The sequence below is a fragment of the Anguilla anguilla genome, chromosome 4 (genome assembly GCF_013347855.1).
Source record: "Anguilla anguilla isolate fAngAng1 chromosome 4, fAngAng1.pri, whole genome shotgun sequence".
Classification (NCBI taxonomy): domain Eukaryota; kingdom Metazoa; phylum Chordata; class Actinopteri; order Anguilliformes; family Anguillidae; genus Anguilla; species Anguilla anguilla.
In genome coordinates this window covers 18,847,123-18,919,211 of record NC_049204.1, presented here as the reverse complement: position 1 = coordinate 18,919,211, position 72,089 = coordinate 18,847,123, and the positions used below count along the sequence as shown (strand labels likewise).

General features: G+C 38.5%; 1 protein-coding gene across 1 annotated transcript; it reads right to left on the bottom strand.

The window, feature by feature from the left end:
• Positions 1–39,628: 39,628 nt before the first annotated feature.
• LOC118225236 (mucin-17-like) lies at positions 39,629–62,676 on the bottom strand. The gene is made up of 11 exons (XM_035413351.1): positions 62,600–62,676; positions 58,792–58,874; positions 57,492–57,551; positions 54,414–54,539; positions 53,286–54,260; positions 46,629–46,820; positions 44,200–44,209; positions 43,692–43,850; positions 40,848–40,979; positions 39,969–40,117; positions 39,629–39,720 (listed from the first exon to the last, which is right to left on the bottom strand). The coding sequence occupies exons 2-11, from the start codon at positions 58,850–58,852 to the stop codon at positions 39,629–39,631; spliced, it is 1,956 nt and encodes a 651-aa protein (XP_035269242.1). The 5' UTR covers positions 58,853–58,874; positions 62,600–62,676.
• Between the last annotated feature and the right edge of the window lie 9,413 nt (positions 62,677–72,089).

The window sequence follows — 72,089 nt, the reverse complement described above, 5'->3', positions numbered from 1 at the left end:
TTTGGCAGATTTCCCAGCTCGATTGACATGATGTGCCTTGTTTGTATATCCTATAATAAGGACAAAAAATAATGCTTTAGGGAGTAAGCAGGCATTAGCAAACCAAATCCTATTTTGCATACTTAGAATTCTACAAAATTTGTATTATACATTGTAAATATCAAGTTTAGTTAGTGCGCTGCTTGTCTGAAAGACATGCCTCAGAAAAAGGCTTTTTATTGTTCACAGGTATTTTCAGACTTCTCTGAGGGTAACCACCCACACATGGGGTTTGGAATGAGTTCAAAGGAACAAATGATTTTCTATGGTATTATTAGTTTTTGTTTACATTTCCTCTAGGAATGTGATTATCTGTTTGATTTTACCCTGAACCCCCATTTAACCACCCATAGTCTTGACAACTGGGTGGATGAATAATTTTACTCTTATGTGTAACATGTATGTGTAACAGAAACTAGAGGGCTGGGTGGGAACGTGGCGCAGTGAAGCGCACTCTTGCCTCACAGCAAGAAGGCAACCGAATTCGACTCGCAGCTGAGGGCGTTTCTGTGTGGGGCTTGCATGTTGCTCATGTGGGCATTTGCAGGGTACTGCGCTTTCCTCCCACAGTCCAAAGACATGCATATGGCTAATCAGAGACTCTAAATTGCCTGTAGGTGCGAATGCGTGAGTGACCAACCTGCGACCCTGGCCAGGAATAGGCATTTTAGAAAATGGGAGCTATTGGGCTGTGACTAATGAAAGTCGTTTCAAGTACAGTGTCATGATGAATGCAGTTTTAGTGACTATTTTAGTCTATTGCACGAGTTCAGTCCATATTTTTTTCCACACTCTAATTGTATGGCCTATTTTTCTTTACAAGGGATTAGGCATTTTTATTGAATTCTAATAATAAAAAAAACACATTTGCATTTTTCAGTCCATAGTAATTTTACTTTGTCATCCTCAAAAAATCCCCTACCCACATTAGAAGTAGTGAAGTGCATTTGTACACACCACCACTGGCCTCCTTCCAGCCTCATGGCCCCTTTGTTCTCATAATAGTACAGAATCTAACTAGTGCATTTGAAAGCTAAACCATAAATGCCTTATAATAATTGTGACCCCGAAATTACAAAATGCAAAGCACATTATTTTATTGAGTAACAGTGTTAATCCTGGTTCAGAGACAGACTCTTGGTTTAATTAAGATGAAGTATAAAATAAATAATTGTGAAATTAGCCTATTTATTCTACAACATTTGGACCACATTTGTTAAGCTATCCTTCGTGAATATTAATTAGATGAAGTTTTTATTGTACCTAAGAGCAACGTTTCAGATGCACATTCTCTGATATAATTCTAACATAATCTCTGCTAAGCATGTAACGCTGATGTCACAAAATCAGGGATTCTCCCAGTTCTAGCAATTTATAGTCATGCACATTTCCATAACTCATGTATCCGAGAGGAAACATGACATAGGTATACATATATTATGCATTCTTGCCAGCTGTCCTTAATCTTAGAGTTACAGTAAGTTAATCACAGAAAGCTTATTTCCACATTGAGCTGTAAAACTCAGTATACCTTAAAGACAGTCTGTGCTTTTCAGCTGTTGTATATTTGTGTGGCAGTCTCTACTCTCAGCATACTGAACTATATGATCAGATCAATATATTAAAATATTTGAAGACCAAATATTATGGTGCAATAACTGGACCAGATATTTTCTTTGGGATATCTGCCAAGCACCAAACCTTAAGCAGAATGCTATAAATTCTTATGGCTCGCAAGCAATTAAAAGGTGTATATGTCTGGTTGACATCTTTAATAAATTCATATCACCCTTTTTTGCATGGTCCTTCTGAAAATGTAAAAAAGAAATACACTTCAGAATTATGAATGATTATGTAAAGGTAATTCCAAGACTAATGTTACCAGTTAAACCACTCCTTTCGAGTGTGTCATTTATCAAATGAGGGAAAAGAAAAACACAGAAGGAGAAGAGAGTACTAAGCTCACTGTGCTTGTTTTCATTTCCATCATATGGATATAGCACTTTTCTATCCTGACCTGAGAAAACAACCATCATATCTTTGTGTACAGCTGATGTCTGGGAAATGCCCAGTGTGAATCTATCAGCTAATTAGATAAAACCTGCTTAGATTGTGTCACTAACCAGCTGCATTTCTTCTTGAGCTCCTCTCTTATCTTAATATGTCCCTTGAAAAAGCATGGTATGTACGAATCCTTGATGCTATAAACTAGGGTTGGGGGGGGGGTCCTTTCACATTCTTGCACACCTTAACTGGTGTACACAATTGCCTGTAATGAGACAGGCCCCAAATGTCTGTCACCAGTCTCCAGCCATTAGACATGTGTTAGTTGATGCCCATGGCTTCCCAAACGGAGAGCTAATGGAACATCCCACACACAGACAACATTGACACAAAGATGGCTGACCTTAAGGTTGAACCGTTTATATTCTTTTTGGAAAAGTTAGTGAGAAGTCGTTTGACTGAACTGTTCTTCAAGGGCTATTGCCTATACTTCACACTGAAAAGACAGCATGCTATTTCTTGTCATGTAAAAAAGACAAGGAACTACAGTGCATGAAATCATTGGTGACCATTTGGTTGCCATTATGAAACACTACTCTGAGGCACACATACAAGAGCTTAACTCTTCTTTGGCTTTGGCTTTGGTTTCCTAAACTGTAATAATCTGTGTACCAATCTCACGTGTTTTACCGCAGTCCCAAACCCCAAATAGTATGTGCCGGGGCTAGTTTACATTAAGAACTCTGTTTGACTTGGAATTACATTTGAGATTTAGACAGGGTTAAAGTAACATATGTTGACTGAGAGAGAAAGGCTCATTTCAGAGGTTGGCTGAACTTTATCAAACCTTTGTCTTGTCCCAACAGGGAAAACTAAGCATTCATTTGTGTATTTTCTGGACAGCTGAATTTGACCTTGGTAGACCAGTTTTGCAATGTATATTTGTATATTATTATTTTCACCCAGGGTATAGGAGAAAGTGTATGTGTCATTTTTGTTTATGCACTTGCCTATTTAGCTTTGGTAATGTAATTTATGAAATAATCTGATGCAGCTTCATTTATCTTGAAGTGGAAGGAAAGAGAGAGAGTGAGAGAGAAAAAAAAGAGAGAGAGAGTGAGAGAGAAAGAAAGAGAGAGAGAGAGAGAGAGAGAGACAGGGGGCATGGAGAGACCTTTTTTCCCTTGCTCCACTAGAGCTTGTGTGTGCTGACCTCTTGGTCTCCTGAACTGCAGGCCTTGAAATGCCTCTCTGATCCCATTAACCCTTCGTGTTCACACGGCACTGCAGGGGCACAAGGAACATCTTAGAGCAGTTTCTGCACACATGGGGAAATGACCCATTGGAGTCTCCTTACAAGTGCTTTTGTCACTACCTCTGAAATCGGTAACAGCTGCATTCTTGGCGGGAGGGAAGGAAAATATGCATCTATGACCCATGACAGGAACATATGACCCAGTGCAATTAAATGAGTCACAGCAACCAAAACTGGAAACATTGCAATTTATGTCACCAAAAAGAGGGGACTGCGTGCTGTGTAGTCTCACCAGAACCATGGCCACATTGCTTTTGAACAAGCTCTAAAACCAAATGATCATCTTCACCTGTAGTTATCATCCTCTGAAGGTGGTGTGAGGTGTGTTTTTATTCTTTTTCGTCAATATTCTCTTACAAAAGCATTGCCACATATTGCTTCTGTTGTTTGGGATATTAAGAGCACTGGCCTCATTTCCAACTGTGTTAGAGTCTACATCAAACCAGAATTTAGCTTATTTGTCTGGGTGTTGCTGACACATAGACTGATAGGTGCTTGACTCATATTTTTTTTATTGAACAATACTTCTTCTTTAGCAGTAATGGCTATAGCATTTACATCTTTGTAGCTCTCTTGCTGCTTTGACAAATGCCCAGTAGGTAAAAGGAGAATAGATTGGGAATATAGAGGTTTCAGGTTTTGTAACAATACCCACATGTTTTGGGTCCATGGTGCAGGTAGGTTAAAAATGGAATGTGGAAATTCACGCTGTTTTAATGACAAGCAACAGAGACGAGAGTTATGATGTTAATAAACTTTAGAACACTTCTTCACAAAGCAGACAATGCAGATGGGAAAAGCACAGTGCAGTCCCTATTTTGACAGCCAGATTTTTTTTGTTTGTTTTGGCTCTGTACTCTGTACTCTACCACATTGAAATGAAACAGTAAAGAACTTTAATATTACGGTATTTACATCCATACTGGGTGAATCTTGTAGGGAATTATGGCCTTTTTTTATACATAGCTCCCCCATTTTAGAGAACCAAACGTTATTGGAAAATTGGCTGCTCAGTTGTTTCGTAGCCAGCTGTGTGTCGTTGATTTGTTACTTCATGCACAAGAAAGCTAATAAAAGATCTAGAGTTGATTCTGGGAGTGGCGTTTCTATTTTGTTGTCTGTTGTTATTGTCTCCAAACATAAGGACCAAAGAAATGTCAATGCCAGGAAAGCAGGCCATCATGTGACTGAAAAATATTAATAAATCAATCAGAGACATAGCAAGCATTTGACTAATTGGGTGTGCTAAAATCAAAACTTTGATACATTATTAGGAAGGAGAACATTCTGGTGTGCTCAGAAATAGCAACACCACAGAAGACCACTATAGTGGATGACCGAAGAATACTTTCAATTGTGAAGATAAACCCCTTTTCAACTGTCAAATAGTTCTAGAACACCCTCCAGGATCTAGCCATAGATGTACCAAAGACTACCTTGCAAACCACTGGTAAGCCTCAAGAATAGAATGGCCTGGTTAGAGTTTGCTAAAAAGCACATTAAAAAAAAGTTGTGAATAAACACAATCATGTGTTAAAGACATCGTATCAATGTGGTAATTGCTTTCATAAAACATTTCTAGGTATGGATGTTTCATGCAGCTTTTACTTAGGTGGGGAAAATCTAATTCAGCTCCTGGCTGGGAGATTTGTTGCCAGTTTCCTTGGTAGTTTCCCTGGTATTCGCACATGTCATTCTAATCTTGGCGCAATGTTCCATGCACATGGTTCTGGCAGTTTTTCTCTTTCTTCTTTTTTTTCTTGGATTGCGGTGTTTCCCCAAGTATAATCTGCTGGACAAACACTCTCCACAAGGGGTGAGATTTGTGTGACCAAGAAATGAAAAGGCTATAGCGACTGAACACTTTAAGTGGGGCCAGAGGGAGATTTGTCACGGTGTGTCACTTCTGTCCCTGCCCAGAACTGCAAAAGGTCTCCTGGTTCTCTTTTGTGCTGTTTTAAACCACACACACACACACACACACTGTTAGTGAATAGCTTATCTATGTTTTAAAAATGTGTCTGGTTGGAGGGAATTGACTCAGGTGCAGAATTGACATGGCCAAAGAATTTCATCACTCAGATCTATTTAAGTAATTTTGTGACTTGAATACACTGAGGAATTTGTATTTGCACCATAAGGGAAGGTGTACTGCAATAATGCAGCTTTTAAATCACAAGAAAATAAAAAAAAGTATTTATATCTCTCCGGCATAAAGGATAACTCAGAGTTTGTTGAAAAAGTGTACTTTAGGTGTTGTGTAACTTTATTAATAAAATAGCTAAACATTGCATTTATAGCAGCAATTTTATTTATTTGTGGTACAAATAGGAATGATCATAATCTCAACCAGTTTTCACATGCTACTGTTCTTTTGCATACAGATGATGGGAAATTCAAAACAGCACACAAACAGTTGTTCTGATAATATTAACGAAAACATTATCACAAACCCTTATACCCTTATTTGTGTATTTAACTATCTTTGTAATGACACTCCCTACCGATAATAAATCACAATATCAAATCACATTTAGATTAAAGAACAAATTAAATCACCTGGACGGAGTCAGAAAGTGGGTCCAGAAAATTCAATATAAACTCACATAAACATTGCACGTGCCTTCTTGATTATGTTCTCTTACTCTTTGTGATGCCCAGCAATAACAATAAAGTATCAATAAAATAAATGCACAGTACATGTAAAATTTAAATGTAAAATGTAACATAAAGGTATCTCCCCCCCAATGCACAATACAGTATTATCTCTTTCAAATGTTTAGTATATTTCTAATTCTATATTTTTGATGTTTCCCCACTGTCCAAGATATTACTGTTTAAAATCATTTAAACTATTTTCCAATTAGATCTGTAAACCTAATGGACACCAGCCATTTTAAAGTGAACCAATGGCCAATGCTTTAAAGTGATTGAAGGTATCAGAATTGCAGGTCTGAATTCAATCTTAGTATTTGTATCCTTTAGCAGTGGAATTTGCAGCCAATCAACATGTTCCATACATTTAGGGATTCAGATGGAGATGAAATGAGCATTCATGGTTCTCATGCTGTATAAGGTCCCCTCTCTGATCCAAGGGGATCAGAGAGCCGATTAAGGGTGGAATCCTCTAACCCTTTGTCACTAGCAAAGACTGCACCTGGGGGTCAGAGGTCACCTGCCAGGAACAGAGGGGAGTCAGCTGACCCTCAGACCACTCAGGGTTTGTGTGAGACAAGGGCATTACTTTCTAAATTACAAGCTGTGTTTAAAAGCATGTCTGTGTGTAAGTACTCATTCAAAATCTCTGACAAAAAGGTTGAGTATTAATCAACAGACTGACCAGTAACATTATGATCCTCAGGTACATTGTTTTATTACAACTTTGATAATTTAGTTATGCAAACTAGTGCCTCAAAATAAATATCAATGAGCTGAAGACATGAAAAAACCTATCTGGAAGGCCAAAAGGAACTTATGAATAAGCTACTCATGTTAGTGCATTAAATGATACCGTGCCAAATTAAATGGTAAGCATAGTCTGGGCTTGGCTCAAAGCAACAGTTAAACAGCCACAGGCTTATTGAGTGAACTGGTGTAAAATAACACATGGCACCCTTGTTTTCCACCCTGGAAAACAGTTCTGCAAAATCAAACTGCTTCATACTTCATTTCAAGTAAAACACTATGAATAAAACCATGGGACTAATTGTTACCCCAGAGCTGAGCTTCAATATGGCAAGCATCTGGTTCATAGACAACATTAAAGAGGACATAAATACATCCACATTTGAAAGGGGAATGTCTTTCTGGCTGTTGCTGCCATAAATATTTGCTCCACATGTGCAAGAAAAGTCACTTCATGTGAAATCACCCTGAAGTGATTTCTGTGTGCGAAGCAATAGTGAGTAATTAATAAGATCTTCCAAGCCCAGCCTGGGAAGGAAACGAATGGATTTATTTGCCACAGGAATAAAAAGAATGGTAGAGAAAACACAGGCCCTCTTTTTCCCTCAGAAAAGCAGCTTGGTGACAGTTCAACTGACTTTCCTCCTCCGTACATGGCAAAGTCAGCCACAGGATGTAGGGGGAGTGGCTTGTTTCGTCGAGACTGTCCTTTCTTTCTGGTGCCAGGAACTATTATGGACTGCGGCCTCTCTCCCACGGTACCTTCCAGCATCTCCTTATGTCAAACAAGAGTGTAAAACGGTGACTACATTTTCAAGAGATGGGGTTTACCAGGTTTCCTCAGTGGAGTCATTAAGTCTGAAACAATAGGCACTCAGTGGTGGCAGACAGCAGGGCTCCGTTTCAACCACCAGACAGACTTTCTGCTCGTGTAAGGCAAAAGCAAACTCGCATTTCCCCCTGCTGCATCATTGGAGGTTTCTATCCTCTGCATACAGCAGAGAGGATCTGGGCCCACTTAAACTCATTTTAGTGGGACTGAAAATTGGATTGCCACACCTAATCATCTTGGCACACTCTGAACTAGAACTGAATTGTGATGCATTACACTCAATAAGTTTGGAAGAACATTTCTATATCACTTCTCATGTTAGGGAAAGTGTTTCCCTTTAAAGTAGGTGTGTGATGACATGCAGAGAAGGAAACAGAATGCCCCTGGTAATACTAAAATATATAACTTTATGAATGTTACTGAAGATAGGGCACCTTGGTGTGACAACCTCATTAAATTAAAGTTACCGTGAGAAAGTTGTTAACGTTTACAGCTGAATGTGGGCATGGCAAAGTTAAAGATGAGAATTCAGCAGATATGGCCAGAGAAGAAGGTACTATTTTAAACTAAATTACACGTAAACACATTTGAAGCTGAATGTAGTCTTTGAGAATATATTTTTGATTTTTGAACACACAAACTGACCAGAGCACTTGGCCTATATGGCAAGCAGAGGGCAAAATGAGAGTCGAGAACGAGTGAATGGTCAAACACAAAATTCTATCAGCAAACAAAGCAGAAGGGCTAGGCGAGAACTGTAATCGAATATGAGAGCAAATAGTCAGAAACATAAAATCACGGGGCAAACAAACTAGGAGGGCATGGGAAGAATCGGAGGTGAAGGATACGAGCCAGTGTCTATACATGAGATCTAATCAGCAAGTAAACCAGAAGCGGTAGACGAGAATCAAAATCAAACAAAAATAGGGTCAAATACACAAAAGTCAAACGAAGCAATCACTAAACACAACACAACAAGCACAAGTTTAAACAGTTAGTCTCCCCTGGTATGTAGGTTACGGTGGCTTTTTTAAGCTGAGTAACCGGAGACAGAAATGGCCAATTAGATGACGAACCAGGAAGAAAGACGAAACACACACACAGAGACAAATGTAAACACAAACTTATGACAGGGGTCGTAACAATATTCAATTTGATTACTTGAATTGAACCTTGAATATTCTATTAAAAAAAATTCTCAGATCAAAAACGAACTACAAAAAGCGTATCAGTGTGCAAAGCAGATAAATATTAGTGAGGTTATGGGAACAAGAGTACAGAGGCACATGACATGGTATCTGTGACATGGTGATGTTGAAAACACCCCCTCATATCTCTCAGTTTGAAAGGCTGATCTCAGGCATTGGGGAGAGTGCCCTTGCCATGCATGGCAGTCTTGTTTTAGTGTTCTGGAAAGGCAGAATTCAGGCTCGCCCATGCAGTGGAGGCCAGAGGCAGCCTGGGTATCTCTGAGAGAGGTGGGCGTTCAGTTGGTCCCTGCTCCAGATGCAGCAAGCTGCCACCGGGATCAAAGGCGCCAGTGCGTCAGTGGGGAGAGAACAGTGAGCTGTGAAAGGGTCCTCCTCCAGGAAACATTCTACAGCTTGGTGTCAGGGCACTTTGAAGAGACCTGGAGGTGGCCCCGAGGGGCCCAGCCCCCTCCTCTGCATGGCAACTCTGTGCCAAGATGACTCGCAGAACCCAGATCCTCAAAAGACCCGCTATCAACGACGTTAAAATGTCGTCAAAACGCGTTTCAGTCTTAAGCATTTCACTCCAGTTCAATGAAAGCATTGCGTTCTTCTATGTTTTTGTTACGTTTGGAAAGAAAAAAGAAAAAGCGTGAGCATTGTGCTTGCAGGTGGAAATCCTGTCAGACCTGCGTGTGGTGGATTAGTCTTGGGAAAACAGAGAGGCGTTGTGCCCGGGGGGATTGTCTGGCCCAGTCCCATCCCTGCTGACTCGACCCCGCTGATAATATCGCTTCAGAGAGCAACTTGAGGCCAGCTCGTATTTCACTACTATCTGGGCTCTCTGACCGCAGTCCTACTTTTCACAGGCAGTGGAGAAGCCATGTTTCAATACCCAAAACCGGGGGACACAAGTAATAAATACCTCTGGACGAACATGTCGTTTCTCCCTTTCTTTCCTCATTACAAGTTGGCCCTGGGAGAGTTTAATGTTTGACAAATGACATTGGCAAAGCTCAGAACGATATATAAAAGTGTTTCGGAAATACTTTGACGCGCTAATCTTAACTGCAACCTCTGATGTATGGTGAACTTGAGAATAATGATAGCCTGTGCAACCAAACCAAAAAGTAATTAGTCTTTTTGACATTTTAACAAGACAAGCTGTATATAGACCTTTTTGAAAAATTATTTTTGTAATATTTCTAGACTCTCTGAATTTACAGAGCAGGAGAGCATGGTATGGGCAGTCCAAACTTAGACTGTATTACCATGTAACACAAACTCTGAATTCTAAATACACACCTTCACACAGCTCAATATTGACTTATTTACGTCAAACAAATTCATGATAGTATATTTGTGCTACGAAATCCTCAAGTTCTCATTAATCATTGGACACCCTGCTTTGAGCTTTCCAAAGTGAAATTAAATATTGTACACTGAAGTAAGAAATGAAATTAGAAAGTAATATGTACAATATATACATATTACATGTGTATAGTTGTACCTATATGTATAATGACAATGTCCCTGTTGTAGATGGCAGTGTTATGTCTAAGTCTTATCTTTTCTGCTTTAGATCTGTGCATGTAATCTGCAGCACAACCTATAGGGTCATATTAAGTGTGTTGGCTTTACTTAATCGTTTCTTTTTTATTTGTTTATAGTGTTTTTAATATCAATTCTTTAAGACAACACCTTAAAATAAGTTATTTTGTCATCCTGTATATTTTCATAAGGGATTAACTCCCTCTGAATTACCAAGCATTAGGTTTCACAACAAATCCACACATTCATCTTCAGGTCCCTTAATCATGAGATGTATGAGTTCTTGTGTTTGTATTTCTGATGCAGCTGCAGTTTGCAGGCAAGTAAAGACAGGATGCATTTGATCTCATCCGTATGTGGTAATTTAGGGGATTTTCATCATAACAAAGGATTTTCACATATAGGCAAAACTCAGATTTCTCACCTTTATAAATATCTGCTGTAATGTTTAAAACACCATGGCTTTCATCTGTAAATATGGCTTCTGAATAAAAGGGGAAAATTCCCTCTTTAGGCAATTTCTCACATTCTACTAAAATTGAAAAACAAAGTACTTTTATATCCACGCATAATGACATTTTATATATTTGACGGAGAAACATTGCCATTTTCTCTTTCGAGATCTTACTTTTAACATGATTTAACATTTTACTGTTTTCCTGTTTTCAAATGAAGTGATACACTTTTAGAATGCCCTACTGTTGCAACTGTTTGCAAAGCCTACTAAACTGTTTGGCAAAAATCAGCAGCAAAATGTTGTTTTGATTGCTATTATATCAGTACAACCAAGAGGAGTTTTTTTCGAGTGACTTTTTGTCTAAATGAAGACCACATTATTGTTTTGTCTGCGTTTGGGAGGGCATAATAGTAAGTTTGATCACTGCAGCGTAGGCACAGTTGCAAATCCCTCGGCCAAACAAGAAAATCCGGGTGAAAAAGATAAAAGACCCCTCCTTGGATTAGATGGATTGAATGAGATTTACCAAAGAGAAAGAACCACTGAGGCACAAAGCAGAGATGGGGAGGCTGGGCTGCAACAGGGGAGGGAACATGGCTCTGGACATCAGAGGGACTGAAGACAAAGCACAGGATGCAGAGATGTTGGAAAGAGTCCCCTGCTCGGAAAGACAGGGGACCAATGTGGGTCAGCTGGTCAGTGCATCTGTTTGGAAGCAGGCGTCACAGGAAAAGTAACACAATCTGATATGGACGGCTCATTTTTCATGTTTACTAGCATTCAAGGGCCACATGAAAATGACTATAAAACATTTATTTGAGGCAAAACTACAGTATATAATTGAGTCCTTGCCTCACAGTGCTGTGCAACCAATTAGTTTGTTTTGAGATTTTATGGCCTAAATGAGCTATAATGGGGATCTAGCCATTTCTTTTTGCTTTTCTCACTAACTTGTGATTAAAACAAAGTGTTTTCCTTATTCTTTTGATGCGTCATAGCTTTTTTGTAACTCAAAGGAGTTTGGTTTCTCTGTCCATGATTTCAGAGCTGTCAGTTTTTGATCAAGACCATAAGACATATGTGTTTTTGGGGAGGGCAGGATGAGGGGTAAGATCAGTTCTTTCCATGGAGTATTCTCCCATTATTTATTTACTGTTGTAATTCATAATTAATTTCTACATTCAAGGTTTGAAATTGCCATACAGGCCTGTATTCACAAAGTGCCTCAGGGCAGGTACACTACAGTCTTCCCATGACCACTTCCTACCCTTATCCATTTTGAGCCAAAAGACTAAACTGATCCTATATTGGTGCTCCTACTTTGAGATGCTTTGCGAATACGAGCCACAATGTCATAGAGAGAGTGGTGGGAATAGGAACTTAAGAATAACAGTATATCAAACCTTGTACAGTTTCAGTATTTCTCTAACATAAAAGAAAAATTGCATGACATCATAAGTTCCACAGAACCAAGAAAGAAAAGACAAATCTAAATCACATGGACATCACTCTGAACCTGGTCTGATAATTAGGCAGGACTTTTCAACAGGTACAGCTCTACATGGTAACTGTCTGGACATGAAAGTGGCATTGTCCATTTTAAATTCAGCTGATGACATTTCTCTTTACAATGTGCAATTGTCGGAGAAGGCTGGTGGGCACGATTGGGGGTTGGTTTCAAAGCATTTCCACACAATATAATGGCTGCGCCTTGGGTTTATTGATGTTCTGTGCATCCCAAATGATGTGCAGTGCAGGGTTTCCATAAGTGAAGTCAGATTGCGGTGTGTGAACAAGAATGTCTCCCAGATTTTTTTCTCTTCTTCTTCTCCAGGGCTGGCTGTGAGCAGCTTTGATGTGGAATGTTGCAGTGCAGTGACCGCAGCGCCAAGAAGAACCAGATGGTCCTTGGCCTCGCTTGTGGCAGAGGAGTACATATAAATAAAGCTGGGGAAGTTCCTGCTTGCCAGCAGAGCTTACTTTCAAGTTTATCCACAAATCAGCCAAAAATTGCTATCTATGCTCCATGAGAATGAAACAAAACCATAGAAATGCAGACCGTGTCCTTTGCAAAGCTAACATTATCGACCCAAAAGATGCACCAGTGTTTGACAGGGATTGTTCCCTCAGTTAGATGATTGTGTGCCCTCTGGGGTCACACAGCCTGTGTGTGTTGATCTGTATACCTCAGTGTTTGGTCAGGCAGCATGTTGAGCAAAGAATTACAGCATACAAGGAGACTTAGTCCAGACAAGTACAGCATGTTCCTTCCTCCGCCAGAACACAAACTGGCAATCTGCTGCCATGCTCAACTCCCTTTGCCAAAACACAGAGGCTCCAGCACAGGATATCTCTTACGTACCGCGTGACATCACCCGGTGAGAGGTTTGCTTTACACATGTACTGTACCTTCTGAAGCCACTGCCACTGCATATATGTGCATAATTATTATCTTTCAGTTTATCTTTCAGTGATTATCTTCAAAGTGACTTCACTTTAAGCCATAGTGAATCTATATAAAAGTCAGAAATTACGAACATTCTAGTATTATACAGTAACAACAGATAATAAGACTTCACTTTAAGCCATAGTGAGTCTATAAAAAAGTCAGAAATTAAGAAAATTTAGGTATTATAACAGCAGATATAAGTCTATAAGATGTGACTCTTGCTTTATGTAAATAATAATAATATATGGCAATCATGTGTGTGCAGGTTTAAATTATTTTAACCAATTTCTGTGTTTTGTGTTACAATCCCATCCAATACATTACATCATACCTGAATGGTAAACCTGAATAAATATATGCTTTGGCCAAAACATGATGAATAGCAGAAAAACTAAAAAATATGCACAATAACTTAATAAAATAATATTATCTATATTAATTAAAGCAATTTTTTAGAGTTTAATAAAAATGTTCTGTGGTGCTAAATTCATGTGAACAAATTGAACTTCAGAAAGTCACTTGATAATATTCATTAAAATTCACTATAAACAGTATCTCATATCACAACTTCAGTGTGTGGTTCTGGGAAATAAGTAGAGGAGCTACACCTAAGTCTATTCATATAATAACCATTAGTTTCCAGAGGAACATTGAGTGAATTCTCTAAGAATCCTGTGTTGTCACTTGATGAAAAGTGTATAATGGCTTGTCTATTTTTGATTAGGTTGTAATGAATGTACTGTGGATCCAAAATCATGGCCCACCATGAAAAAAGTCCTGTTAGTGTTTGATTTATGCACGTTACGTCACATTGTACTGTAGGTTTTGAATTTCAACAGAAAGTCATTCCTCTCTGTCAGTGACTTGACCACACAAACAGGGAGGTTGTCATTTAGAGCTGTCCACTGGTCATCTGGCTGTACAGCGCAGCAACCCACCCACCCCCCCCCCCCACCCCCCCCCCCCCCCCCCCCCCCCCCCCGCACCCCCACAAAAACCCCACCCAAGGAACGCTAGTCAACAGCCTCTTCTAATCAGTCAGTGTTTTACTTCAAAGGGTCTCTGGACTGTGTGTGTCCTTTTCCAGCTTTGAAAATCTGTCTTTGTGGAAGAAAGAACATGAGCCCTTTTTGTCCCTTCATGTCTACACTGCCTCACCCATGTTTATGAGTAGAGATGCAGAGATGAAAAAAATAAGCTTGCCCTTACCATTATATTTATCAGCTCTGGAATTACTGTCCTGATCAGGAACTTAAATAGAAGTGATACCTGGCTGTGTAGGTCTGATGGCAATGTTATCAACCTACAGAACCCATTTATGTCTTATTTTTATATTAAATTATGTTCTTGAAAAAACTTTATAGTGTGCTAAAATGAGTCAGCAAGCATATTAGCTAACTAACAAACATTAGTTCTAAAAGCAATAAGGCACCTGAGGCTGTGCCATATTGTGAATATAGTCACGGTTAAATGGGTTGCATTGACACCCTGAAATTTAGCATTTAACAACAAACACCCTTTAGCCATGATTAACATTAACATTCACAATATAGCACACCCTCTCATGCCTTATTGCTTAAATGTACAATCTTAGTCTTAAGATTTTCTCTGATGATTGAATTTTCGTAGAAAGTGTATGGCTAGCTAGCTAGCTATGCGCATTTTGATCTGGATACCATAAAGTTAATCATATCATGCAAAACATACAAAAATGAATTAAATTAAATTTGTTCTGTACCCTTCTCTGCTGTCAAGTCTGCCATCAGTATTAGTGCTTCCTCTTTTTTTAAAGACAGTTGTTCATAAATGTAGCGAACTCTCAGATTTGGGACCACAAAAACTGAAAGAAGTATACTCATGCACCTCCAGACCAGCATGTGCTATTTGCCGTTACTAGCTACTCGGAAAAGTTTATAGCCTTGACAATGAAGTCAGATTAAACAATTTGTAATTTATCATTCATTGGAATTTCAGCCTGTACAAGCCTTCTCTAGTCTATTAATTAGCCATTAATAGTTTTATAAGCTAATTACTTATAACCAAACAAGCTGTGGGATCTCAGAAGAAGTGCGTTTCCCAGTGCATTTTACTGATGCAATATATTATTATTGGTTTAAGATTTTTTAAATTATACATACATGCATGTTACCACAATATTGTATGATATTTGTGTACATACTCTACATTTATAAATACTTTCACAATGTGGGCCATAGAAAATAGAGGCAGTTTGTCCAGATAGATTTTACTAAGCACATTTATGTTTGGCCTCTGAGCTGTCCACAATCCCCAGTGTCCAGTAGATGTGAGGAAGAATCTGATATAAACACATAAGCCTTCACTCAGTGCTTCCTTTGGTGTGTTCTTTTCTGCTCCAACAGCAAAGAATACTGAGGAGTACCTGGAAAGATTCAACACTCAAGTCAAAGAGCCTCTTCTGTTGTTCCAACACTTAAATGGTCCAGTGGTACTATCATAATGCTGTAAACATGTGACATAGACCAGCACTGCTTTGAAAGCAGCAGGTTAGCAATGCAGTGTGGGTTCTGTAGGTGATGTTTGAGTCTCATCTGCTCACAATGGGCAATATGAATATTTGCACTAGAGGTCATTACAAGGTTTGTTTCAAAGTCACGAGAATGAGGAAGCTTTGTTCAAACCGGATCTGAAACCATTGAACCAAGTGCTCATTGAACAAATAAAATACGTTCTGTTTTTCCTGAGCTTTCAGAATGACCATTAATGCCATACCATTGGATTTATCTAATATATATATATATATATACACCTGACAGTAAGTGAATTTCTTAGACTACAGATGACAGCATTAAGAAAAATTAAGGATGTTCACAAGGCAGCAACCTTAAGCTTGTGCACATAAGCACATTTATATAAAATGTGATTTACCACTGAAAGCTCATGTACTGTATGTGTGCCATATAAACCATTGATGTGATTAAGAATTTCAGCAAAAGCTGAAATTTAGAATGAAATCTAGCACATGAAAAATTGGGCCCATGTAGTACAAATTCAAGTGTACATGTGTTCACTCACATTACGATACTCCAGTACAGATATTTCAACTGAACTAAGAGACTCATAGCTCTTTTTCATTTTGTCAAACACACATCATTAATGATGAGCTGCGAGGCAAGATGCTTTCAAATTCCATAACATTTAATTCCCACTGCAGTTTTATTGTGGTTCTGTTACAAAGAGATTAAAACATATGGTGAATGACAAAAGCAAGACTTTAAAAGTCAGGAATTGGCTTTGAGGATTTAATATGAAAGCCATTTTTAACACATCCTTCTTTGAAGTCTCCAAAGGATTTTTTTCTTCTAAGCAGCTGCATGTTTTGAAAGAGGCTTGTTCAGAGAAGCACTAATTATAAAAGAGCTGAGAGTATTCATTGAAGGTTTAATTAACTTTAATGAATAGGTTTTACATAAGACTGACATCTTTCATGAGGGTCAATTAGAAGACATGTTTGTAGACAGGCTCAAATTGCATGTTCAGTTACTCAGATTGCACAGTGGTGTGTAAAATTTTATAACGGCAGTGTTTTGTTTTCAGTGATAATTTTACTTTAATGTTATGTGAAGTTTTTTTAATGAAGCTCTTTACCTCTCGAAATTTGGCTTTTTATTTATAGAGATATATTACCCAAGTCACTTAAGTTAGAATTTAAGTTATTGGTTCCTGGTATATCTGTCATCAGTCATTTTTTGCTAGCTTAATTCAACTTACTGTAACCACTATCTGAATAACTAACAATTTGTTAGGAAGTGGGTACAGAATCAGATTTATAATTTTCTACATTTTACATTATTGCTCGGTCAACCTAAAGTAAACCAAGCAGTACGTATATAATTCACATAAAATCAAAATCATTACAATATTTGCTTCAAACTGGAATCTTTTGTTACAGTCTTATAGTATCTCTTAAAAACATGTCCTTAGCATCAGTGTGACTAATGCAAGTGTATTTTTTATAAAGGATTTGCATGTCCAGTTGTTGCACTCGTTAGGAAAAAGTAATTTCTGTTTCAGTTACAAACAAACATCAATAATTCTACAATAGTACTCTATTAATATCTGCACGTTGATGACCCTTTATCAGGGACATGCATTGTTTGCATGTGTAGTAAATGACTGCTTACAGGGTAAGTGTGACTAAATAATAAAATTACTAGTTGTTTGTTTGTTTCTGGTTGTTGTAAAGGTTATTTATAGTTGACTATACACCCATCTTCAATATGCATAATCAAAGCAAGTCTTCAGTATCAAAATGCTAAACTCATGAAAACCAGGGCTTCCTAACAGAAAAAGCAATGTTTTTATTAAGAAACCAAAACAATTTCAGGGACGTTATTGATTTATATTGCTAATTCTCCCTGATATGTTAAAGACAGAGAGAAAAGTCCTCACGAAGCAACAGCATCATGACCAGATATTACAACATTTCTTTGCCTCCAATGCTCTATCAGAGTTTTTGCACAAGGAATAACCAACCTGGATAAATCTGGTTAGACAGTGAAGGAAGAGGAGAGTCAGAATGACCAATGCCCCTGTCATCACACAACAGATTTCCAGAAGAAGGCCATGGGAAGAAAAATGTAGAAGATTTGCTAGTATCAGTAAGTTCAAATAGCTTCAGCTGGTATAGGCATTCAATTTCAGTGGAGCTGACAAACAAGCAAGAAAATGTTTTAGGGCTGTCATCTGTGTCCATTTAGGAGACGAACTTAAAGGAGGAGGTTTGAGCTTGTGGTGTTCTCTGCTCATCTTTAGCAATGAACTCTGGGACGTGGACACAGAGTGCTTACAGCGTTATCATTGCCAGATGCTTGTTTTACTGGCTGTCTGTGAAGCAAGCTAACATTAGCTCCTCTTCATCATCGGTGGTTCCCTTCAAAAAAATGCATTTAATATCTTATATATAAAAATGCACCCCAATATCAGCAATATATTTGGAATGATTTATTTAGTTTTTTGCATTTTGGTACTGAGAATATAGTAAACAAATACACAATGATAACTATCCATTAAATTAAGTAATACATGGAAAAAAGCATACTGTAGCATAACATATTTTAGACCTATATGCATATCTGTCGGTGCAGTAGCTAACATTATGCAGTAAAATACGTCTACCATAAATAGTCTTGGGAGATACGCCTCATTCAATTTTACAAAATATAGACACCTAAAAGGACAACAATATGCACTAAGTAGCTCTCACAAGGAAGTCATTAATAAACTTAACTTATTTAAATTTAGTGTAATGAAAGACTATTCAATTGGTCTTAAAATAAAAAAAGACTTTGCTTTAAACTCACAAACATAAAACCTGTAATTGTATCATGAAGAGATGATGTCAAGTATTGTATAATCCTCTGAAAGCGTCTCTGAAACACCTATATTTTTTCTCAGAGTGCATTTGCATTGCAAGATGATGCTTTCATTGTTTCTTCTGCACTCTGTATAAGGCTCCAGTTTATCATTCATGTTTAATTTAAAGGCATATTTATGTTAATGAGCTTTAATTTATATATGTTCACCATTCTTTAAAATCTAGATACAAATAAGTAATTGTAAATTATTAATGAAAAAAAAATTCACTTACAATTATTTCATTGATATGAACTGATTCATTGAATAAATACTGTATATCAGTGTTAATTCCCTGTAAATGAGTTAATGTGAATCCAAATGGAATAAAAGGGATTTTAGTTCAGTAAAAGTAAAAAAAACTGAAATTGTATCACTAAGAGATTGAAGGATTATGTAAGCCTGAAAGTTTCTAGCTGAGTAAAATTAATCTATGAGAGCTTATTTAAAACTACATATATTCCTTTATACAATATTTTCTGAAAGCTCTTACGCTTACTCTGTTTATGACAGAAGTTTAATGTTAAAAAACCTATACCTACTCTAGTAAACCCAGAAGTAACTTGTTTATAAAGGTTAATCATGTTTACAGCATTTTTACAAATGTAAAGTAACTACGACATTATACATTGTTATAATGTCATATACATTATGAAAGTTACAGTAGTCCAAAAATATAAATTGTCAAATGTACTAAAATGTAATCAATTAATGTAAAGAATCAAAAAAAATTAATGAAACTGCAGAAAAAGATAAAAGGAAGTTTCCTCCCAGTGTCAGGGTGCATGCGGTCTGTAAAGATGAGCAAAATCAGCTTTTAAATGCAATTAAATTGCTTCTAAATCTTCATCTCAGGGGAACCCACTGCCACGATGACAACTTTTCTCGAGTCTGTCAGCTGGTTGGCTCTCTCATCTCTCTGAAGTAATTGAGGGAGCAATATGTGGACGAGTTTGCTGCCCAGTATCCTGAAATCCTGGATCACAAAGAGCACTTTTATGAAAGTGAGACAATGGTGGTCAGCTGGGTGTTGCTTTTATCCCCTCTCCAAGTGCGGTTTAGGAAAAGGTTCAGAGAGCCCCCAAAATCCTTCAGCGGACCTCCAATTGTGATTTCTTGCTGACTGGAAACAAATCCCACTGCCGTGCCTATTGTTGCAAATCCGCTTTTCCATCCTTGAATTGAGAGCAATCTTGTTGTTAAAGTAGGCAGAGCACTGGTGTTACATCGATTGTGCTCAGCTCATTGTCTGTGTGAATTCAAAAGCATCCACTGAAACAGGATAGCAGCATAAGGGATTTGAATTTGCTATGAAAAAATAAAATAACTTGATTAATTAATTGCTGAGTAACTATACTGTTGCTGTACAGATCTGATTCGCCTGTCAGTTAATCTTACCCACGGGGATCTCTAGATTCCTGAATGAAGGTCGACAGTAGCCTATATTACATTCCCGGAATACACATTATGCACAAACGTGTTGTTTTTCAGTAAACAACAGGCTATTGGTTGTGTATTTTATAGTCTCGTGCAAACGTGGCTTCATGTCTGCTCTTCAAAATCATCCAACAGTAAAACATAATCTATATATACAATCTAGCAAGTTACCTCTCTGACCCCGAAGATTGAGATGGTTCCACCCACACAACCCCCCACAGGCACAACAATACCTCCGAAGTTGCAGCATGTTGTTGAGGCTATTACTTCTTGTATAATGTTCCACGTCGTTTAGATGCTGATAGTGGGAATGCATGAGTTTAAACTGCACGCGAGTGCACAGATTTCAACTGCACCAATGCATTGTCAGGTTTCAGGATTTTCATGGATGCCTTGAGGACCATAAAAAATGTCACTGAAGTTGGATATAAGAATTTACTGCATATTGTCAGATTCAGACTTCACAGCCACATTATAATCTGAGAGGAAGCACTTTGAAAGGGCAGGTTTTTGATTAAATTGTAGTAAGCACTCAACCTATCAGTTTTGCTTGTGATACAGCTTGATGTCCATGTGCACATCAGAGATTGAAATGCTGTAGTGTGTTGTGGGACAATCTTCCTTCTGTGCTCAAACTACAACACAGTAACCAAGGCTAACCCTATCATTTTGTTTAGAGTTAATTTACATACAGATAATCAATAGATAATCAGTGTGTAATGGCAGCTCATAATTTTACACAATGATAAAGGTTTATTTATTTAATTGAATCTTTATGCAGACCAGCAAGGCCAGCCATGACTTTATTTCTCAAGTTCAGTAACAATTTGGACAAACAAGGCAGTTTGATTTATGATATCTATTATAGGGGATATTATCAGCTAGCATAACTGAAACGGTCAGTTTGAGATTTGTCCAGGCCACCAGGGTGAGCACCATAAATCTTTCAATAAATGATCTTTAATGACCATAGTGTGATAGGTTTTACAATAAAAAAGACTTTGTGTCAGACTGTAACATAACTGGAACAATTTTAGCTAGACACATTAGCATAACACATTCATTCATATTATTGCCCCCTTTCTCCAAAAATCTTGTTTTGTTCGCGTTGAAAGGAAAAACATTCTTGTGGTTGTAGACATATTTGGTTTTGTTCCAGCCTTCAATTTGTGGGTGGAGGTGGTACACTAGCATGTTTACTTAGTCTGTAATAATATTAAAAACATTTCTGTAATCTTCCCCTTCCACAGAGACACTGAACTATTCCCTCTCTCATTTGAAATTTCTTGTGATCTTCATACATAAATTTCATATATACATAAAAATCTTTAAACAGCTTAACTGCAAAGCATTTTTCTGCATCCACAGAGAACACCAGTACAGTATATTCCTCTGTAATATCCTGTACTTCTGATGGAATTGCATGAGATATCCTGTATTTTATTTAATTCCCATGACCTTTCTGGGATTTGGGTTGAATGTTAAGAGTGATGTTAATGATGAAGAGTGATGAAGGTCATCACTCCTCAGATTCATGGAATCTATGCCAGTCTTTTTGTTTGTTTTGATGCTGATTCACAGGACAAAAATGTAAATTTGTGTCAATGTATATAGTTTGTATGCATTTGTATGGCTCTGAACTTATTTGAATTGATACTGAGCTACATGAAAAAGATAACAGAACTGTACAACTGAAAGGAAGCTTGTGTTGTTTCATGCATGAGCATGTAATCACATCATATCCCTTGGGTTGCAATCAAGTGGTCAAAAACTTCACATTGGTTGTTGAGATGTGTAACAAACTGTAGACATTCTAAGTACTTAAGTCATGGGAGACCAAGCCAAAATGTTCTCAGAAGCTTGCGGTTTCATTCACTGGTGTGCATCTAAACGATTATTTTTGTTATAATAATTTTTTTACAACCTTTTTGTGGGTTCTAATTTTACTGCTATAATATTGCCATGATATTATCGTATCCCACTGTGAATTGTTTTACAAAATTGGCACCTCTATTAGACTCGTTATTCGTGCAAATAGTGACATCACTCAAATTGAGTCACATCTGATTTTAGAATATGAAATAGGCCTACAAACTGCTTCTTCCAGAAATTTGATGCCTTATTAAACATTTGTTTCAGTTGGAAAACCACAGTTTACATGAAATGAGGCAGATTTTAAGAACTGTAGAACTGAATGAAATTCTGGCTCACAGGTTTTCTCAGGAAAATGCGGGCAATGTCGACCATGCATTCTGGCTGCAAAATTATTTCTGATATTTTATCAACTGAATGGCCAGATCTGGCAAAATACTGCAATGCATTGGTTTACCCAAACTGAGATTGCAAAAAAAAAAAACACAGCTTGTACTTAATTTTAAATGTATGTTGTTTCTTTTGTCAAGAATAAATACCCTCCTCTAATGCAGAACAATTATGTATAAAAGTAAAAATATAACCGGTATCAGTCCTACCAACGCCATACACAACACCACATAATTTTTCAGTGTAATTTAAACTGCTTTAAACATTTAAATAACACTCCAAGCCTTTTGGGATAATGTTCTATGGGCAGATGAGTAAAAAGTAGAACTTTTTGGATTACACGGGTCCCATTATGTCTGCCTTATAGCAATTACAGCATTTCACAGCAAGAACATCATAACAACAGTCAAACATTGTGGTGTGAGTATGATGGTGTGGGGATGCTTTGCTGCCCTAGGACCTGAAACTCCTTTCCATTATTAAAGGAACCATGAATTCTGCTTAGTGATATGGGTGTTTGATAACTTTGTAATTAAATAAATTAAATTATATATATTTTAAAATTGTATCTACTTAGGTTCCCTTTGTTTAATATTTCATTTTGTCTGAAGAGCTGAAACAGTGTGATAAATATGCAATAATACAGGAAATCAGGTAGGAGGCAAATACTTTTTCATGGCACTGTACTTAACTACTTTTTTCACTGGATTTTTACAGCTGATTTGCGCAGGCAATGTGTAACACTATATGTCTAACAGCCATTAAATAGCCATGACCTCTCTGAAAGGGCTTTAAACAAAACTTCCCAGTTATTGACATGACACTATATTAATGCAGTACATCTGAGCCTACATTCATAAGCGGCAGGCCCTCTGTCTACTGAACGCTGTGATACAATCAACAAAAACTCAAGGGGTCTCTGTGCTCTGCCAATAGCGTCTTTCCCGGCCCCAGGCCAGAGCTCCAAGCACCGGATGGTACAAGACACCTGATACAAGTCAACCGGGCTTAAACATGTCATATTTCAGGGCTGCTTGTCATCGCCGCGCGGCACGACCCGTGGCAGCCCCGGCGCAAAGCGAGCTGTGAAGTGATGGGATTAGCATGCAGGAAAGGCCTCAGAGGGCTGCTCTTCCAAGGTGGTGGAGAGACACATCAATAGCGTGCTGCAGAATGGGCCTTTGTACACAGCCATCCTGTTTCTGTGGATACAGCCCGCTGATTTTTATCACACACGGCGAAAGAGGCAGGTAACAATAGTTTACTGTGTATGCTTGAGGACCACTGGGCAAGAGAAGCCAACATGCAGAGGCAAACATGCCATTGTTGACGGTCAGATGATCCGTCTGAATATTCCCCAAGACAAACATGCATAAGTACACACACACACACACACACACACACCTACTGTACATGCACACAACACATTTTAAACATATCTAATGCATTCACATAATTCAACATATTAGAAAGTCATGAAAGAAACATCCAGTCTTGCAATGAGCTTATACACTCAACTTTCATGATGTATAATTCAACTAAGAATGTATGGTACTGTACACTGAGTTCTTAAATGTAGGTCCCAGCCCTGCTACTACAACCCTGACCAGGATTAAGGGTTCTAGAAAATGGATGGAATTTTGCCAGGCTTTTTAAAATTTATTTTTACACCACAAACACCTTTACTTTTTATGTTGGCGAGGTGTTAAATTCTTTGTTTCATGAACTTGGTCGTTTTGGTTTTATATTTGAATGGAGTTCAATAAAATGTAGTTCACAAAACTAAAAATATTTTACTGGACCCATGAGTTTTGTTAGCTGAACAGCACAATATGAGTTGATACAACCTCTTTATGGTGATGCAACAACATAAAAGGCTTGTCATTGGAACTCAGAATTTGTAATCAAAAGACCAGCATGGTGGGCAAGGGTGTGCTGTGAGGTACCGCCACAGACCATTGGAGGCAGTATTTCTGTTAGCCTTGGGTAGCGGTTTCCCAAGCACTGGGAATGTCACTGTACTGACACCTTTTCAACTCTTTGCAGTTACATGCAGATGTAGAGGATGGTGTCACTGTCACAGGAAATTGTCTCTTAGCAATCAAGCCATGTTCAGGTATTGTTTTTAACTTTGACTTGAACATTTTGCAGTTTAACATAGTTCTCTTTTGTATGCCTTTTTTTTCAAGATTTTTGTAAGTCACTCGGGATAAAAGTGCCTGCTAAGTGATTGCAATGTAATACCATGTAACTTGCATTTCATGTGTTGTAAGCAAATCTAATTTGGCTGTTCATTGATTCTGACCATGCATGCCAGCTCTGAAATAGAAAAGGCCGCATGGATAAAATGACTGATAATACAGGCCTGTTAGCTCAAGTTAATGGTGACAGACAGATTGTGGGGTACAGAAGATGTCGAGGGCCATTAATCAGAAACACAAGCGCTCCTCATAAAGGGGAAAGATCGAGGGCAGCCTGAGAGGACTCATGACGGAGACAAATGAGTTTTCATTAAATGGACCCATCCTTTGAGCTGAATTCCAGAGCTAATGATAAGTTATTAAAAGTCATTTATTTTAATTGCGGCTTCAAGTTTCATCTCAATGAAAGCATTTTGAAGGGAAGGCCTAGACATTTTAAGAGGAGTGAGGAACAAAAGTCAAGGCTACACAGAGTGACACTGAGAATATTAAGTGCATTTTAATCCAGTAAACTACTACTTGTACATCAATGTGCAGATTAATTTCTTGCCTGCCCCAGCCTGTGCTAATATGTTGTAATAAACCTGTTCAAACCAATCACAGGTCTCAAAATGTACTAAGAGCACAGGTGGCTTATAGGCTTATTTGTCTATCTTTTTATTTATGTTTTAAATGCCATCAACTTTATTGTGATTATTGTGTATTTTATCCAGTGATTTAATGGCTCATACATGACTCTTTGTTCCTGTACACTTATAGAGCACATCTTCAATACCCAATTCAAATATCCAGTAGCCTTGACTATGTGAACCCTCAAGTTCAATGCTTTAAGCCATAGCTTACCTTTGAGTCAGGAGATATTAAAGTACTACATTTAACATTAAAACAGAATCACTATATTTACTCACCAAACTGAGTGTAGTTAGCTGGGATTTTTATATCTGGAACTGACTGTCCTAATGGATAGTGATATACATACATATGCTCACAAGTGTTCCTGCATCAGGTTCAAATAAATATGTGGAGTCCATATCATCCAAGACTGTAATTTGTGCACATTCTGTGCCCACTTCATAGATCTGAGCAAAATTCCACTGTCTCTTCGTATATTTAATATTTCTAAAGGATCATTCAGAGTGGCATGGTAGTGCAGTGAGTAGCACTATTGCCTCACAGCAAGAAAGTACTGAGTTCAAATCCTGAACCAAAGGCCAAAGGGCCTTTCTGTGTGAAGTTTGTGTGTTCTTCTGTGGGTTTTCAAACAGATACTCCACTTTCTTCCCACAGTGCAAAGACATGCAGGTAGGCTAATTGAAGAGCCTAAATCATGTGAACGAATGGTGCTTGGGCCCTGTGATGGATTTGCAACCTGTCCAGGGTGTATTCCTGCCTCTCGCACACTGCATGCTGGGATAGGTTCCAGACCACCCCCCCTCCCCACAGATGGAGCTGCAGAGGGAGCCTGTTAAATGAAGTGCACCTGAGTACCTGAGCAGCCCTTCCCCAGCACATTGCTCACATCAGTCCACTGACTTACTCATCAGAGCTCTAGAGCATGCTTTGACCTTCTGCTCCGATTGGTTTCAGCTTCCATTATTTTTCCTAGCTGTTCTTGTGTTCATTTGCAAGGGACAGATGCTGTCTTCCTTTGTTGTTAGGCTTTGGGTCAGAGGAGCAATGCTGTGTGCTGTGGAAGACTCTCTATTTTGTATTTTTCTGGAAGAAAGATAAGTGCAGGATATAAGATATGAGGGGTATTAGTCTCCCTCAGGCCCTGCTCTGACCTGCCAACAGTCCTATCCAGATCAACAACCTGAAATGTCCTTTTATTTTTATGCATGGTGGTTTTGTTTGTGTTGTGTTGTTTTTTTCTACATTAGTCATGTAGTAAACTTGTTTTGATTGCATTTGGGGTTTTCAGCACTTCCCTTTGTTTCTGGAATATAGAGGCTTTTCTTTGTTATGTCCACATAGTTGTCCCTGTTTACTATTATGCCTGCGGATTTTGAACAATTCAAATAAAGGGCTGTTCTATTTGGGCTAAACACAAGATTGTCTCATATCCTCAAAATAAAATTATATAAAAGAAATGCAATGTAGTAATTGTACAATATTTATGAGCTTAACAGGTCTCTTGCTTGAAATACAAATTTATAAATCTGTGACCTTAAATTTTTTAAAAATGGTTTATCTTAGATGGAAACATTTTGGTGATCAACTGCTGCTTGCAATACTAAAATGCTACTTCTCAAGCTTGTTTGCATTTTCCTGGTATTATTGATGATCTTTCATGTACAGTAACTTTCAGATTTCAAGTTAAAACATGAAGTGTCAACAATACTGGAGCAACAGTACAACAGGAGTGAGAACAGCGTGATGTTCTGTGGATGTTCTGAAGCTTTACCACCAAGGAAGACCCCTCCCCCATCCCGAAACTGTGCCTTCTCACATTTCACAGCATCTTGGTGCTTAAGTAACTGTCACAAGCAAGGGCTTGAACTTCAAAGTGGGTAGATCTGATGCTGTGTGTGGCAGCTTGTAGACTGCAATATAAATAATTTAAATGAGTATTTTAGATGGACACAAATGGGATGTAATGGCTAATGAATGGATGCATAAAGGACAAGTCATTTGTAGAATTCTACTTTCATATTTCTTTATTTATTGTAACTTGCTAACATGTTAATGGTCAAATTGATGTGCTTTTTTTCAGATGATGAGCAGAATTTTTCACCAAGACAGTTTCCTGGCAGGTACCATTCAGTGGGTTCAGCAAAGAGTTTGCGCTGAGTTGGCAAAGAAGTCGATGCCTCAAGGTTGCTATATGAAAATATTTGTGCACTTCCCTGAACCCAGGGCTCAAAGCAACAAGGTGGCTTACAGTAATTGACACATAATGAATTGATTTGCATTTCTTCAAAGTGTTGGTGTCATAGCCTTTGTACAGGTGGAATTTCAGAAAGGTTATCTGACCAGCAGAAGCCCCACCCTTGCACTGAAATTCATTAACAATGCAACAATTAATTAAATGCATTTGGCTTCTCAGTATTTTGTATAGACCGAAATGGTAATCCATAGGAATACATTTGATGGCAGATTTTGCAGCTTTCAAAAACCATGATAAACATATTATTGGAAAATGGGACGCTCACAGTACATTCATACATGCTTTACCGTGTTCTACAGAAAATAAGATCGTAAACAGAGCACTGTATCAGAAGTTAAGGGCTTGGGAAGTTGCATTTTTTCGGCTGTTCTGGCTACACCCGTGCTTCATGAAGCACACCCCACGTTGGTAAAGACCGACCAGAGCGCAGAAGTTTACAGCTGGGTGGGAGGTAGTGCTTGGTTTGAAGAAAAAAATGGTTCTAACTGAAATAGAACATTTCTCTTGAACATAAAATTTCAGAATTTCTGAAAAAGAAGTCAAGACCGCTATGAATATATTGTGAGCTCAGCAGTGTTGCTTTAGCAGTGTGTTTGGGTTCATTGTCATCATTTAAATTCATTTTTTCACAAACTCTAATGTGGCGTTCTGTTCTTGAGGCTTACCAGTTTGCATCCCTCTGCGGTTATCTCTTTATTTTTATTTAATTTTGGCAAGTCTATACCTACATCATGGAGAGTGTTCTTAGTCTGTTTAACTGTTGAAAGGGGGCTTTTCTTCACAATTGAAAGTATTATTTGGTTATCCAATACAGAGGTCTGTGGTCAGCCAGGTTGTTTGCTATTGCTGAGCTTGCTAGTACATTCTTGCATCTTAACAATGTACCAAACAGTTTATTTTGACATGCTCAATGTTTTGGCTATGCCTCTGGTCAATTTATTCAGATTTTTCTACCCCAGGATGGCATGCTTTACTGACATTGACTCTTTTTTGGTCCTCAACTCGAGAGACAAGAGCAGGAGACTCCAAATGCAAATTCCACAACTATAATTAACTACAGTCGTTTTGTTAGCTTTCTTGTGCATGAACTAATGATGCAACAACACAGAGCTCGCCAAGAAACAGCCGAGCCACCAATGGATGTAAATACCTGCCAATTAAATCTGACTGTCTGCATGTCAACCTCATATTTATTGTTTCACTTCAAATCCAATATGCCTAAACAACAAAAATTGTGTCACTGTCCAAATGCTTCTAGACTGCAGTGCATACGGTTATTTGATTGAAAATACAGCAGTTATATATTTGGCAAACTTACCTTTGAAGTCTGTGGTCCTATTATCAAGGCAAGTGGAGACAAATTCAGTACTGGATTGTTTGTGAATTTGTACTCTGAATTCATATTTTGTATTAAGATATTGAGAACTGTACACTGAATGAAAACACATTGACTGACTGATAATAATACTAGAGTTTAGGTATACATGCCCTGTGCTGATGGATTGGCTTTGTAATGATTCCATTATGTATAAATCAACCCTGTCTCAGACAGAAGTCTTGGTTGGCTCATAGTGCACGGCTAAAACAAAAACTTACTCCCACACTGGCCCTTTTCGGATAAGATTGGGCTCCCCTGCACAAGAAAGTGCCATAGTTCTCAGCTGACTACTTCTGCTGTCACGTCACCTGGTCCCAGCCATTCTTACTTTACAATGGTTACTAATGAATGTCTCTGCATAAATCTAGTAAGGCTTGCCAGTATAGATGCATTGATGCTTTTCTCTGCATTCTCTGAATCCTTTTTCTCTGACCACCACATCCTTTAACAACTCGGTTTCATACAGCTGCTCTCCTTGCTGGTGGCCAGGCATGTTTGCGACTCACATTTCCCACAGGAGAGAGGCCAAGATGTTGCATTGTCATAGTGCGCGTTCACTAACACATTCAATAAAATAATGTTTTCCAATTGACATATGTTCAGGAACGTTTAGATCCTACCCGTTGGCTGCTGTACTAAATGTGTGTGCCTTGTTGAAATGTTCCCTAAGACAACATGGATCCCATCTTTCCACTGTCTGCATTCCTTTGAATGAATTGGACTCAAACAAGAAAATATTAGCAATCACATTTCTTCTCAATAACTGACTTGACAGAAAATAGGAAAAGAAATTCTGGAAAGTTCAAAATGTGTAAATCTTAAAGGATGCCAAAACATGTCATGAATGAAGCAATTTTTTTTCTGCTTCGTCTGAGCATGACTTATTCCCTCTTATATACTTAAAACAAAACTTACATTGTTAATTGCTTTATCCCTAAAATGCTGAATGAATCAGGTGAAATGACATTCCTCATTTTTATGTTTTCTGTGGGATATAGCATCATAAAATTCAGGCAACTGATATTCCTGTTTCTTGATTTTTAGGTTTTTATTTCAATCTTGTAAACTCAAAAAATAAATTTCAATCAAGTCTTGCATGATTGAATTGCATTTGTCCTTAAGGCTCTGTTTAGTGCATTTGAATCTAGTAATGTCTCTTCATCATACTGGATTTAGGAAGTTGTTTTAGGGGGATTATTTTTTCACAAAATCGATTCAATGTCCTGAATAAAAAGGCTGTGGAACAAACGTAGCAGCATGATTGGATGCAATAACATATGAGCTTTTGCAATCAGTATATTATATAAAATGAAATGTTTTTCAAAGATAATGAGGTGAAGCAATACTATACATATACTATATATCCCCAATGCATGTTGAACCAAAAATGGAATCAGCGCCAGAGACAGCAAGCAAGTGGTCCCATTCTGTGGGACTAAAAGATTAATTTCACAGGAAGTACTTCAACCCAATCCATGATATCCTCTATGATACCCTAAAGGCCTCACACATATGGTAACCGTCACATTCTGGGTTTTTTAAGGCCTGGTTCTGTGAGTTCTCAAGCCACCCTACTGTTCTGAGTCTTGAAACCCAGCAGGGCCTGGGTTCTGAAGAACAGTGGCCTCATTGTCCAAAGAACACTTTTCCGGTTCATATATGTGAAGACAGAGAGGGCCTCATTTTCCGTCACCTTAATTCAGATAGACAATCTACACTGATACTAAAGGTACCAGAAAAAAAAAACATACAAAAAAAAAAAAGAAAACCTGCTTGAAGGTTAGCAGCAGTTATGAATGAGCAGTATGCACTGTGTAAAGTAAGCATGGCTTCATTATTTTATCAATTTTATCTCAATGAAATCAGTGATATTGCTAAGATAAATACATTGAAGTAATGGGTTTTCTTAATTCTCAAAGAGTGATTTTCGAATTGCTGGACATATGTGACAAAGAAATTATGATAAACGTAGATTAAGGACTCATATCTTCTTGCATGTGTCAGCGTGTGATTATACAGTGGTGGAGTCCATGGATCCAGGACAGAGGGGCACAGGATGGTAACTGAGTGAGAACACTCACAGTGGCAAGAGTAATCCCCAAGGCCGCACTGGTCCACTAAAATGAGTACAACGCTAGCACGCACTCAGTTAATAACCATAAAATTCACAATTACAGTTTTTCTTTGATGCGTGTTATGCCTAGTTTCAGAAAATGATCCAAGCAGGACAAAGTCATAAATCTGCTTTCAGTCCAGGAGGGAAAAGGCATGCTTTGCCTTATTTCAGTCCCATCAGCACAACACTCAGAAGACATTAACAGCACTGTTTTGCAGTGGGAATAAAGTTCCTTCTTTTTCTCATGTCTAGAAATGAAAGCAAAAAGGAATTGATTTGAAAAAAAGTCATATTTAATGGCCTTGGGATTTGGAGACATCCCATCTGGTGACAATGTGAGCAGCTGTTTGTGAGCCTTGTTTTGATGAACACATTCAGTTCTCTCTTTAAGGAGATCATACAGTACCCCTTGACTTTCATCATTTTGAATTATGCAGTCAAACAGGAGGTCGACAACAAAAATACGGTGAACGGTGAAAAATGTTTTATTAAAGTGCAAAAACACACAAAAAACAACAAACAAATTCATGACAAATCAAAATAAGCAAATAAAGAAACCAGGCAATCACTAACGTCCCGTTTCCATTGGTCAGATTGTGTAGGCCCTTCATTCAATCACAAGCTCTCCCTACTGATCCAAATGGAGGCCTGAAATAAGTTAACCCCCCTCTGACCGTACCATTCTTACCATTAAACTTAATTAACTAAACAGAAATCATAAAAATGTAATTTTTTATCCCACATATAAAACATGAAAATACACAAACACACACTCAACAAATATGCTTACCCCACCACCAATACATCACAATTACATAGAACATTAAAACCAATTCCCCCTCCGAAATAAATCGCTGTGAACTACACTACCCACAAGGCATAAAACCACCATGATCAGCGCAACAACCTCTTTCGCCCAAATGCTGCAGAAACGATCCACCGTGAGTATAACCGGGTTTTAACATATCGTACTGGAGATACAAAGCAACGTTTGCACCTGTTAAAATGCATATAACAGTTCGCAATTATTAATAGTGAAATGTAAGGTTTTGTTTTGATGGATACAACTTTAACCAACAAACAAACATGAAACAGACACCGCAGGACGCATATATACGCGTGTAAAAAGACGCGCATTTCCCTCGCTTCATCTAAGCGAGGTGTACCGCAAACTTTGGGGCGGAGAATTAAAAACAGAAACTGAAACTGTTTATTTAAAAACCACACAGTATGCAATTAATTAACCATATCAAAACACTGATCAGGATTTACTTCTCATCTGTAAACTTTGATACCACCCAAGTATGGCTGTATTGCAAGTGACAGAAGTGCATACAGAAAATTATTTTACTATGCACAAATAATGCATGAGAAATTTGTGCAGGTCCTTTTATCGTTTACATTTGTAACATTATCCAATGTAGCCTACAGAATGAAAAAATCACATGATAAACCTTCAAGCAAAAAATCATAATCCATGGTTTTTGATATTTTCCACTGGGGTCAAGGGTCACGTATTCTGAGAAGCATTTATCAAAGCGTGACCTGAATCCATAAACACATGTGAGGCAAAGGTCACTGTACTAAGTTACAGTAAGTACTTTTTCCTCCATATGGCAGTCTCTGTGGTGCCAAAGGAAATGCCTGCATTGAACAGGTGGACATATGTCCACATAATGAAAAGAGAAGAAAAATGCAAAGAATGTGATCAGAAGTCACCAGGGCTTCTCAGCTTTGACACACCTATCGCCTCGTTTTCATTTGAACCAGAGAGTCAGGTGTACAAATGGAACTTTAAATTTAATAACTGTAGTTACATGTGCAAAGGAATACTTTCATACACATCTCATATTGCCAGTCTTTTTACTAATCTTTCTGTGCTATTATCCACAATCTCTCATACCTACTGTTAAGAACCATTAAGCTCCGTCCTTGTAGACCACATAATTGGGATGTGTGAGATCTCATGAGCGGGGTTAAAATGAATGCACCCCTCCTACTGACATAATAGTTTTGCGTCTCTTGGCTATAGGTTCACCCTAATTCACTTTTACTCATTAAGTTCTGAAGAGCATTTTCATAGAATATATTTCTATATATTTTCATATAATATATTATGGTTTGCATGTTCTCCTCGTGTCTGTGTGGGTTTCCTTCCACAGTCCAAAGACATGCAGGTAGGCTAATTGAAGACTAAATCGCCCATAGGTATGAGTGTGTGAGTGAATGGTGTGTGTGCCCTGCAACTGGCGGCCTGTCCAGGGTGTATTCCTGCCTCTCGCCCAATGCGTGCTGGGATGGGCTCCAGCACCCCCCGCGACCCTGCTCAGGATAAGCGGGTATAGATAACGGATGGATGGACAATCTCAAAAATAGAATTGTTAATAAATGTAAATACTACATTAAATTTCCAGAGAATCTAGATGAACCTGAATTTCTTGTGACACAACCTGGACAACATTACCAGATGATAAAATGTTAAAAAATTTTAAAATGATCAAACTTGTCTGATCCATGTAGCAAGTGGCTCCTGCCTTACCCACACTTTTCACTTTCTTTTCTGTAGGTCATACTTATTTAAAAAACAATATTGGAGTTATTGGTTCAGTAACTGCCTTTAATTGCAAAGTGTCAAAGCCTGTTATAATCTATAAATATATTTTCATCTGAAATGGGGTGTGGGCAGAAGCCTTGTCCAACGTGCATTTCACAGAAGAGAGAAACAGCAAGACACAAGGCTCCCAAGCCAGTCTATCCGACTTCAAAGAGCAAACACACTTCCGAAGCAGACGAGAGAAACAGTCCAGGCTGTAAGAGGCTGAACTATTACTGTCTGTTCTTAGCAGGGGGAGAGACAAGGGCAACATTTACTTTATGCAAGACTGCAGATGCAGCCAAATAAATATGAAAAGCAGTTAGAGGAAATGGTCTTGACTGATATTTATGCCACTGTTTTAATGTAATGTAAGCTATTTTGAATTTAATATTATATCTGTAATCTGTTGCACTTTGTATTGGAACATTTTCAGTATTTCAGAACATGTTGTCTAGAACATTTTTAGTCAGTTTGTTCAGGGTTGTCTTTCGGCCTGTTCAAGTTCTTGCCAATTCTTTAAACCTAAAGCAAGCTGCAAAATGAAGCAAGTAGAATCTACCCCACTTTCTCTATAATTACTGTTTTATTATCTGTGTTGAAAATTAGGCACGCTGGAATTAACTGTCTACTTTCCACATGTCCCTTTGGCTTACAGTTCTATAAAGCTGTTTGTCCCATTTTGGCTCATACTGTCCTCCCTGGTGCTGGCATTTAATTTCTTCTGGTGGGCTGGAGTCAGCTTGCTGGGGCTTGGACAGGACAGCTAGAGTGCTTTCTTAATGTCCCCTCACATTATTTGATATATTAGGTGCCATTTCCTGTTTCATCCTGCACCAGCAATCAAGATGCTTGAGTTGTCACTGGGCACCTCCAATTTATGGTGCCTTAAGAAGCAGAAGACTTCCAGATGACCTAAAACTGGCTCCTCTGTAATGAGCCAAGGTCCCCAGAATAAGAAGCTGATGGCTTGAGGAACCTCCTGAACGAGGCGAGTGCTGAGGCCTATCAGGAGAGGTCTGGACCTGATTACAGAGATGACTTTCAGAAATGGCACAGACTTCCTAGAAATTAAAAACATTAATGTGTTCAAGGGCAGGAAGTCACCCACTTCCGCTGAAAAAATGTGCGTCTTTTCACAACGGAAAATGTACATTCCCTGCTTTAATGCCTTTCTCAACACACTGCAACACATCCTTTAAACTCATGTTTATTTGTAGACTGTTCTAAAATGTTTTAAGAGAAATCTGGAAAATAGTATTAAAATAAAAACAGTAATCAGTGCCACGCCTCTGTACATCAGCATTTCTGTCCTAGATTAAGAAATCGGTCTCCTTCTCAGCAGCCTTGAAACTTCTAAACCCCACTGCAGAACTGCGTGTACCTTTGTGTGATACTTAGACCACAAAAAGTGTATACTGAGCCCTTTACCTGCTAGTGCAAAACTATATGCATTCATAGCTAATAGTATTGTAAAATAGCCAACAAGGGGATACCTTTAGTCTCCCTCATCAGTAGTTTTGCTGTCCCCCTTCAACAGACTTAAGTGCGAAAGGCTATGGCCCAGAGCTTTTCAGAGAAATGCCTCAAAAACATAGACATAACTAAGCAAAAATGCCTTGACTTCGTAAAAGAGACTATAAAGTTTAAAAAAAAAAAAAACCTGAACTGCAACTATTACCAGATGAATTATGCTGAAGTATGGAGTGGTTAGGTAAGATAACACTAACACGTTCTGCTTGCGTCTGGCTCCACACAATCCCACAGTAAACAACCCATCTGTTCATTACGTAGCTGCTTTACAGTGCATGCAGTATGGGGTGTGATCCGAAGGAGTTCCTTTTAAAGATTACAAGCCATAGTTATTGGCCCAATAAGTTGATAGAATCGCAATCAGACAAGCCAGGCCTGTCCTTGGTCTACAACCTCCCCAGACATTCACATGTCACCCCCCTGCTCACTGACCTCCTCTGGCTGCCTGTTATGGCTAGCATCAAATTTAAGACTTTGGTGCTTGCATACCAGGCAGCTAAGGGGTCAGCACCAGGATACATCCAGAGGATCATCAGACCCTACACACCAGCCAGACCTCTCCGTTCTGCCACCTCTGGACGCTTGTCACCTCCCCCTCTTCGTGTCTGTACTTCCCGTTCGCGTCTGCTGTCATCTGATTACCTTCAAGCGCAGACTAAAGACTCATCTCTTCAGGCTGCACCTCTCCCCACCCCTCCCTAGCCTCTAGTTTAGATCAATGTGCCTAGTTAGGCTAATGCGATCATGTTCGTTTGTTTGTTTGCTGAACAGGTTACCCTACAAGGTTGGAGTCCTGATCTGTGGTCACTTCTGGCACTACGATCTTTACTTCACTCTAGTGTGTTTTTCTGCACCTCTGCGCCTTGAACTAATGCACTTGTTGTACGTCGCTCTGGATAAGAGCGTCTGCTAAATGCCTGTAATGTAATGTAATGTCCACAGCCAGACCCAGCCTCTGATCGCCACTTTCATTAATAAAAAGATACCCTGAGGGCAATTATACATACAACCCTGCAATAAATTAAAAAAACCTCTTTGTCTAAACTATACAAAACTAAAGAGCTGCTGCGCCATCCTCTGGGTGAACTGCACAATGCCTAACTCAACGCAGCCAAAATATTACTGATGAGTGCTAGAAAGCAGAAGTCCATCTAGTTAACTTGAAAGAATAATGCACGACTAAACTGAACGTTTTGAAGTGTATTTTCTTAAAACCTAAAGGGATAATTTTTCCAACCAAGGTTTGCAAAATATGATCAAGAGGAAGTTTACCAGCGGATTGAATACAGTGTGACAGCAAGCTGCAATAAATTTACTGATCTCTCTTAAGAATATTTAATGAAAATACTGTTATCCATTTATTATATATTACTAAATGAATTCCATATATAATTTAATAACTTCCATAGCCGTGTTTGGTAGGAAGAGGTTAAACTTCCATCCATGTTCACTTCACTTCCTGACTCTCCCTATATTAGATTAACTAATTGTTTTTATAAATGTCTCAATGAGAAACTCAACTGTATGATTAGTCACTTGACTGTGCTGCTGGAGGGCCTAGGAGGACCCCTGGATGATAGCCATTGAAATACTAGTTTAAATCCTTGCAGATCACATGGTGCAGATAAACTGGTGGTCCTAGTTATAAGCGAAGAAACCCACTAAGGTGAACAAAACATATATTTCAAATCCTATCTTTTAAGCATTGTTTACTTTTTTTAAATGTTTAATTTGGTTCTGGTATTTTCTGGGAAGACGGTGACAGCACTGGGTGGAGCTTGTGTGGAGACAGCAAACTTGAGGTCTGGCATTGGGAGAGTAATGGTAATGGAAAACTTGAGTTCATGCACATATACAACCACTGCTCAAATCCTCTATCATTCATTGGTCACAACTCAAAACAGAAAGAAAATGCAAAAAACAGATCTAGTGTGACTGACACCAGAAAAGCTTTTCCCTTTCTATGTTGACATTTACGTCATTTTCCGCTGACATTTAACCCAAAATTATAGGGAGATCAAAATTTCTTTAAGAGTTATGAATAGATACATTCTGTGTACAATACATTATTTCCAGTGAAAAGCAGTTCTGATTTTGCTGGATATGAGGTATTTTTAGGTTGTTAGAAAGATTGTCTGCACTGAAAGGGCAGACAAATTTGTGTACACAATAAATCAATACAAATGTTAAAACAGATGTACTTAATTGAATGCATCAAAGGTGACCAATATAATTTGATGTGTATAGTGCAATCACATCAGATTATTATAGATTTTTTTCAATCATTTTATGCATGCAAGCCTCCTTAAAACCAAAAGTTGAAGCCACACACACACACGCGCACACACGCACACACAAACCCAAAAACCTTTCTTGGTGAGCATTCTTGCCCATGGGCTCAGTGTCCAACTCTGAAAACAAATAAGCTTTGATATTATCCCTTGGTTTCTTAATTATATGCATTGTCTCTGTAATAACTTTGTCTTCACTCATATAAAAAGTCTGACAATGTTCAAATCCAACTTTGAACAAATCATGTGTGAGAAGAGCCATCTAGTGTTCAATTTTAGGCTGTGCTGGACTTTTAAAGTAGTATTACATTAGTTGTGCACTCTGTTCTACAGTACATACATGTACAACTAGAAAAACTTCTGAAACTATTGCAGAGGTTTTCTGTTTGGTGCAATGTCTTACATAATTATTAACACCCTTGATAAAGATAAGCAATGAAGACTGCATTAAATTAACAATACAGATGTTGACAAATGAGTGTTCTTTCTGAAGTTTTCTGAAATTGGTGAAAGTATATTGGGGGGGGGGGGGGGCGTTTTGACAATTTCACCATACAGAATCTTTCAGTATCATTCAGTCTGCACTTGTAGACTGCCTTTCAATTCAAATCACAAATTTTGATACTGTTCAAGTCTGGAGACTGAAATAGGCATTCCACAAGTCATTTTGTTGTCAATTAATCATTTATTGGTTCATTCTATCTCAATGTTGGTTTCATCAGTCTATAAAACCCAATTCCAATTGAATTTCTAATGCTGAGGACTTGCATTAGAGGTAGTGTATTCCTTGCAAAGGGAGTGTGCACAAAGTACAGAAAAAAATGTACGCATGTTTTTGAGAAAATTTGTTTAACAAAATTCTTTTCTCTGAGTAATTGTATTTCCATAAAAATAATATAATTTCACAATTTTGAGCATACAGTATAGCTTATTATGAGTATTGTTTGTTGCAAATAGCCTTATTTGCTCATCTTTTTCACAGATTTTAATCATTTTGGATGATTCTGTACGCTTATGTACAGTACCTAAACTTTAGGTCCTAAAGTATAGTATGTTACCATTGTCTACATCCATATTTATTTCTAATTTATTTATAATTAATATCAAGTTGTTGAAATGTTTTTCTTTATGGTAGACACTATGCAATGTTGGTAGCTGGAAGCAACTACAGTAAAACACATACAGTGAAATCTTGGGTATTACATGGCTTGATTGATTGCTCTGAAGGGGCTTAGGTAGATAATGTGTTTTACACCCATGTATAACCAATAGACGGATTATATATTAACAGGGCCAGCATTACTTCTTTTCCAGTGCAGGAAGACATCAGATTCCTTCAAACATACTGCAGTATTGGATAGAATTAATGCAAGATTTTGCGTGCCCATTCCAAAATGCTGACCCCTTTTATTTTATTGGTGATACAGTAGCACACTATTCCAATTGACTTCATTTATGGTGGCCTTTCAAGTTGTGATGGCAGTAGGCATAGATAACCTATGGCAGAGTCATTTGATGTATGTATTATTGCATTTGTGACTCCTAATGTCAATTCCTCCTAACAGAACAGAATGTAAATTATCTGTGTGCAAACAGGATATACTGAATCATGCTCAATGAATTAGAAAGTTAAAAATTCAGTTGCAATAAGATATTTATTAGTGGAAGATTGAAACATGATTTTAAAAAAATATATAAGTACTTTAGGAAAAAAAGTCATATAGTGCATGGGCAGAAAATATAGGGCTATTGCAAAAGTGCTTAAATTTCATTTATAGACTATGGCACACAATGCTCATATGGTTGGTTTAATGAAAAGAATAAAGTGCAGAAATAAATACACAAAAATATATTATGCCATTCAAGGCCATCTTAAAGATTTATGCACTTGTTCATACTGTACTAGATGCGTGTCAAAGCAAGATATTTATTTGTAGATAAGTAACCCATGTTTGTTCGCTGTAAGGTACATTTGATGCTTTATGAACATTTCCCACATTGCAAGTCTTATTGTGGCAGCTGCTTTACTGGGTAAGAGCAATTAATGAAATATTTCTGCAGTCACTTCAATAGTATACAACATAAAACTGCAGTAATTTTTCATAAACCTGTATGCATCATATAATCTAGGAAAAATGTTTTATTCAAATAAGGATATAAATAGAGATGGGTGTCTGCTGATGGAGCCATTTCATCTGGTACCAGGCATATTGGGGAAATTAGCCAGCTGATACTTCTGCTAATGTCCAGTGGTGATGTTCGGCAGCCTCTCAGCGAGTAGTCTGCAGCTGAGTCTACCAGCAGTGGGAGAGCAGCAGTGACACCATGGCCAGAGAGGAGGCTGTGAGCACACTGGTCGTACGGGAGACTCCACTGGGGGATGCAGCTGGATGTGGAAAAAGCCATTTCAAAAAGGTAAGTGGAGGATACTATAACCTGTATTTTTATCTAGCGGTAAGCCTGAATGAACCTTGGTACAGTACTGTCTGTCCATGTGTAAACTAACCATGGGCTCAGTAGATGTGATTTGATAAAAATATTTTCAGAAAAGGAAATAACCTGCCATAGTTTAATTAACAGTCTTGCTTGTTATGTAAAAAGGTATATAACAATAGCACCAGTGACAAAACTCACATGTGATTACAATGGAGTTGGGGTCGATGTCAAATGAGATTTGTGAATTGGTGATGGCATTTCTCAAAGTGCTGACAATCTGTTCATTACTGGGCAATGACTCTGTAGAGTTGAAGACCAGATCAGCCTGAGTGATGATTGATCCTGCCCTAGAAACAGACAGACACAGATATGAAACACTAGAAGTATGTTACATAATATATTATCCCCACTCATAAAAAAGAATAGCATTTTGTTTCTGAAGCCCCTCTTCCTCACTTGAAGCAACCTTACTGAAATGTGGACGAATTGACATAGTTATTCACATCAGTATAACGGGGGAAACATCACCTGAAACTTTTTACTATCGCAAAAAGGAAGGACGTGAAGGCACTTGTATATACTGGTTCAATCTGAAAAAGAAAGATTTTAAAAAATCAAACTTAATATATATGGTTTCATATAATTAGACATTTGTTGATGCATTTTGCTCTATAATTGGTCCATGGTTTTTAGTTAGCTGTTACACATCAAATGAAGTATAACATGATTTCCTTGCAATATCAACAGATCAACTTTCCCATGATTTGACAAGAATATCATAGTCTTTAAATCAAACCTAAGTTGTCCTTTATTGATTTGGTGTCACAATTTAGCTGTGAATAATAAAATGTACAGTTGCTTCTGTACAAAGTTGCACTTTGCCTCGCTGTAGACATCGTCTCTTTTCCATATTGTAATCCATGTCCTCAAGTGTCAAGGACAGGGAGTAACACTGTTCACAGCCACCCACCTGTTCTTTGGTGAGTTTTGATCTGGCTTGAAAAGCTTCTGAACTTTGATTTAAGAGATCAGACACAAATGTTTCTCTTGAAGTAAACTCTATCTGGACAGTTGGACTTGGGGTAGCAGTGCTGGCTGAGGTGGGTGCTGCAGTCACAGGTTTGGCACTGGATGGAGTGATAGTAGCTGTGGTGGTGGCTGTTGCTGTTGTCAGTTTTGTTGTGGGTGTTGTAGAAGCGTTGGCCACACCTTCAGGTCAACAAATATTAAGAAGAAATTGTGCTTTAATGCTATCAAGATGAGAAAATCATATAGTTTACATACATACATACATATGGGTGATTTCATGAAGTAACTTACGCATAACCCTTATGGAATCAGCATCTATAGTAAGATTGAATCCATTCAGAATGGTTGAATTTGGGTTGGTCACTTCTTCTTTCAAGGTCACCGCCACATCATTATTGCTGGGTAGTGCTTCAGAACTGGTCTCATTGAAAATGAGCTCCACTTCCACGTCTGTCCCTTCCATTCTGACCCTAATAGGCCTGAAAAGGAAAATAAAACTTTGTTAACTTTGGTAGAACAGCAGACTGCACTCAATGCATAATCTGAATTTAGAAGGACCATTGATTTAGCATTACTTGAACAGATAAACATACTACATGCATGCATAAGATTGTATGTCTAAATATATCCTAAAAATATATAGACTTATTATTCAGTTTTGCAGAAAATTTATGGGTCCATTTTCAGTCTTACCTGAATGCTATGACGACAGTTCTGATGAAAAGAAGGCCATATCGTGTTCTGTAAATTGCATCACACTATGCAATAAGACAAAAAAAGAGGAATTGTAATATTTCAAAAAGGTGTTCAGAAAAGATTACTGTTACTTGCTGACTCAGTAAACTCTGACCTGAGATATATCTCATCTGGATTCAAAAAATAATTACTTTTAAGAAGTTATGCGCTGTGGAACAGGTGTGCAGTTTTCAGATGTAGTGCGTAATTGTGCTGCAAAGACTAATTCAATTATAATTCAGATTCTAATTAAGTACAGTTCCTGAGTGCATCAATCAACCACATTTTAATTGTATATACTTCTTGCGGTTATAAAACTGAATAACAAGATTTTGCCCCTAAAATACAGAGCTGGAAGTGTACACCAGTATATTCTTAAAACTACTAAACCAATAATTATTAGAAATACTACTATTCTTAGAACTAAATGGTAATTCCTTGCTCAGGCGAACAATGCTTTTGATTCGGTGATACACATGCTGCACTTTTTATTTTGGGACTGTTTAAGAGCTATATAGGGGACAATAGCTGATTGGTAAACTAGACTGATAGGAAGAAAGAGAAATGCTGATTACCACACTTCATCCTTTCTGAGAGTTTAGCATCATATAATGTAATTACATTTAAAAACATATACATTTTAATTTTAATTCATATTTAACTTGTACAGTGAAGCAGGACTAAATTATGTGCTGATGGATCATCTTGTTAAATAATATATGAAAACTCAAACAAGGTAAGAAGTACTGAAATATTGACTTACCACTGCAACAACTGTTGCTGCTAAAGCTTGAAATTCTGGTGACTGGTTGTTTTCCAGTGCTGGCACAAATGGAGCTACCAGGGTCACTTGAATGAAAAATATTGGAACTGGAGGTGGAGGTGGGGGTGGAGGATTTGTTGTCCTGGTGGTTGTTTGTAGAGTTGAGGTTCTCGTTGTAGTGGGGGATAATGTGGTTGTTGTAGTGGGAGTTTTAGTAGTGACCTTTATAGGTGATGTAGTTCTGATAGTTGTAGAGGAGGCTGCCATTGTGAAAACTGTAGTGGGACCTGCAGCTGTGATTAGAGCAGCTGTAGGTGTTACTGGAGGTCCAGTTGCACCTGCAGTGATACCAGGTGTCAATGGGGACATGGTTGAAGTAGTAGAGTGGGTAATCAGTGAGTCTGCTGTAGTAGGACCTGACGTTGTAGTTGTTGGAGATGTAAAAGATATTATTGGAACTGTAGTTTTAATAGTTCTAATAGGAAATGCTGTTGTAGAAGGAGATGCCGCTAAATTAATGGCTATTGTAGTAGGACCTTCTTCTATGGGAATTGTTAAAATAGATGTTGGTTCAAGAACAGTAACTGCGGGTAAAGTAGATGCAATGGATTGACTGTCAGATGTGGCGGGAGCTCCAGGTGAGGTCATTATAGGAAAAGAACCATCTGTAGGTGCTTCAGCTGTGTTTGCTGCAAAAGCTGTGGATGTGGACAAAATTGGAGCTGCTGTTTCACCAGCTACTGTTTTTGTAGGAAGAGGAGATGTTAAAATCTCAATCTTTGTTAACTGTGTTGTGGTAGTAGGAGGTATAGTTGTTGTGGAACTTATTGGAAGAGAATTTGAAGCCTTAGTTGTGGTAGTTGTAGGCCCAGAACTTGTTGTTGATACTTCAGCTGTGGAATGGAGAGAATTTGTTGAAGCCCCAGTTGGGTTAGTTGTAGGGACAGAAGTCATTGTTGGAGCCTTAACTGTAGTAAGGAGAAAACCTCTTGTAGCTATGTCTGTTGTGGATACTGCAGTTATATTTTTTATTGTGGCAGGAACAAAAGTTGTAGCTGAGACCTCCGGTGTCGTAGATATTAGGATAGAAGTTGTTGCTGAAGCCTCCATTGAGGTGCTTATGGGTACCCTTTTTGTAGTGGATTCATCAGTTATGATAGTTGTAGGGGCATTAGTTGTTGTTGAAGCCTCTGTTGTTGAGATTTTAAGAGAAGTTGTTATATCTAACAGTGTAGTGGAAGTTGTAGGAATATAAGTGGTTGTAGAAGTTGTGGTTGTTGTAGGTACAGTTCTTGTTGAAACTTCAGTTGTGGATATTGTTGTTAGAGAAGTCAATGTTGAAGCCTGAGTAGTTAAGCCTATGGTAGTTATCGGTGTTGTTGTTGATGCCTCACCTATCAAAGTTGTTAGGAGCGAAGTTGATGTAGATGCAGTAGTATTGGTAATTATATGTGCTGGTGTTTTTGTGGGATCCTCCGTTATGGCAGTTAAATGTGCAGAAGCCGTTGAAGGCCCTGTTGTGATAGTTGTAGGGACTGATGTTGACGCTGTAGCTGTAGGGACAGCAGTGGGCATAGAAGCCTTACTTGTGGTAGTTACTGGTACTGTTGTTGATGTTCTTGAAACTTCAGTTTTCATAGTTGTATGAAACAAAGCCTCTGTTGCTGTAGCTGTAAGGACAGGACTTGTTGAAGCATCAGTCTTTGGACTTGTAGGGAGAGGAGTTACTGAAGGTAACTCTGTTGTGATAGTTGTAGATGCCGCTGATATCATATCTTCTGGCACAATTTTTGTTTTTGTTAAAACCTCAGTTGTAGTTATTGGAACTGAAGTTGTTGTTGAAGGCTCATTTATGGTAGTAGCAGATGGGGATGTGATGACTATATTGGGAGCTACTGGTACAGCACTAGTACTGGAAGAGGCAGTTATACCAAGAGAGTCTGTTGTAGAATCCTTAGTTGTGGTAGTGGTTAACAGTGAAATCATAGTTGAAGCTTCGGCTGTGGCAGTTATAGGTGCTGCTGTTGTTGAAACCTCAGTTATAGTTGCTGGTACCAATGTTTCTGTCGAAGCATCTGTTGTTGTGGTGGTAGGGGGCAAAGTTTGTGTAGATGTCTCATTTGTGGTAGTAAGAGGAACAGAAGTTGTAGATCGTTTAGTTGTGGTTGTGGTTGATGTGGGAGTTATAGGGACAGAAGTTGTAGATAGCTTGATTGTGGTTGTAGCTGTGATAGGTATAGGTACGGACGTTTTGGTCATTGTAGGAACAGAAGTTATTGCTGAAACCGCAGTAGTAGTTCTTACAGGTATATTTTTTATGGTAGTTGTACGGGCAGAAGTCATTGTTGAAACCTCATTTATGGTACTTATAGGTATATTTGTTGGGAGAGCTGTAGGGATAGGAGTTGTTGGAGCCTCAGTTGCAGTTGTTATAGGGACAGAGGTTTTTGAAGCTGTAGTTGTGGTAGTTGGACGGAGAGTAGTGGTTGTGTCTGTGGTAGTTATGGGCACAGTGTCTGAGGTAGTTATGGGGACAAAAGTTGTTGGACCTTGAACTGTAATTGTAGGGGTAAAAGCTGAAGTTGAACCTCCGGTTGTGGTGCTTAAAGGAACCGAACTGGAGACATCAGTTGTGGTAGTTATAGGGACAGAAGGTGTAGATAGCTTGATTGTTGTTGTTCGGACAGATGTTGTTGATGAAGGCTCAGTTGTGCTACGTACAGATGCTGTGGTCATTGAGGGGACAGAAGTTATAGTTGAAGCCTTATTTGTTGTACTTATGGGTATAGCTGTTGTGACTGTTGAAGGGACAGATGTCGTTGGAACCTCAGTTGTGGTAGTTAATGGGACAGAAGTTGTAGATACCTTGATTATGTTTGTTGTTGGGACAGATGCTGTTGATGAAGGCTCAGTTGTGCTATGTACAGATGTTGTGGTAATTGTAGGGACAGAAGTTGTTGAACCTTCAGCTGTTGTAATAGTAGCTGCATCCACGGTTGTGGTACTTAAAGGAACAGAACTTGAGACATAAGTTGCGGTCATTGTGGGGACAGAAGTTATTGTTAAAACCTCAGTGGCAGTACTTACAGGTATAATTTTTATGGTAGTTGTAGGGACAGAAGTCATCGTTGAAGCCTCAGTTGTGGTACTTATAGGTATAAATGTTGTGGTCGTTGAAGGGACAGAAGTCATTGGAGCCTCATTTATGATAGTTATAGGGACAGAAGTTGTTGAAGCTGTAATTGAGGTTGTTGGAGGGAGAGATGTAGTTGAATTAGCTGCAGTTATGGTAGTAGTAGATACAGTTTCTGTGGTAGTTATAGGGACAGAAGTTGTTGAAGCTTCATCTGTTTCCATTGTAGGGATAAAAGTTGTTGAAGCTTCAGCTGTGGTACGTAAGGCCTCATTTGTGGTACTTATAGGTTTAATTGTTGTGGTTGTTGAAGGGACAGAAGTTGTTGAAGACTCAGTTGTGGTAGTTATTAGGACAGTTGTAGATGGCTTGATTATTGTTGATGTTGGGACAGATGCCGTTGTTGAAGGCTCAGTTGTGCCATGTACAGATGTTGTGGTAGTTGTCGGAACAGTTGTTGAACCTTCAGCTGTTGTAATTATAGGGATTAAAGTTGTTGAAGCTTCAGTTGTGGTACTTAAAGCCTCATTTGTGGTTCTTATAGGTGTGCTTGTCATCGTTGAAGGGACAGAAGTCGTTGGAGCCTCATTTATGGTAGATATAGGGACAGAAGTTATTGAAGCTGTAATTGAGGTTGTTGGAGGGAGAGATGTAGTTGAATCTGCTGCAGTTATGGTAGTAATAGGTACAGTTTCTGTGGTAGTTATAGGGACAGAAGTTGTTGAAGCTTCAGCTGTTGCCATTGTAGGGATAAAAGTTGTTGAAGCTTCAGTTGTGGTACTTATAGGTTTAATTGTTGTGGTCATTGAAGGGACAGAAATTGTTGGAGAACCAGTTGTGGTAGTTATTAGGACAGTTGTAGATGGCTTGATTATTGTTGATGTTGGGACAGATGCCATTGTAGAAGGCTCAGTTGTGCCATGTGCAGATGTCGTGCTGGTTGTCAGGACAGTTGTTGAACCTTCAGCTGTTGTAACTGTAGGGATTACAGTTGTTGAAGCTTCAGTTGTGGTAATTAAAGCCTCATTTGTGGTACTTCTAGGTATAAATGTTGTGGTTGTTGAAGGGACAGAAGTCGTTGGAGCCTCATTTATGGTAGATATAGGGACAGAAGTTGTTGAAGCTTCATCTGTTTCCATTGTAGGGATAAAAGCTGTTGAAGCTTCAGCTGTGGTACTTAAGGCCTCATTTGTGGTACTTCTAGGTATAAATGTTGTGGTTGTTGAAGGGACAGAAGTCGTTGGAGCCTCATTTATGGTAGATATAGGGACAGAAGTTGTTGAACCTTCAGCTGTTGTAATTGCAGGGATTAAAGTTGTTGAAGCTTCAGTTGTGGTACTTATAGGTGTGCTTGTCATTGTTGAAGGGACAGAAGTCGTTGGAGCCTCATTTATGGTAGATATAGGGACAGAAGTTGTTGAACCTTCAGCTGTTGTAACTGTAGGGATTACAGTTGTTGAAGCTTCAGTTGTGGTAATTAAAACCTCATTTGTGGTACTTCTAGGTATAAATGTTGTGGTCGTTGAAGGGACAGAAGTCGTTGGAGCCTCATTTATGGTAGATATAGGGACAGAAGTTGTTGAAGCTGTAATTGAGGTTGTTGGTGGAAGAGATGTAGTTGAATCTGCTGCAGTTATGCTGGTAATAGGTACAGTTTTTGTGGTAGTTATAGGGACAGATGTTGTTGAAGCTTCAGCTGTTGCCATTGTAGGGATAAAAGTTGTTGAAGCTTCAGTTGTGGTACTTATAGGTTTAATTGTTGTGGTCATTGAAGGGACAGAAGTTGTTGGAGACTCAGTTGTGGTAGTTATTAGGACAATTGTAGATGGTTTGATTATTGTTGATGTTGGGACAGATGCCGTTGTAGAAGGCTCAGTTGTGCCATGTGCAGATGTCGTGGTGGTTGTCAGGACAGTTGTTGAACCTTCAGCTGTTGTAACTGTAGGGATTACAGTTGTTGAAGCTTCAGTTGTGGTAATTAAAGCCTCATTTGTGGTACTTCTAGGTATAAATGTTGTTATTGTTGAAGGGACAGAAGTCGTTGGAGCCTCATTTATGGTAGATATAGGGACAGAAGTTGTTGAAGCTGTAATTGAGGTTGTTGGTGGAAGAGATGTAGTTGAATCTGCTGCAGTTATGGTAGTAATAGGTACAGTTTTTGTGGTAGTTATAGGGACAGATGTTGTTGAAGCTTCAGCTGTGGTACTTAAGGCCTCATTTGTGGTACTTATAGGTTTAATTGTTGTGGTCATTGAAGGGACAGAAGTTGTTGGAGACTCAGTTGTGGTAGTTATTAGGACAATTGTAGATGGTTTGATTATTGTTGATGTTGGGACAGATGCCATTGTAGAAGGCTCAGTTGTGCCATGTGCAGATGTCGTGGTGGTTGTCAGGACAGTTGTTGAACCTTCAGCTGTTGTAACTGTAGGGATTACAGTTGTTGAAGCTTCAGTTGTGGTAATTAAAACCTCATTTGTGGTACTTCTAGGTATAAATGTTGTGGTCGTTGAAGGGACAGAAGTTGTTGGAGCCTCATTTATGGTAGATATAGGGACAGAAGTTGTTGAAGCTGTAATTGAGGTTGTTGGTGGAAGAGATGTAGTTGAATCTGCTGCAGTTATGGTAGTAATAGGTACCGTTTCTGTGGTAGTTATAGAGACAGAAGTTGTTGAAGCTTCAGCTGTTGCCATTGTAGGGATAAAAGTTGTTGAAGCTTCAGTTGTGGTACTTATAGGTTTAATTGTTGTGGTCATTGAAGGGACAGAAGTTGTTGAAGCTTCAGTTGTGGTACTTAAAGCCTCATCTGTGGTACTTATAGGTGTACTTGTCATTGTTGAAGGGACAGAATTCGTTGGAGACCCAGTTGTGGTAGTTATTAGGACAGTTGTAGATGGCTTGATTATTGTTGATGTTGGGACAGATGCCGTTGTAGAAGGCTCAGTTGTGCCATGTACAGATGTCGTGGTAGTTGTCGGGACAGTTGTTGAACCTTCAGCTGTTGTAATTGTAGGGATTAAAGTTTTTGAAGCTTCAGTTGTGGTACTTAAAGCCTCATCTGTGGTACTTATAGGTGTACTTGTCATTGTTGAAGGGACAGAAGTCGTTGGAGCCTCATTTATGGTAGATATAGGGACAGAAGTTGTTGAAGCTGTAATTGAGGTTGTTGGTGGAAGAGATGTAGTTGAATCTGCTGCAGTTATGGTAGTAATAGGTACCGTTTCTGTGGTAGTTATAGAGACAGAAGTTGTTGAAGCTTCAGCTGTTGCCATTGTAGGGATAAAAGTTGTTGAAGCTTCAGTTGTGGTACTTATAGGTTTAATTGTTGTGGTCATTGAAGGGACAGAAGTTGTTGGAGACTCAGTTGTGGTAGTTATTAGGACAATTGTAGATGGTTTAATTATTGTTGATGTTGGGACAGATGCCGTTGTAGAAGGCTCAGTTGTGCCATGTGCAGATGTCGTGGTGGTTGTCAGGACAGTTGTTGAACCTTCAGCTGTTGTAACTGTAGGGATTACAGTTGTTGAAGCTTCAGTTGTGGTAATTAAAACCTCATTTGTGGTACTTCTAGGTATAAATGTTGTGGTCGTTGAAGGGACAGAAGTCGTTGGAGCCTCATTTATGGTAGATATAGGGACAGAAGTTGTTGAAGCTGTAATTGAGGTTGTTGGTGGAAGAGATGTAGTTGAATCTGCTGCAGTTATGGTAGTAATAGGTACCGTTTCTGTGGTAGTTATAGAGACAGAAGTTGTTGAAGCTTCAGCTGTTGCCATTGTAGGGATAAAAGTTGTTGAAGCTTCAGTTGTGGTACTTATAGGTTTAATTGTTGTGGTCATTGAAGGGACAGAAGTTGTTGGAGACTCAGTTGTGGTAGTTATTAGGACAATTGTAGATGGTTTGATTATTGTTGATGTTGGGACAGATGCCGTTGTAGAAGGCTCAGTTGTGCCATGTGCAGATGTCGTGGTGGTTGTCAGGACACTTGTTGAACCTTCAGCTGTTGTAACTGTAGGGATTACAGTTGTTGAAGCTTCAGTTGTGGTAATTAAAGCCTCATTTGTGGTACTTCTAGGTATAAATGTTGTGGTCGTTGAAGGGACAGAAGTCGTTGGAGCCTCATTTATGGTAGATATAGGGACAGAAGTTGTTGAAGCTGTAATTGAGGTTGTTGGTGGAAGAGATGTAGTTGAATCTGCTGCAGTTATGGTAGTAATAGGTACCGTTTCTGTGGTAGTTATAGAGACAGAAGTTGTTGAAGCTTCAGCTGTTGCCATTGTAGGGATAAAAGTTGTTGAAGCTTCAGTTGTGGTACTTATAGGTTTAATTGTTGTGGTCATTGAAGGGACAGAAGTTGTTGGAGACTCAGTTGTGGTAGTTATTAGGACAATTGTAGATGGTTTAATTATTGTTGATGTTGGGACAGATGCCGTTGTAGAAGGCTCAGTTGTGCCATGTGCAGATGTCGTGGTGGTTGTCAGGACAGTTGTTGAACCTTCAGCTGTTGTAACTGTAGGGATTACAGTTGTTGAAGCTTCAGTTGTGGTAATTAAAGCCTCATTTGTGGTACTTCTAGGTATAAATGTTGTGGTCGTTGAAGGGACAGAAGTCGTTGGAGCCTCATTTATGGTAGATATAGGGACAGAAGTTGTTGAAGCTGTAATTGAGGTTGTTGGTGGAAGAGATGTAGTTGAATCTGCTGCAGTTATGGTAGTAATAGGTACCGTTTCTGTGGTAGTTATAGAGACAGAAGTTGTTGAAGCTTCAGCTGTTGCCATTGTCGGGATAAAAGTTGTTGAAGCTTCAGTTGTGGTACTTATAGGTTTAATTGTTGTGGTCATTGAAGGGACAGAAGTTGTTGGAGACTCAGTTGTGGTAGTTATTAGGACAATTGTAGATGGTTTGATTATTGTTGATGTTGGGACAGATGCCGTTGTAGAAGGCTCAGTTGTGCCATGTACAGATGTCGTGGTGGTTGGCAGGACAGTTGTTGAACCTTCAGCTGTTGTAACTGTAGGGATTACAGTTGTTGAAGCTTCAGTTGTGGTAATTAAAGCCTCATTTGTGGTACTTCTAGGTATAAATGTTGTGGTCGTTGAAGGGACAGAAGTCGTTGGAGCCTCATTTATGGTAGATATAGGGACAGAAGTTGTTGAAGCTGTAATTGAGGTTGTTGGTGGAAGAGATGTAGTTGAATCTGCTGCAGTTATGGTAGTAATAGGTACAGTTTTTGTGGTAGTTATAGGGACAGATGTTGTTGAAGCTTCAGCTGTGGTACTTAAGGCCTCATTTGTGGTACTTATAGGTTTAATTGTTGTGGTCATTGAAGGGACAGAAGTTGTTGGAGACTCAGTTGTGGTAGTTATTAGGACAATTGTAGATGGTTTGATTATTGTTGATGTTGGGACAGATGCCGTTGTAGAAGGCTCAGTTGTGCCATGTGCAGATGTCGTGGTGGTTGTCAGGACAGTTGTTGAACCTTCAGCTGTTGTAACTGTAGGGATTACAGTTGTTGAAGCTTCAGTTGTGGTAATTAAAGCCTCATTTGTGGTACTTCTAGGTATAAATGTTGTGGTCGTTGAAGGGACAGAAGTCGTTGGAGCCTCATTTATGGTAGATATAGGGACAGAAGTTGTTGAAGCTGTAATTGAGGTTGTTGGTGGAAGAGATGTAGTTGAATCTGCTGCAGTTATGGTAGTAATAGGTACAGTTTTTGTGGTAGTTATAGGGACAGATGTTGTTGAAGCTTCAGCTGTGGTACTTAAGGCCTCATTTGTGGTACTTATAGGTTTAATTGTTGTGGTCATTGAAGGGACAGAAGTTGTTGGAGACTCAGTTGTGGTAGTTATTAGGACAATTGTAGATGGTTTGATTATTGTTGATGTTGGGACAGATGCCGTTGTAGAAGGCTCAGTTGTGCCATGTGCAGATGTCGTGGTGGTTGTCAGGACAGTTGTTGAACCTTCAGCTGTTGTAACTGTAGGGATTACAGTTGTTGAAGCTTCAGTTGTGGTAATTAAAGCCTCATTTGTGGTACTTCTAGGTATAAATGTTGTGGTCGTTGAAGGGACAGAAGTCGTTGGAGCCTCATTTATGGTAGATATAGGGACAGAAGTTGTTGAAGCTGTAATTGAGGTTGTTGGTGGAAGAGATGTAGTTGAATCTGCTGCAGTTATGGTAGTAATAGGTACCGTTTCTGTGGTAGTTATAGAGACAGAAGTTGTTGAAGCTTCAGCTGTTGCCATTGTAGGGATAAAAGTTGTTGAAGCTTCAGTTGTGGTACTTATAGGTTTAATTGTTGTGGTCATTGAAGGGACAGAAGTTGTTGGAGACTCAGTTGTGGTAGTTATTAGGACAATTGTAGATGGTTTAATTATTGTTGATGTTGGGACAGATGCCGTTGTAGAAGGCTCAGTTGTGCCATGTGCAGATGTCGTGGTGGTTGTCAGGACAGTTGTTGAACCTTCAGCTGTTGTAACTGTAGGGATTACAGTTGTTGAAGCTTCAGTTGTGGTAATTAAAACCTCATTTGTGGTACTTCTAGGTATAAATGTTGTGGTTGTTGAAGGGACAGAAGTCGTTGGAGCCTCATTTATGGTAGATATAGGGACAGAAGTTGTTGAAGCTGTAATTGAGGTTGTTGGTGGAAGAGATGTAGTTGAATCTGCTGCAGTTATGGTAGTAATAGGTACCGTTTCTGTGGTAGTTATAGAGACAGAAGTTGTTGAAGCTTCAGCTGTTGCCATTGTAGGGATAAAAGTTGTTGAAGCTTCAGTTGTGGTACTTATAGGTTTAATTGTTGTGGTCATTGAAGGGACAGAAGTTGTTGGAGACTCAGTTGTGGTAGTTATTAGGACAATTGTAGATGGTTTGATTATTGTTGATGTTGGGACAGATGCCGTTGTAGAAGGCTCAGTTGTGCCATGTACAGATGTCGTGGTGGTTGGCAGGACAGTTGTTGAACCTTCAGCTGTTGTAACTGTAGGGATTACAGTTGTTGAAGCTTCAGTTGTGGTAATTAAAGCCTCATTTGTGGTACTTCTAGGTATAAATGTTGTGGTCGTTGAAGGGACAGAAGTCGTTGGAGCCTCATTTATGGTAGATATAGGGACAGAAGTTGTTGAAGCTGTAATTGAGGTTGTTGGTGGAAGAGATGTAGTTGAATCTGCTGCAGTTATGGTAGTAATAGGTACAGTTTCTGTGGTAGTTATAGAGACAGAAGTTGTTGAAGCTTCAGCTGTTGCCATTGTAGGGATAAAAGTTGTTGAAGCTTCAGTTGTGGTACTTATAGGTTTAATTGTTGTGGTCATTGAAGGGACAGAAGTTGTTGGAGACTCAGTTGTGGTAGTTATTTGGACAGTTGTAGATGGCTTGATTATTGTTGATGTTGGGACAGATGCCGTTGTAGAAGGCTCAGTTGTGCCATGTACAGATGTCGTGGTGGTTGTCAGGACAGTTGTTGAACCTTCAGCTGTTGTAACTGTAGGGATTACAGTTGTTGAAGCTTCAGTTGTGGTAATTAAAGCCTCATTTGTGGTACTTCTAGGTATAAATGTTGTGGTCGTTGAAGGGACAGAAGTCATTGGAGCCTCATTTATGGTAGATATAGGGACAGAAGTTGTTGAAGCTGTAATTGAGGTTGTTGGTGGAAGAGATGTAGTTGAATCTGCTGCAGTTATGGTAGTAATAGGTACAGTTTTTGTGGTAGTTATAGGGACAGATGTTGTTGAAGCTTCTGCTGTTGCCATTGTAGGGATAAAAGTTGTTGAAGCTTCAGCTGTGGTACGTAAGGCCTCATTTGTGGTACTTATAGGTTTAATTGTTGTGGTTGTTGAAGGGACAGAAGTCGTTGGAGCCTCATTTATGGTAGATATAGGGACAGAAGTTGTTGAAGCTGTAATTGAGGTTGTTGGTGGAAGAGATGTAGTTGAATCTGCTGCAGTTATGGTAGTAATAGGTACAGTTTTTGTGGTAGTTATAGGGACAGAAGTTGTTGAAGCTTCAGCTGTTGTAATTGTAGGGATTAAAGTTGTTGAAGCTTCAGTTGTGGTACTTATAGGTGTGCTTGTCATCGTTGAAGGAACAGAAGTAGTTGGAGACTCATTTATGGTAGATATAGGGACAGAAGTTGTAATTGAAGTTGTTGGAGGAAGAGATGTAGTTGAATCTGCTGCAGTTATGGTAGTAATAGGTACAGTTTTTGTGGTAGTTATAGGGACAGATGTTGTTGAAGCTTCTGCTGTTGCCATTGTAGGGATAAAAGTTGTTGAAGCTTCAGCTGTGGTACGTAAGGCCTCATTTGTGGTACTTATAGGTTTAATTGTTGTGGTTGTTGAAGGGACAGAAGTTGTTGAAGACTCAGATGTGGTAGTTATTAGCGCAGTTGTAGATGGCTTGATTATTGTTGTTGGGACAGATGCTGTTGTTGAAGGCTCAGTTGTCCTATGTACAAATGTTGTGGCTGTTGTCGGGACAGTTGTTGAACCTTCAGCTATTGTAATTGTAGGGATTAAAGTTATTGAAGCTTCAGTTGTGCTACTTATAGGTATAAATGTTGTAGTTGTTGAAGGGAAAGAAGTCGTTGACGACTCAGTTGTGGTAGTTATATGGGCAGAGTTTGTTGATGGTTTTGTCGTTGTTGGGGCAGATGCTGATGATGAAGGCTCAGTTGTGGTAGTTATTGCGGTAGATTGTCTTGAATACGCTTCATTTGTGCTTGACAATAGTACTGTTGTGATTGTAGTTGTATGGACAGAAGCTGCTGAAGTCTCAGTTTTGGTAGTAATGGGGACTGCAGTCATGGTCGTTGGAAGGACAGAAGTGGTTGAAGCTTCAGCTGTTTTAATCATAGAGATGGAAATTGTTGTTGAAGTATACCATTCAGAATTCAGAATACTTTATCTCAAAGTGCAATTTTTGATTAAGGAACAAGTGACTAGATAGGATACAAACTGCAAGTTTTTTTTTAAATGAGCAAGACACATCTTACCTGTGCATACAGGTACATAATCTTCACAGCAGTCATCAAAGCGCTGACATCCTTCATCACAAAAGCAGGTTCCAATAAAACAGGTTTGATCAGTGCCTTTGCAGCAGGTTCTTTTTGAACACAGTCCTTAAAAAATAAAATAGTATAAGATTAAAGCATAAAAACCCATGGTAGTTATCCAAGTTAATTATGTCAAGATCATTTCACTTTATTTAATATTATATTCATTATTTTATATTATCTGTCTAGTCTCAGAGTAATTATAAAGTTTTTTATGATGCACATTAATATATTCATTACATTACATTAGAGGCATTTAGCAGATGCTCTTATCCAGAGCAACCTACACAACTTTTTACATAGCATTTTACATTGTATCCATTTATACAGCTGGATATATACACTGAAGCAATGCAGGTTAAGTACCTTGCTCAAGGGTACCACGGCAGTGTCCTTACCCGGGAATCGAACCTGCGACCTTTCGGTTACAAGCCCAGTTCCTTACCCACTGTGCTACATTCACAATGCTTTTTAGATATGGAATTACTGTATATTGTTGAAAAACACTATAGACATTTCGACATTATCTTAAAAATGTGAACAAACATGGAAATCCAAATGTAAAGTCATATAATATGGTCCTGGGTTATTTGTTTCCATTATGGGTACTATGCATTGTGCAATAGAGTCTACCAGTGTCTCATAATCTTCAGGATGAATTTGACCCAATTTTTCCACAAAAATAGTAGATCAACTTGTACTTATACAGAGAAGGCTTTTTCAGATGTTTCAGAATACCCCATAGAAAAATTCTACTTTTGACACACACATATCAGCAAGTTGAGTAGTCATTGAAGGTTTTGCTAAACACCCCCAAACAATGACCTCCCTTTTAAAGTTGCTTCTCTTGCAGCCATGCTAGTCACAATTATAGGCAGCTATACTGGTGCAACATCTGTGCATTTGACCCTATGCATGCTAGTATTTTATTTGCTTTTTTAATGGATAATCCACATGTTGTAGGATCTGTTCTGAACATTCAGTATATTTAATGGCCCTCTTTAACCCGGATTTTCCATTTTTTGAGTAGTACTTTTAGAAAATGGGCATTGGTCCAATCTATTAAATGTTCTGCCTTCACAAACTAACTTCTGGAGAAGGTGACGCAGCACCAAAAAAACCCCCAAAAAACAGGAGTAGATACTTCAACCAATGGGGAGGAGCAAGGGAGGGAGCTGAATTATTCAAATTCAACTGCACTTGAAAATTATAGTACAGAAGACAACTTTACAATAAATTGCATAAAACGGGAAGCTCCAACCAATATATCAGTGTCTATTCAGGCAAAAGCGAAAGCAAGAAAATTATTGACAATAAATTTTTTGAAAGACAGCAAATACTTTGCACCCTTAAATACTTGATGAGCAGGAATTCGGAATAATACACTAATATGTATGCACAAAATACCTCCCAAACGAATATATTAATAAACTACAACAAAAACAGTGGGTGCATATATTGCATATTCTTTTGCAGATGGCATAGAAGTATAAAACATAAAAAGAGTTCAGCAACCTCAATTAAAAATGAAATCCAAGCAAAATTTATTTGAAATATTGTCCATTCATGCTTAAAAACTTCCCCTGGCTCCTTTTCCGTCTATTACCTATTAGAAATAGTCATGCTAAAAAAATCACTCTGAAACTGTATCCTAATTTAACATTAACTTGTTCACTGTAGATCAGTTTTAAAATGATTTTATCAAACCTTGAAATCTACGCTATTTCCTAATTTATTCAACATTTCACTTGCACACTAAAAAACTTTTTTTTAATCTCTTATTCTTGTATGCTGCTTTCTCCTTTTTTATGATTTTTCCCTGGAGATATGTTTGGGGTTGAATATAAATTTCTATAATGGGAAGGCTGGGGTTACTGTAAAGCATTCTGGGAAATTTCACTACCTGAAGTGTGTAGTTTTGTGAATTGTTCCTTTGGGTCAAATCAAGGGTTGAGGTACTGATTTCATGTACTTCACTTGGGCTCTGTCCGAGTTGTACTGAATCGTACTACATACTAATGAGTATGCTTGCTGAGTACTCTGGTTGGAAGAGAATGTTGCCAAGTAGCTGAAATTTTCTCTAAATGTACCGTACTTAAGATCCCTGGATGGTGTACTTATTTCTAGGTACATTTTTCTGAGTACATTCAGAAGCAAGCTTTTCTGGAAGCAAAGAAAATTTTGGTCTCGTAATTATGATGTGCAGCTTCAATTTAAAAATGAGGTGCAGCTTAGCTGACCTTTCTCTTCAACAACAACAACGACATGAGCTAGAGAGGGATGTCTTATGAGACTCCCACAGTACGGTTGGAAAATACCATGAAGGATATTGTTCACATATTGTGTGTCACATACTAGGCAGTATGCAGTTCTGTATACAGTATGATTGTACAGAGTACACAAGATGCAGTAGATAGAGCTCTGATTTGGACACAGCTTTGCTAATGGTTTGGACTGCGGTCTATAAGGACAATCTTCCAGTTTCCAAAGGGATGTGGAAGTGGTGTGTGAAAGTGTGGGAGGGCATGACATTTCACGGATTGGACCTCAGCCATTGTATAATTTGAGAAGTCCATGACAAAGGGTTTGTTTAGTCATGGATATAAAAAAAGCATTTAATTCAGAAAAATGAACAGGTTGTTAAAATTCTGCGATTGCAATTGTGGTTGGAACAAAAACCAGCATACTTAGGGGTCTCACAAGACCAAGGTTGGGAACCCAAGTAGTAGAAAATAATTGCCAATTAAGGGTAAATTTAATATTACAGCTCACAGATCTAGACTGTATCCGTGTATATAGGGATATATACTATATCAGAAATGGCTATGGCATGATACTGTGAGACCCATTTGAACAAAATGTCACATGAATCAGGAGTATTTGAAAACATATTACATAATCCACACAAAAAAAACTATAAAGGGCATATCTTTTAATTCATTGGACTTATCCTTGTAGAATAATTTTAACAGTAACTCTAGTGTTTATGACAGCATTAATATAAAATGGTGAAATTACCTTTAACGATCCTTCCTTGAGGTGGAGTTGTGGAAGTTGTATATGTTACGTCAGAGAAACCTGTGTCAAATATAACTAGTAAGAAACACATCGTTTTGGAAGTTGCTGTTCTGTAACTTAGTTTATATATACCAATAGACATATACAAATAAATATGTAAGTGCATTACTATTTTACTGTTGATGTAAGGACTTAGTGATCACAGTAACCAGCTACAAGGCCTTTGCATTGCTATAGCTCACTCTGCTTCACTAGTAAACTAGCTGAGCTACATCTGCTACATAGACATGTTTATTGAACCATTCTAAAAATGTTTTGGCATGCCACAAAAAACATTCTGGAATGTCTCTAAAGGGAATCACGCCTAGAGCATTATTTTCTCTTATTATAACATTGTTATCACAGAACAGAATTATTCACTGATAGTCTGTATGAAACAGTTGAGACACTACACACTGTACTTCAAAAAAAGAAAAAAAAGAATTAATAGTTATTTTTGCTATTGTCTTTCTGTATAAATTATTCCTGGAGTTAAGTACACAAAAAAAGCTGAAAATCAAGCTTGCTATCTCACAGTTCTCTAGAAATACAATTCCTTCACATGTATTTTACATTCTTGGGCCAAATACCTGGCCTCATACTTTCACATACTTGAACCTAATGACTTAAAGGTAGCATGTCCAGATAAACACGTGCTAAACATGTGTCATTACACATTGCTCAAGACCTACTGTATAGATATAGATCTGTGAAGCAAGTACTATGGTATGTGAAGAAATGTATACACATGTATGTGTGGCATTTGGTCCGCTGGAGAGGCAGATTGGTCTCAGCTGCGCCGGCTGGTGGAGAGAGCACACAAACCTGGGCTGCGTTTGCTAATCAGCCCAGGTGCTTAAAGGTGTGCTGCACTCCACAGTTCTGGGCCGAGACCGGGAGGTCACACGGAGAGCGCATTTATGATTTTAGTTTTGTTTTATTTCGGAGTTTGATTCAAGCAAAAAGCAAAGACCAAAAGAAGTAATCCTCAGCTGGGATGCTGGAGGAGCTGGAGCCGGCTGGGAAGGCGGCCAGCTATGGGTCACACCGTTTTCCTTTCTTTGGTCTTTGTTATTTTAGCTTGTTGTTTTAGTTTATTATTTTGGCCTGGAACCTGTGAGGGCGAAGGGTGAAGATGGCGGTTTATTTGATTTCATGTTTGTGTGGGTGCGCTCTCTCTCTCTCCATGCGTCAACCAATGGTGTTCCCCGGCACTGCCTCCCAGGGGTGTCACGCTGGCGTGATAGTATGTATTACTCACATTTCAATACCAGCAATATCTGTAGGATTCCTGTCTTCATTGTGTTTGCAGTTGTAATCATTCGCAATTGTCTTCTGTAGACCCTGGAACAGAGGCATGAATCAACTTTGTGTCTAACTTCTAAGTCAAAACTGATAATGATTTTAGGCATCAGACCTAGCACTGTTTGTTGAAAGTAGCTGACACATTGATGTAAACATGCACAGAGGTCGACTTTTAAAAACATTCTATAAATACTTTATTTGGGTTGGGGCTATGAAGTGGATCTTTTTGAATTTTGGATTCTCCTGGCTATGAAACTACTTAAGTCATCTTTTATTAACAGTGCTGAAGTGCATTTGGTGTTATTCTTTGCACTCCGAGATAAAATGATTGCTTGATTAGCAACTGTGGAATTATAGTTAGAAACAATGATTGTAAAGCTGGATGCTTGCCATAAGCTAGCTATTGTTTTCAAATAATGGAGCCACCACCTGCAGCACTTTCATTCTTGCTAGCAAGCTAAATATGACACTTATTGAGATGTCTCAGACTTCATATGATGGAACAAACTCATGTCTTTATTACACGTGGAGGAATGAGGCTATTTGTCTTGCTTGTTGTTGGTGGGGTCAAAAAGGAAAGTCTTGGTGCCTGGATGCTAATCTTCCTTTATTCTGTTTGCAACAAAAATGAACTAACATCTATCCATTTACCCCTTTTAATGAATGACATACACATGCAGTAAAGGAAAGGCTAAACAGTAACACTGGACGTAAAAGCATAGGTAGCACTGTTGCCTCACAGCAAGAAGGGTTTTGAATCCAGCCTGGGCCTTTCTGTATTGAGTTTTCATGTTCTCCTTGTATCCATGTGGGTTTCCTCCCAGTCCAAAGACATGTAGGTAGGCTAATCGGTGACTCTAAATAGCCCGCAAGTATGAAATGTGTGAGTGAATAGCATGTGAATTGTGTGTGTGCCCTGTGATAGATTGGCGGCCTGTCCAGGGTGTATTCCTGCCTCTTGCCCAATGCACGCTTGGATTGGCTCCAGCGACTCCCTGTGACCCTGCCCAGGATAAGCGGGTATAGATAATAGATGGATGGGTAGACATCAAAGCAAACCGCCAAAAATAGCATGCTCACATACACTACATTTCTAAAAGTATGTGTGCGCCTGAACATCACAACCATATGTACTTGCTGAACAATTCATTCCAAAACCATGGGCATTGGTATCGAGTTGGACCCCCCTTTACAGCTCTAACAGCCTCCACTCTTCTGGGAAGGCTTTCCAGTAGATTTTAAAACATGGCTGTGAGGATTTGCTTCCATTCAGCCACAGCAGCATTAGTGAGGTTGGGTACTGATGTTAGGTGTAAGGCCTGGCACACAGTAGGCATTCCAATTCACCGCAAAGGTGTTTTATGGGGTAGAGGTCAGGGCTCTTTGCAAGCCATTAAAGTTCTTCCCCACCAAACTCAGCAAACCATTTCTTTATGGACCTTGCTTTGTGCACGGGGGCATTGTCATGCTGAAACAGGAAAGGGCCTTCCCCAAACTGTTTCCACATAGCTGGAAGTGCACAACTCTCTAGAATGTCATTGTATGCAGTAGCATTAAGATTTCCCTTCACTGGAAGTAAGGGGCCTAGCCCAAACCATGAAAAACAGTCCCAGGGCATTACTCCTCTTCCACCAAACTTTAGAGTTGGCATGATTCATGCCGGTGCAGTTTGCACAATGCATTCCACCAAATCCAGATTTGTTTGTCAGACTGCCAGATAGTTCAGTGTGATTCATCACTCCAAAGAACACATTTCCACTGCTCCAGAGTCCAATGGCATTGTGCTTTACTCCACTCCAGCTGACGCTTGGCATTGTGTGATCTTAGGCTTATGCATGGCTGCTGGCCAGGTGTTGTATAATTTTGGAGCATAGTGGATAAATGCAGTGTAAACACACACACAGTGCACTCTGTTGGCTCTGCACTCCAGTCCAGCATATTGGATTTGAAATTAAACAGTATGAGGTACAAGTACAGGCTGCTTTAATTTGCAAGTATTTACATCCACATCCATATTGAGGGAACCATGTAGGAACTGCTGCCCGTTTTATACTTAGTCCGCCCATACTGGGGGACCAAAAGTAATTGGAGAGCTGGTTGCTCAATTGTTTCTTGAGCTGTGGGTTGTTGCATCAATACTTCATGCACAAGAAATCTAACAAATGGTCTAGAGGTGATTCTAGGTGTGCATTTTGAGAGTATGTCAGAATCAATTGGTGAATGCACTGGTAAGCTCAGTAATAGTAAACAACCTGGTAGACCAAGGAAAATCATTGTAGTGGATGACCGAAGAATACTTTCAGTTGTAACTGTCAAACAGCTCAAAAACACTCTCCAAGATGGAGGCATAAATTAAAATAGAGAAGACTACACCAGCATAAACTCAGAGGACTCGGTCCAAGATGCAAACCACTCCCTCAAGAACAGAACAGGCGGGTTACAGTTTAAAAAACTGCATGTTAAAGGGGAATTACACTTTAAAACACATCTGGGCTTATTTTATTTCTAATTTTCTTCGAATGAATGTGTCGACCTTCATTTTTTGATTAGTTATTTATTAGTTTATTTAATATTTTACAATGTTTTGTTGCTTACCTTTACAAATTCAGGAAGTAGACCTAGGCAGCATATCATTGTGCGACTTCAATGCTATGCTTTTCTTCGAAGGAGAAGAAAAACCTGAGACCGTACTACTATGTGGACTTGCGCTAAAAAAAATAGGTCCTTGTTTCTAGCGTTAGACATTTAAAACGAAATAACTAATGGAAAAATGAAGGTCGACACATTCATTAGAAGGACAATATAAACAAAATAAGACCATATGTGTTTGAAAGTGCAATTCCCCTTTAAAAACAGTCCTGCAACAAAGTCTTATGGACATATTAGATGAGTATTAACATGTACCAAAGTTATGGAAATAGAAAAGTGTGGAGAAAGGAAGGAACAGCTCATGATTCACAGCAACCCCCCCGCCATCCTTGAAATATGTAGAGGGTAGTGTTATGGCTTGGACACTGTCTCACTTGTCTTCATTGTTGATGCAACTGCTGTTGGGAACAGCAGGACAAATCCTGAAGTGTACAGAAACATCACATTGGCTCAGATCCAACCAAATGCCTCAAAAGTCATTGGACAGTGCTTCACCTTGCAGGACAATGCCCCAAACACACTGCTAAAGCAACTAGGTAAATCACTCGCTCTGAATCCAATTGATCTTTTTTCACCTGCTGAACACACAACTGAAGGAAAAAATCCCCCCAACACAAACAAAAAACTGAAGATAACTGCAGTTCTGGCCTGGCAGATCATCAACAAGGGAGATACCCAGCATAGTGATGTCTAGGCATTCATTTGAAAGCAAAGGATTTGCGACCAAGTACTAAATATGATGACTTTATTGAAGATTATTTAAATTTGTCCAATTACTTTATTCCCCTTAAATGGAGAGGGGACTATGTATAAAAAGGGCTGTTTCCTACATAGATAGAAAAATTCCTACATAGATAACTGCATATGGATGTTAAATACCCTTAAAGCTGATTTCACCTCATATTCATTGTTTCTTTTCAAATCCAATGTGCCGGAGTACAGAGCCAAAACAACAAAAATTGACTGCTATATACACAACCCTAACATTTACCATTCACCATTTGCAATGCTCTTTTCAGGCTATAAAGAAGGAAAACACCAGATTATTATTATTATTATTATTATTATTATTGTAGGAGTACAGTAATATGAGTAAAAGTGCATGTCATACTCACTACACAAGTGTTCTCTCTCTTGACTTTGCCTTGACAGGATGGAAGTGAGGAGAATTCACTCTAATCCAGTTTAAAAGCTTGTCCTATGATCTCCTGTAGTGTATGTTAATTACCAATGACGTCCTAAACCAAAAGTGGGCGAGTTGGAAAAACCTGAAGTTAAAAAAAAAAAAAAAAACATGGTAAAATGAATCCGCTTCAGCCAGCATTCATTGGTAAGCTCCCTCTATTGATTGCACACATGATACAGTAGGAATGACATGAATGTTATTAAAAGGTAGAATTAGATATTAACCCTTGTATAAAAAATATGGGGGGGGGGCGGGGTGTATACATGTATAACAACAAGAAAACATAAAAATAACAGTTGTCAATACAATACTTTTGAATATACCACTGTATATCACAACAATAGTTAGAACAATGGTTCCTACAGTCATTTTATATTGCGGATTAATATTTGAGAATAACCTGATATTATAATTAGAATAACTTTGATATTGCAATTTTATTGAAATGTAATCTTATTTGCACTATTTTTTGTTTGTAATATATTCCATTGCATTGATTAAGTAATATTCAATGGGACACTTCTGTTCTGGTTAATTTTGTCTTACAGATGGTATGCCCAAACACAATACATCCTTTAATACACAAAAGAATGAGTGATTCATCAGGAGAAATTTAAGATGCAGGTTATGCATGGTGTAGAGTTTACTTTTTCCAGAATCTTATTAAGGGCATGCATGTGGGTAGCCTCAGAGGCGGGAGAAATGTCCTCATGTTACGTTAACTTCTGTGTGGGTAGAAAATCCCATCTGGCGCACCTCATAAAACAATGAATTCACCCTTAACTGTCTTGTTGTCTTCATATTATGCATGCATCTTGTGTTCACTCTAAAAAAAAAAAAAAAAATGACCCACCCTCACCAAACCCCCTGTGAAAAAACCTCTTTATTGAATTTTAAACCCTAAATCAATGTTTCTCATGAACAACCTGTAACTCATCAATAAATCAGTGAATAACTTTCCTACTTCATGACCCAGATGGACTGTATTGCTTCAGTCTACAACATCATAATTGATTTTATTTATTTTTTGCTGCCACCGGCAGCTCTATAGCTCGGTCGGTCGGTTTTTTGGTTGGTTGGTCCACAAAAGTGTCCCACCCCGTAGCGGCCACAGTTTTCGCCCCAGGAGGCTGAAATTTAACACGGAGGTTGGTCATGACCGAAGGTAGAGCTGAGTAACTTTCAAGCCAATTGACCAAGAGGGGGTGTGACGACGGGCATGGCCTATCACAAAAAGGCGCATAACTCCCGAATGGATTCACAGATTTGCACAAGATTTTGTGGAAAGGTTGGTCATGAGCCAAAGAAGAGGTCACGTGTTTGTGTGAGGGTGTGTGCATGGATGCATGCGTGTGTGCGGTCGCAGCTATTGCGGATTCTCGCTTGTTTGCTGTAATAGATGTGTGGCGATTTGAATAATCTTTGATATTTGATTCTGACCTTTGATTTCATAACTTCAGGGTTAAAAAAAGAAAAACTTCTGTACCCTGATGGTGTACCACTTTTATTTTAAAGTGTATTTAATGTGTAACCATTTTTTCTAATGGTAGGGTCACTCCAGGAAAAGTCATCAAATTTCATGCTAAAAAAAAATATATATATTTTTATCATGGAGACAACATACTAAGATTAGTATGATTAATCTTAGTATGAGATTAATATGTAAGATTAATACTGATCATCTGATCAGATTCTTATTGACATCCCAACAATATCATCCCAAAGATAAGAATTTGTTTCCTTACCAACACATTGTGTTGCTATCATATGAGGATCAGACTCCTATGCGGGGCATGCAAGCAGGTAGCTTCTGAGAAGGAAGAAATGGTTGCTGTACATCTGCTTCTGTTGTGTGGGTAAAAAAATCTGCCATACATAATTCACCTTTAAAACATGATCTGATCCAATACTTCCTGGCATACTAACTCCCTATACTAACTGACAAGTCATCCCCAAGAGGGGAATTTCCCTCACCAGCTTTTATTCTGCTATCCTGCTATTTGGAATGTTAATACATTTCTTTGCACTTCCTGGTATATTTAATTAATGGCAAGTAATTTAATCTTATATTTATTTATACACTGTCACCTTTTCACAACTTTACTATTTTCTAATATAGTTATCTTTTCATGATTTTCACAAACACGCAAACACACATACACACTTGCACACATGCACACGGGTATGTGTGTATATATGTTTATGTGTATGTGTGTGTGAAATCATGAAACAATAACTATCTTAAACAAAAACAACAATAACAATTCAGCACTCTCACATTCCCTCACATCCTCACTCTAGTCTTCCAAAAACACAGACAAAGAGCTTTGCCAAAGCATTGTGTTGGCAAAACAATTGCAATATTAATCTTATTTGCAAAATTGTTTGTGTGTAATATACCATTGCATTGTTGAAGTAGTATTCAATCGAACACTTCCGTACTGGTTCATTTTGTTTTGAAGATGTTATGCCCAAACAAAGTGCACACTTTAATACACAAATGAATGAGTGATTCCTCTGAAGAAATTTTAAAGGGAGTTATGCACAGCATAGAAATGGCTACATGTAACTTCTTTGTGGGTAGAAAATCCCATGTGGAAAACCTCATAAAATAATCAATTCACCCTTAATACTTATCATCTCATCTGATACTTATTGGCATTCCAACAGTGTCAACCCAGGCAGGTAGATATGGCTACATGTGTCTTCTGTTGTGTGGGTAAAAAATCCTATCTGGCTCACCTAATAAAACCCTTAAATCATATGCTATCTGACACTTATTGATATACCAACTGAATCATCCCCAAGAGGGGAATTTCCTTCATCACCAGTTTTCCTTATGCTATCATGCTTTGTGGAAATGTTAATAAATCTCTTTGCTCTTCCTGGTACATTTAATTAATGGCAAGTTATTTAATCTTATATTTATTGATATGCTTTCAACTTTTCACAGCTATACCATTTAATATATATATATATATTAAATAGTATAGTGTATATGTATATATATATATATATATATATACAGTGAACTCCGTATTGTTAATGGGGTAATTTTATACACTTTGGTTTCACCATGTAGAAATTCCAGCACAATTTATAATCTCGGGGGCTTGCCTTATGTTTTCTCGTCAGCATACGATTGGATCCTGAAATGGAGGATTATGTCTAAAAATGCAGTTATTTCTACATGGTGAAACCACAATGTATGAACATACCCTTAAATAAAAGCTGAGAATAACCATGTGATTACGATGATAAAATTGTGGAGGACAGAACCAAATCAAGAAAAAAAGATGTCTTTGTCCCAAACACAGATGGGTGAAAAATTAAATGAGTGGAGAAACATAACGAATGCAGATGCTTCCTTACAGGTGTACTGCATGAAGCAATTAAGCAATTAACATCCTATCATGCTCTGTGGCATGTATAAAAATTCTGAGCAGGTCCATTTGACCTTGATTTTGGATCAAGAGGACAAGAGGAAAAAATATGTATACATTTTTAAATTAATTTAATTCTGATTTTTGGACCATAAGTTAGGATTGCTTTTTGACTGTGATTTGATTTAATTGACTTTGGTTATTCAAGTTTAGATTCTATACCAGAGGATTGCATTGCAGTTTATTTCATTATTATGGAGGAGCAAAGCTCTCTCAAAGCTCAGACTGGAATCTGTAATTTCATCATTAATACACATAGATCAAACTGGCTTCATTAAGGGGAGGCGATTCCTCAGAAAACACAGGAAGATTATTTAACTTGATCAATTTCTATAAAAAAATATATATATAAAAACTTACTGCATCTTTGAAAAACAACATTAAATCCTATGAAAACACCTGGTCCCCCTTTCTACAGTACCTTCAACGCTGATTCCTCTTTCCACAAATGGCCCCTAATATACAGTCAGGTCCACAAGTATTTGGACAGTGACACAATTTTCATCATTTTGGTTCTGTACGCCACCACAATGGATTTAAAATGAAACAATCAAGATGTGATTTAAGTGTAGACTTTCAGCTTTAATTTAAGGATTTTCTCAAAAATATTGTATGAACAATGTCGGAATTACAACCATTTTTATACATAGCCCCCCCCCCAAATTTTTGGGGCTCAAATGTAATTGGACAGACTAACATAATCATAAATTTAATTGTCATTTTTAATACTTGGTTGCCAATCCTTTGCAGTCAATGACTGCCTGAAGTCTTGAACCCATAGACATCACCAGATGCTGGGTTTCTTCCCTGGTGATGCTCTGCCAGGCCCCTACTGCAGCTGTCTTCAGTTCCTGCTTGTTCTTGCGGCTTTTTGCTTCAGTTTTGCCTTCAGCAAGTGAAATGCATGCTCAATTGGATTCAGGTCAGGTGACTGACTTGGCCATTGCAGAACATTCCACTTCTTTGCCTTCAAAAAGTCTTGGGTTGCTTTCGCAGTATGCTTTGGGTCATTGTCCATCTGCACTGTGAAGCACCATCCAATGAGTTTTGAAGCATTTGGCTGAATCTGAGCAGATAATATAGCCCTATACACTTCAGAATTCATCCTGCTGCTATTGTCAGCAGTCACATCATCAATAAATACAAGGGAACCAGTTCCAGTGGCAGCCACACATGCCCCCGCCCTGGGCGTGTCGAAGTGTCCTTGAGCAAGACACCTAACCCCTAACCCCTAACTGCTCTGGCGAATGAGAGGCATCAATTGTAAAGCGCTTTGGATAAAAGCGCTATATAAATGCAGTCCATTTACCCACGCCATAACACTACCTCATCCATGCTTCATAGACGAGGTGGTATGCTTTGGATAATGAGCAGTTCCTTCCCTTCTCCATACACTTCTCTTCCCATCATTCTGGTACAAGTTGACCTTTGTCTCATCAGCCCATAGGATGTTGTTCCAGAACTGTACAGGCTTTTTTTTTTTAGATGTTTTTTTTTGGCAAACTCTAATCTGGTCTTCCTGTTTTTGAGGCTTACCAATGGTTTACATCTTGTGGTAAACCCTCTGTATTTACTCTGGTGAAGTCTTCTCTTGATTGTTGACTTTGACAGAGATATGCCTACCTCCTGGAGGGTGTTCTTGATCTGGCCAACTGTTGTGAAGGGGTTTTTCTTCACCAGGGAAAGTATTCTTCTGTCATCCACCACAGTTGTTTTCCGTGGTCTTCCTGGCCTTTTGGTGTTCCTGATCTCACCAGTGCATTCTTTCTTTTTAAGAATGTACCAAATAGTTGATTTGGCCACACCTAATGTTTTTGCTATCTCTCTGATGGGTTTTTTTTTTTTTTTTTTCAGCCTAATGATGGCTTGCTCAACCGATAGTGACAGCTCTTTGGACTTCATATTGACAGTTAACAGATTCTAAATGCAAATCCCACACTTGAAATAAACTCTAGACCTTTTATCTGCTTACTTGTAAATGAAATAATGAGGGAATAACACACACCTGGGCATGGAACAGCTGAGCAGCCAATTGTCCAATTACCTTTGGTCCCTTAAAAAGGGGGGGACCGCATATAAAAAGTGCTATAATTCCTACACAGTTCACCCAATTTGAATGTAAATACCTTCAAATTAAAGCTGAAGGTCTGCACTTTGAGCTCCTATTCATTATTTAATTTCAACTCCAATATGCTGCGGTAGACAGCTAAAATAACAATAACTTTATCAATGTCCAAATATTTATGGACCTGACTGTATGACTCGCATCCATACAATAATTATAAGTATTATTATTCTTTTCTACTTTTATTTATTTATTTTTCTACTTATTTATTTTTTCTTTTTTCTTTCTGCTCTAACAAACTTACAAGAGAAAACACAATGTGTCTGTCTGGTCTTGTCTGTCTTGTCCCATCATGTCTTGTCTGTCTTGTTCCTCATCCTTTATATGTAAGTATGTACATATAAAGAATTACCTATTTTTTTGTTTGTTACTGTGATGCATTGTCGTACTGTACTTTGTATTGTGTAATTTTGTATTCATATTTTTTAAAAATAATAATAATAATTATGGAGGAGCAGTTCCCTTTCAATGTCCTTTTGTTTAATTTTGCAAGGTAAAATTCCAGTAGGCCTCCAACAGCATTCACCTAAGTTTCTGCCCCTTGAGAACATTTTTGTTTTTATTTAGAATTTCCCTGGACCTCTTTAATAAGAAACTACAAAATAACAAATATCATCCATTGAAGTCAATTCAACTGCTCTAGTTCTATTCTTTTAAAACATATTTCATTCTTGATACATAGTGTACTATTCAGAAATCTGGAAATGCGCCAACAACAAAAGTAGCGAGGAATGTAATTTTTTGTAATATTTAGTCTTTTTGTGATTATTGGCAATGTTATAGCACAGTGAGTCTGTTGTTACCTTTATTTGAGTTGTCACACTCTTTCCATGCTGTGTGAACAGGATATACTGGCTTGATGTCTTTTTCCCCTTTTGTAAAGGGTACTCTTCCATCATGCAAATAATTACTTTCAGTATCTTTGTTCTTTGCACATTGTTGCTGGGAAAGGTATTTCAAAGAATTGCAAAAATGTTCTGCTTATGAAAAAAATGTCAACACTTTGAATAGTAAATGCCAAAAATAACACAATTTAAATGCATTTGGTTGTCTGTCATTTTCTCCTATGTGAGTATTATTGTTACACAACCAAATTTTTGACAAAGGCGCACCTCCGGCCTCTAGTTTTGTGCAAGACTAAACATCTTGAAGTCACAGCGCCTACAGATAAAAAAAAAGCAATACCATGCTTGGACAGTATAAATTGAGTGAGAGAAGTTAGAAAATATTGTAAAAGTCTTCAGACCCTAGCGTGGTATTCCCAATTTGTTGCTTCAGAGCTTGAAATCATGACACTTTAAAAAAAGAAATGAATATTCGTATGCCTATAGAGCCTAGTAAGTAAGTACAGCTATAAAGCCTAGTGAGTAAATAATTCATTTAATATGAGAATATTTGCAATGGTGAACATAAATTAGTTCAGCAGCTGAAAAAGTCACAGCATTAGTTGAATGGCCTCAAGAAGAAGAAGAAGAAAATGATATGATACACTTTATTGAACCCCGTGGGGTAATTTGTCCTCTGCATTTGACCCATCCTTAGTTACCTAGGAGCAGTGGGCAGCCACAGTGCAGCACCCGAGTACCAACTCCAGTTCCGAGGCAAGTGCCTTGGTCAAGGGCTTGCCTCCTCATGGGCACCTGCAGGAGCGCACCTAACATGCATGTCTTTCAGTGTGGGAGGAAACCGGAGTACCCGGAGTAAACCCACGAGAACACGAGGAGAATATGCAAACTCCGCACAGAAAGGGCCAAGACGAGATTCGAACCCACAACCTTCTTGCTGTAAGGCGTGCTAACCACTATGCCACCGTGACCGAATAATATTGGTCTGTATTTTTCAGTTCCTTCGGTCTGATAGTGAATTCCAAGCACAGGTTCCACGTGATGGCAAAGGAGCTTCCAAATCAACTTGTGAATACAGTTTTAGAAAGGCACAAATCAGGAAAGTGATATAAAAAAATACGCCAGTCACTGAATACCCATTTGAGCATGCTCAATTCAATCATTAAGCAGTCTTTTTATTGACAACTCTACGTATCAGACTGCTTCCTTGCAACCAACTGATTTCTGGGGTTGTTGGACATTGCAGTGGAATAAGGAAGTCTCTGTCCAGATGCATCTGTAAAATACAATTTTTAAATACTAATTTCATTCATTTTCCCAGGCCCCAACACAGCCATCAGGTGAAACTTCCACTTATTTGGTTTCCGAAAAGTCCTTGGTGCAATTGATAGTTTGCAAATGCCCATCAGGGCACCGACTGCGGAAACAAACACACTTTTGTGTGAATAAAATGGTAGAGCCCTCTGTAAACATACAAGCTGTATGTCATGCCAGTTACAGAGGCTATTCGATTCTGTAGGTACATATCCTGGGAGCACACACAACTGCAACTGGAGCAACTGTGATTTATGTCACTGCTTTGTCACAGGTGATATTACTGATGGATGGCTTCTAGGTGACAGTGGTAGGTTTAATGTGAATATTACAAATAGCACAACGCCTAACGTTACTATGAAGTCTATGCTAAATTAGGTGAACTGGGGAGACACAATAGTTAAAATAAATCATTAAAATTACATTTTTAAATTACAATGTATTCGTAGTCATAATTAATTCTGACCCCAAGTGAAATTTCTCCACCCCCATGAAACCTTGGCTTCTGACACCTGTGGCCAGCCCACACAGAGCAGAGGAGCGGCACAATGGTGTGCACAAAAGCAAAAGTATGATACAAAACCAAAAAGAGGAAGAACAATAGCAAATTTACTGATTGCCAATGTGAATGCTCCAGTGACATGTTTGCTTGCAATTTAGATTTCTACGTAAAATTCTACGAAAAAATAGAAATTGATCACATCTCATAGATCGCTGCTCACATGTCACAACTTTCGTGAAGCTCAGCCATGTCACTCTCCTTTTCATCTCCCTCCACTGGCTGCCTATTTCAGCTTGCATCAAATTCAAAACCTTAGTGTTAGCCCATTGGGCAGCAAAAGGGACAACTCTGTTCTGTCTTCAAAATATCATCAGACCCTATAAACCTACCAGACCACTCCTGCTACCTCTGGGGATCTGGCGCCTCCCACCTCCCTGCATCCAGGTCACCACTCCTATCTGTTCTGGCCCCCCCGATGGTGGAATGAGTTTCCTACTGCAATCAAAACAGCAGAAACCCAGCCCATATTCAAACACATAACTGAAGACTAACCCATTCAGATTGGACCATGGCTCCCCTCACCCCATCTAGTTAACTTTTCTTTTTCTCTTTCTTTCTTTGGCTTTCCCTTTGAATAATTGTATAGTTGTAGCTGTGTAAAGATTGTGTAAAGGTTATCTGTTTAGTGGAACTTTTTAAGTTGTGATACAAATTGTTGTTTGTTAGGTTAACATTACACTTACTGATTAATGTGCCTCTGTGCCTACTTGGTGATATCACATTTTTGTATTCCTGAGAGTTAGATTGAGAGTTCTATATCACTGTATGTGTGTCTGCTATGTGTAGTGTAAAGCGACTGCTAACTTGTAATGTAATGATTAGGTTTGCTTCACACCCATATAAAATGTATCTCCGTCAACTATGTTTGATTAAAACGCATTGATTTGCATTGTTTATAGGGTTGTGGCATAGAACTGAAATGTTTTGCTTTAAATGGTTTTTTATTTTGAAATCCGTTTGTAAAAAAAAAAAAAAAAAATTGTCCTGTAAAAAATAAAACAGAAAGACTGGCGGAAAAAACTGTAATACTTTTGTGACCGTACATGTATCAAGCTTTTTAAACCATATAGCAGCCATTGACTTGGGTATATGATTTAGTGGATAATTTAGTGGATTATCCACCTTGGAAA

Bases quoted from the DNA above. Each gene is read 5' to 3' on its own strand.
- LOC118225236 (XM_035413351.1), bottom strand. From the start codon at position 58,852: ATGATTACAACTGCAAACACAATGAAGACAGGAATCCTACAGATATTG. The intron at 54,540-57,491 runs GTAATTTCACCA...TTATTTTTTAAG, and splicing joins TCAAGGAAGGATCGTTAAAG to GACTGTGTTCAAAAAGAACC. The intron at 39,721-39,968 runs GTGAGTTTTGTC...TTCCACATCCAG, and splicing joins CAACTCCATTGTAATCACAT to CTGCATCCCCCAGTGGAGTC.